The sequence below is a fragment of the Pistacia vera genome, unplaced genomic scaffold (genome assembly GCF_008641045.1).
Source record: "Pistacia vera cultivar Batoury unplaced genomic scaffold, PisVer_v2 Contig763, whole genome shotgun sequence".
In the NCBI taxonomy this organism is placed as follows: domain Eukaryota; kingdom Viridiplantae; phylum Streptophyta; class Magnoliopsida; order Sapindales; family Anacardiaceae; genus Pistacia; species Pistacia vera.
Genome location: NW_022196627.1, coordinates 22568 through 94656, shown reverse-complemented (window position 1 = coordinate 94656; position 72089 = coordinate 22568). Strand labels below are relative to the sequence as shown.

The 72089-nt window shown below is 37.9% G+C and overlaps 4 protein-coding genes and 1 pseudogene across 5 annotated transcripts; 1 reads left to right on the top strand and 4 right to left on the bottom strand.

Annotated features, from left to right (window-relative positions):
- Nucleotides 1-6221: 6221 nt before the first annotated feature.
- On the bottom strand, nt 6222-7597 carry LOC116116167 (cation/H(+) antiporter 20-like). Its single transcript, XM_031402263.1, has 2 exons — nt 6767-7597; nt 6222-6696 (listed from the first exon to the last, which is right to left on the bottom strand). Exons 1-2 carry the CDS (start codon nt 7595-7597, stop codon nt 6325-6327), a joined length of 1203 nt encoding a protein of 400 aa, XP_031258123.1. The 3' UTR covers nt 6222-6324.
- Nucleotides 7598-14902: 7305 nt separating this feature from the next.
- Nucleotides 14903-17307, top strand: LOC116116166 (gibberellin 2-beta-dioxygenase 8-like). The gene is made up of 3 exons (XM_031402261.1): nt 14903-15375; nt 16628-16949; nt 17077-17307. Exons 1-3 carry the CDS (start codon nt 14903-14905, stop codon nt 17305-17307), a joined length of 1026 nt encoding a protein of 341 aa, XP_031258121.1.
- A 14912-nt stretch (nt 17308-32219) lies between these two features.
- On the bottom strand, nt 32220-36446 carry LOC116116173 (trafficking protein particle complex subunit 3-like). The gene is made up of 6 exons (XM_031402267.1): nt 36331-36446; nt 36152-36221; nt 35954-36051; nt 35329-35428; nt 33465-33647; nt 32220-32600 (listed from the first exon to the last, which is right to left on the bottom strand). Exons 2-6 carry the CDS (start codon nt 36206-36208, stop codon nt 32478-32480), a joined length of 561 nt encoding a protein of 186 aa, XP_031258127.1. The 5' UTR covers nt 36209-36221; nt 36331-36446; the 3' UTR covers nt 32220-32477.
- A 567-nt stretch (nt 36447-37013) lies between these two features.
- On the bottom strand, nt 37014-39251 carry LOC116116176 (urease accessory protein F-like). Of its 2 annotated transcripts, none has more exons than XM_031402271.1 (2): nt 38899-39251; nt 37014-37976 (listed from the first exon to the last, which is right to left on the bottom strand). In XM_031402271.1, exon 2 carries the CDS (start codon nt 37959-37961, stop codon nt 37227-37229), a length of 735 nt encoding a protein of 244 aa, XP_031258131.1. In that variant the 5' UTR covers nt 37962-37976; nt 38899-39251; the 3' UTR covers nt 37014-37226. The 2 variants fall into 2 exon arrangements, with proteins under 2 accessions (XP_031258131.1, XP_031258130.1); XM_031402270.1 differs by having other exon boundaries at nt 37014-38028; nt 38899-39250.
- A 1374-nt stretch (nt 39252-40625) lies between these two features.
- Nucleotides 40626-47597, bottom strand: LOC116116175 (annotated as a pseudogene).
- Between the last annotated feature and the right edge of the window lie 24492 nt (nt 47598-72089).

Sequence of the window (72089 nt, the reverse complement as noted above, 5' to 3'; positions counted from 1 at the left end):
CCCAATATATATATATAACAAAAACTGACTCAAATCTTTACATCATAACTAAGAACTTAAAACAACATAAGAAGAATAGTGATGAATAAAAGTTTAAAACCAAACCTTGAATCAAAGATTGACGAATGAAGAAGCCAAGAAGTGAAGAAGATGTCTGACGTGATGGACAAAAGTGAGAGGAAGGATGTAACACCCACATGGAGGTACGTAATTTAATTTACGCTCTTATACCTTTAGTTGATTTTTGCTAAAGTTATTTTGAGAAAATGTGAAGAAAATACCTTAAACTTGCATTAAGGGTAAAATGGTAAATTAATTGAAATTGTGGGGAGTGAAAAGAGATAGAATTTCATGAAGAATGCAATAAAAATGAGGGCATTATGGTAATTGACTAAGGGACATAGATGAAATCTTAAAGAAAGTGCAAGGGCAAAATGGAAAACTATATATAATTTTATGTTATATCAAGGATTGAAGAGTGAAACCCTAGCCACTCTTCAACCCATTTTCACGCCACCTTCTCCTCCAAATCCTCTCAATTTCTTCACTTCTTTTTCAAAAGAAATTCATAGATTTTGGGTATTTTTGAGTGGATTTTCAATCCCAAGCATCTTTAGATAAGATCCATGCACTAAGAAGTAATTTTTAATTTTTTTAAAGTGTTGAATTTTGATGGTTTGTGCTCAGAGGATTTAAGAGGAAGAGAGTTTGATCAAAGGAGATTCTTAAAGGGTTGAATTGCTCATATCAAAGATAAGTAAATCCTACCCTAAGTATGATTTAAGTTATGTTGTGTAGAGAATTTTCTTTATGCATATATATGTGTTATATGTAGAATTGTTGATGGATTTGGTGTTGAATGATGATTAGAACCTATCCATGAGAAGTTGAGTCGGTGTATTTGATACTTGATGAATGTTTGGTTGAAATTTGGAAGAATTGAAGTGGAAATTTTGGAGTGTGTATTTTGGGCAGATTTGGCAATAGTTATGGAGGATTTTATTCCAAGTTTTTGGTGGCCTAGAAGAGAGATAGAAGTGTAACCAAATTAGTGTTGATTTGTGCACATGAATTGTTTGATAAAATGTCAAAGAGAAGTACATGTATGAGTATGATTATGTGTTACTTTGGGATGAGTTTGTAGATGGTAGAGAATGACATGTTTGCATTCTATAATGCATAATTGCATTTAAACTTTGATGAAATGTCAAAGAGAAGTACATGTATGAGTATTATTATGTGTTACTTTGGGATGAGTTTGTAGATGGTAGAGAATGACATGTTTGCATTCTATAATGCATAATTGCATTTAAACATGTGAATTTAGAAAGAATTATAAGCATGAAACCATCTACATGCATACATATTTATAAGAGTATGAGAAAGCACTAAAATATGTTAAAGAGAAAATAGAAAGAAATGAGAATATTAAAGATATTCAAATCCGAATTTTTAGTTAAAAAGTGTAAAAGAAAAAAAAAAAAAAAAAAAAAAAAAAAAAAAGGTTGTTGCGATGGGGAACCCATGAGTGACATACCCCACATGCACGCCGCCTTTAGTGAGCGCCTCAGATTCAGAAAGAAGAATTGTACAGTCTGTTAGAAGTGCGTGTGGATGAGGCCTGTACCCAAAATTAGAGAATCACTCACACACCAGGGCTCCAAATTCATGCCTCAACCAAGTCCATCATCAAGAAAAGAACAGAACGAAAAAAAACAAAAACGAATAAGAAAAATAGAAAAGAAAATGCATAATTTGTGCATTTGTGCGTTTGCATCATGAATATGCATAATAACATGCTCATTATCCTGAGTAGTGAAAAATTAGAAAATTTAGAGAAAAATAGAGAGCAAAACAGAGAAAGAATGAGAAAGAACAGAAAGAAAAACAGAGAAAGAATAGAGAATAATCGGGAAATGAGATGTAAGGAAAAGAAAATTCAGAATTTAAGCAACGGAAAGAGAAGGGTAGCATAGCGGGTTTACTTACTGAACAATTAGTGCTCACTCCGTTGTTTTTAATGTTTTTGCAGGTAATAGGTGAGTTGCGGTCGCTTGGAACGTCACGCAGTGGAAGGGTTGGGCTACACTGTCAAGTTGCTATTTTGAGTATATTTTGTAAATATTTGTATATAAAGAAAAATTAAATATGGGCCCATACTTTATTACTCATTTATATGTGTATTTTCTCATATATATTTTTAATGAGTTTTACTGATTATTTTACGAGTATACTAGCTAGAAAGAAAGTATTACAAAGGACTCAAACATGAAGAAGCCAAGAAAATGTCTGACGTGATAGACAAAATTGAGAGGAAGATTTGAAGAAGAAATCAAGAAGAGGCAAATAGCAATTGGAATGGAGAATTGGAAAGAAATGTGCGGGTTACTAGGTTAGACTTTTAGGGCAAATACAAGGGCTTTTGCCTCTTGAAAGTTGAAAGTGTTAGAGTAGGTGCCCTAAAGCCAATAAATTACTGTAGTATTGACTCTTCGTAATCATGTTTTATTATCAATAAAAGGCATTTATCTATGCCATATGATCTAATTATATTCGTATAAGAAAATGGTATATGTCCTTAGGATAATAGAACCGTGATAAGGGCATCGAGTGTTTGAAATCTCGATAGTGAAAACCCTATGAACACATACAGTAGTCATTCTAGAAACGTTCATAACCCCAGTATTATCTTGACCTAGGGCACAAATAATACAGTATGACTATCATAGTGTTGGACGACCCTGTCGAAAGGTATTGATAGATCTTACTTGTCAAGGTTGTTTAGTGACAACCTGGTGCAACACATGGGTGCTTGCTTATAAGCAAGTTCACTGAACCAACCCACCAGAGGATTTGATACGTTTATAAGTCCTAAAACACTTGTAAACATAAGTGGACAAGGAATTGCAAGTCCTGAAACACTTGCTAATTCAGTTGAATTGAAGAATTTCACTCCAAGTCCTAAAACACTTGGATTATGGAATGTGGGAAGCAATAGAGGAAATTTCTCCTAAGCAAGTTCCAAGGAGGGAGAGAGCCCAAGCATTTCGGCCCAAACCATTCCAAGTCCAAGCCCAACAAGGGAAGCTCAAGCCTACCAAGAAAGAAGTCCAAGTGTTGAAAAGGTCCAATCCAGCCCAAGTCTCATTCCAAAGATCCACATGAACCCTCATTGGATCCATTTGCATGATTCTCAAGCCCAAATTCTTACACCCTTATTAGTAGACTTAATTAGGATCATTGATCAAGTTTTGATCTAATGAAATAAGCTTATTTCAACTAATGGGGTGGTTAAAGACATAGATCCTAGAATTAGGGAATAATATCTCTTTTGCATTAAATAGGCATGGCCTTGCTTTTTAAATGAATGGCTTGTAATATTAGTTAAGTTTATTTCATTTTAATGTATTTGTCAATTACTTGTTTATCCTTGTATTTGCCTATATAAGGGCAACTATTTCATTGTAACAATTAGCTTATGAAATATATGAAATTTGGTTTATCCATTTGAGAGACCTTGTCTGTTCTTGAGCGTGCATTCTTTATCCAAGTCTTGGCAAGGGGATTTGGTGGTGAATTAATTCAAGTTGGTGGAGTAATCCTTTAAGCTTGAAGTGTTTCTACTTGTCTTGGTCCAGATTTGCAAGTAAGTGTGACTTAGTTCATGTTTTCAATTTGGCTGAATTTCTACTTGATTTTTGGAGTGTGTTGTGTTAATGAATTGGTTGGAAATTGATCAGAATTCCATATGGATTGTAATCCCAGTGTCTATGTAATAAATCTTCTAACGAATAGTGGTACATGTGATCCTTAGACTTAAGATCACTGGAGCGCCTTGTACACCGATTGATGTAGTTTGACACTAGCCCAACGTAGTTATATTTAGAGCTATCAATACGGTCATGATTGGCTATATTAAGGAGTGTATCAAGACTAGGTGGATCAACAGATTCATCACTCCCGGGTATGGGAGAAATTATCTCACTGAATAATTTGGTAGATGGCAACGACATTAAATCTATGGCCACAGTGGGATTGAATTGTAGCTCAATTCAATCTATTCCGATCATTGGTCCAATAACCAAATACCGACATATCAAGGATATCTGAGGTTGATACTACTTCTATACCTCGGCCTTGATGAGATAATAGATGATGAAAAGATTGAATTGTAAGGTAACCATATCATTGATAAGTAGCGATTTTCTAAATCCGGATCCATCAAGTGGCCATGAGCCTGGCTAGAGGTAAATCTTGGTCTGTGTCGAGTAGGACAATTGATTGATTTTCAATTGCGATACTATTCACTACCGATACGATGAGGAGCCTTTGGGTCGCACACATAGAAGACAGGATAAGAACATAATTCGTGAGAGGGGTATTTTCATCATTTATGATGAAATGGCATTTTGGTAATCTCACAGTGCAATTAAATTTGCTGAGATTGTTGCTTAAATTTAATTTTGTATGGAAATTAAATTAGTGAGATTATATATATATATATATATATATATTATTATAATATATCTATAATATATATTATATATATATAGATATTATATATATATTATATATTTGAATTCAATATATAATGGATATTATCTAATATTAATATTAATAATATGAAATTCAAATTTGGTTTTTAAATTTGAATTGAATTGAATTTAAATATAATGGATGTTATCTAATATTAATATTGATAATATGAAATTCAAATTTTGGTTTTTAAATCTGAATTAGAAATGACATGTTTGGTTGCATAGGGAATCTATTCCAAATTGGAATAAGTTGTTTGCTATTCGAATTGGAATAGATGGCTATTCCAAGTCGGCATAGGATTTTAGTGTGCACTATTTAATTGCAACCAAAAATTAAATAATTTAATGATTGAGTTGCTAAATTGAAACCCTAGCCACTCTTCTCTCTCTCAAAAACGTCATCCCCTTTTGTGAGGAAAATAATTTTTCTATCTAGGAAAAATTCTACTGTGATTTGTTCTTGTAGGTGAGTGATCTTCCTAGCCTAGAAGTCTCTCATCGACAGTAGTCTTGTCTTCGTGTGGATATCGGGAGTGCAGTTCTATTTTGAATTGGCTTGCGAATCCAACATCAAATCAAAGGAGCCTCCAATGCTGGTATGATATATTTTCTTTAATTTGATTTCTTTTATGCAAAATAATGTAAATGGCGTAATGATAATGGGTTAAAGGTTAGGGGATCTTGAATAAATTTTTTTTCAATTCCGCTGCATAATGGATTCGTTAACTTACAGAAAAGAGTTAAAGGAAAATGAAGTTTAAAAAAAACGGGTTTTTTATTTTTTTAATAATACCGAGTATCAGGTACCCGGTTCTCTTAAAATATATACCTGATTCCCGAACCAAGTACCCATAAAATCGGGTTCGGTTAACGGTTTTTTTTTTCACACCCTTAGGTATGTTATATAGATTACTAAATTGCCCCTATTTTTTAATATTATTTAGATTAATTTTAACCCCTACATTTGAGAATTTAGCTAAAACACCATCACAATAAAAGTTTAAAAATTAATAAAAACATCTCATCACCACCAGTCGGTAGTCATGCGTCACCACCAGTCGGTAGTCATGCGTCGATCTAACTATTGTTAATGGCCAGATAGATCAACAAATCTGGTCATTAACAACGGCCAAAGATTTGCTCGTTAACAACGGCCAGATCGACGCACAGACGGCTAGATCTAATTGATAGTTCATCGTTCCAAAGGCGTCTGTCGGCAAGTAGTGGTGGTGGCCAGCGGAGGGCGATAGTGGCCAAGTCCGGTATTCTTGTAAATTGTTTTCAATATAAGGGCATTCTTGTCCAAAAGTTTTGTTTATAAGAATAAAATAGTCTATGAATATTTTTATAAATTGTTTTCAAAACAAGAGCATTTTTGTCCAAAAGTTTTAATAGTTTGGGAAAAAATTATAACAAAAATAAGATTACCAAGTAATCTCAAAATACGTAAGAAAATTATGGTATTCAGATTACTACCTATATAACTAACAGTGATTACTATTGGTTTTAAAAAATTACTGAAATCTTATATTACTTATCAAGTAAACATAATAATATAAATAATATAAAATGATATTATCTCAGTGAATAACCCTCGACCAAACAGCCCTAAAAGTAAATGAGATCCGAAGACCTTATTTATATACATATAGCGAAGTCCAAATTAACAGTTAAGGTTGAAGTAGCTGATCTCTAAGAACTGAACTTCAGGTTCCCCACCAAACATACTTGTACATCTGAATAGTGGAGCTATAAAGGCACGTGCACATTAATTTCCTAATCATCCTCACACACGGGATTCTTCAGCTATATTCCTTGCATGAATTATCTTGTCAGAAACCGTTTTAGAGACATTAGTTTCATTTCCTTCAGCATTGTGCTGGCATTGGATCACAAGAACGGATGATAAAATGCAATAGTGTGATGAAGCCAAAATGTTTCCAATCGGTCCCAGCTCCACGTTCTCGGCCTGATTATCGGCAATTTTTGCCTCCATATTTGATGGGAACCTTCCTTTCCCAACTAATACAAGGTCGTAATCCCTACTTTGCCCAATCGTTAGCAGTTCCTGTTTGATGTTGCTCATCATCTTCTCTTGGTACTCCACTGACTCGCTCAACTTCCTCTTGAATCCCTCCAGTGCGACATCATCCAGTTCCTGCTCATGGCATTTCAGCACACTAGATAAACACTGTTTAAAATCATTGACTCATGTTGGAAAATTTTACCTTTTCCCCCTCGCAGTTAATCTCGTTCCTTGATAAGCCATTGTCGTTCTCAATGAACCTTACTAGAGTCTGCTTAAATGTTGCTTGTTCTGCCATTCTGCCGCCTAGTTCCAAAGATTTCCGATCATCGGGGCCCCCGACGAATACAATGCATACCCTTTTCGGCATGGAAGCGGTGGAGTCTCCCACCGTCTTAGACTCGCAACTAAATCCACGGTCGACGAGCACTGCCACCGAGCAAGGTGCATTCTGTAAAACCTTCCGGTTGACCTCTCTCCAACTAGGTAAAACGCTATCCATCGCCTCTGCGCCGTCTCCTCCTCTCCACTGTTTGCGGAAGGACAAGATGATCATCGTCACCCTCTTGTCCTCCGCAACATGGAAAATGTCCTCATTCATTGAAGACAACGATGAAATGGCTGTCAAATGGCGAATAATGGCTCTTCCCTGTTGCTTATAAGTTTCAAATGCAGTGACTATTTGATTATTTGACATGCCCCGACGGACTTTATTAATGAAAGGAACGCCATTCTTTCGAGCTTTCTGAACCATAACAATCGACGACGAGCGGTCAGTGAGCTCAACAAGGTGCATGACGTAGAGTTTGAGACGGGATATCTTGGTGTTCCTCATTAACTCTATAACATTGATGAGTGAAGGAACACTTTCAGGACCGTGTATGCAAGCCAAGATCCGAAATTCGTCTTCTGGTTTCTCGCCATTCGCTGATTTTCTCTCCAATTGTTGTCGAGTTTGAGTAGTAACACTACGGAGGGGTTTGTAAATCGCCAAAACTGTTGGAGTTGTCATGAGAGTAGTAACGAGTGCCATGAGCACCAAAATTGCGAACACCTCATCATTAAGAACCTGTTGATCAACACCATAACACNAAAAAAAAAAAAAAAAGTTCCTAAATAATCATGTCCAAGAAGATTACATTGTTAAATTTTATGAAATTAGAGGCATTTGTTGGACCTAGCAATGGCATAAAGATATTGGGCCAAAATGTAGAAAATATAAGTAATCTAGACCCATCTGTTTGAAAGCTTTGAAAGAAGCTAATACTTGAAAGGTATGTTTGACATGTAACATAACATAGCATTAAGCACATTGTGCAACATAACATAACATTGAATAATACTACACATACATCATTCCCATACAAAATTTCTCATACAACATTATGTGGCAAGATGTGATTGGGTGAAAGTTTAATTTTAACTTTAAATTAGCCAATCATATCTTACCACATAATGTTGTATGGAAAATGTTGTATGAAAATGTTGTATATGTAGTATTACTCCATAACATTAAGCACATTGTATAATGTATAATATAGTATAACATTACATTGTATTATATAATGCTATGCTAAATGTTGTATGGTGTTTAGTAGAATATTGCACTGTATTAATTTGTATACTATGCTATATTTGGTGTATGAATTACATTACATAATGTTAGTTTTATTCTTAACAAATATTCATTTATTAAAAATTAATATATTTTTCAATTATTATTTAACTAATAATTTTTTTTTTTTTTTAAAAGTCAAAAGTTGAATGGGTTAATGGTCAATACCGATAAAAAACATTGATCAACACCAATCAAACTCTGGTCAACAATAGTAAATGAAGGTGAAACACCATTGACCGACGATTGGATATTTAAATTAATTGGCAATTTTTATTTGTTTAAAATTATTGTTAAGTAACATTATATTAACTAGTGTAATGGTTTTAGTAAACATTATTTATTATAGAGTACATTATATTATTTAATACCATTAATCTCAAGGGATTGCCTAACGGTAAAAAAAGTCAGTTTCCTTCATAGACTTCTTAGGTACACGTAAACTAGTCCAGACACATTGGTCATTAAAAAAAGAAAAAAGAAAAAAGAGAGATACGAGATTACTTCCAAATTCCAATTCATAGCTAGAGTTCAGATGAAGATAGAAAGAAAATCTAAACCCAATTCAGATAATTGTCTCTAGAAAATTTATACGGCTTTGAACCCCTAAGATTAAACATTATTACAGTCAGTGGCGGATCCAGGATTTTTGTCGAGGAGAGACCTTCGAGGCTCCGTTATTGTTTGCTGAACAACTAGTAAAAACTTAAAAAAAATCATGAAACCTTAAGCAAAGAAAATAATACAATATCAAGAATCTGAGAAAAAAGAATGCAACAACGCAATACTTTCCTATTTGAATAAATTCATGAGAAGCAAAAATTTTAGTAAACGTGTTAAGTAAACCTTGAGCAAAACCTTCTTTTATTATTATTATTTTTTTTCCAAAGATTATAATATAAATTTTTATGACTTTGACTAGACCTAACCTAAGCTAAAATCAACCAAAATTTAAATCAAGTCAACATTGCGTTGACTTTTAATATGAATTAATAAATAAAAAAAATTCTTGATATAAACATAGATAGTAACTCAAATTTATTTATTTATTTTGAGTTGCAGGATGATGATGTTTGAAATGTAGAAAACTGGTGAGTGAAGGGTGAAGAATAACGTCTTTTAAAATATAGTTAAGGTTTTAATTTAGGGAAACAAGTTCATTCTTAAACACAAGACATAAAATAAACTCACAAGATCCATGTCTTTTCTCCTCAAATTAGAATAAAAAACCTCAAAAAAAAAAAAAATAATAATAATTCAACCATAAAATAAACTAAATTGAAATGAGCAATACACATACCTAAAATTGATAAAACAGAAAACATAACTAATTATGACACCTTGAGTAGTGAAAGCTTCAACAATTTCGGTCTTCCAAAGTTTTAAGATCGAATAGCATAAGGAAGAGAAAGAGAGAATGAGAGAGTAAATAATTTTGGGGATAAAATTATAAAAAACAGGTGGAGCCGGAAGAAGAGTGGAGAGAGTTTGAAACTTTTAATATGATGTGGGCTTGGAATATATATATATTAATAACAAGTTTTTTGTGGGTCTAGATATATGTATAATAATTCTGATTTTTTTAAAATATGAGGGTAGACCTAGGTATATATATATATTATAATAACAATTTTTGTGAGTCTATATATTAATAATTTTTTTTTTTAAAAAAAACTTGAGGGTAGGCCTCAAAGGGGTTGGATCTGCCCCTGGGTTAGTTGAGTGGTAAAAGTTTGGGATCAAAGGGTTTGTTCTCCCTGTGATATTAGGTTTTGTTAGAAAAAATACATAATAACAAATATTCTAAACTAATCCTAAGATCATGTTCATAGTCACCTATTGCAATAATATNAAAAAAAAAAAAAAAAAAAAAAGTTTTAGATCTTCAATAAATAATAAATAATGTCTAAATTATTCTAGAAAATTTGAATATGTATGGAAGCTAGTGTTAGTGTTAATGATTTATCTTAATACTATTTACACTTTAAAAAAAAGAGAGCGGGGGGTTGTTAATAACAAAAATTGTGGGAGCTAAAAATGATTTAAGTTTAAACTTTAAAGGAGTAATTTTGGTATTAAATGATGTTTAAAAAAAGATTTTAAAATATAAATAGGGTATACCTAATAGTCGTGCTTCTGATAAATTATATTTTTAGCTTCCACCTAGTTGATTAGTAACCCTTATCACTAAATACATCTCTTTTATGATTTAAAAAAAAAAAAAAAATATCCCTTTAAACCTCATTTTATATCGAAAATATTCTTCTAAGCTTAATTAGGTTTATTTTCGTCAATTTAAAACTTAATTAAGTTTTTTGTCTTACACATTTTTTCCCCTATCTCAAAACAATTAGGTTTTTTGCACCCATTTTCTCCAATTTCCTAATTTTAATTATCAAAATTACCTTTTTTTTTTTTCTTCAGATTTAGATTAATAATGTTGTGTGATTACTTTTTCTATAGTTTTAGTATTATATATTTTAAAAAAAACAAATATTTAAAATAAAGAAATTTTTTTAATGACTTTTAAATGTTAGGATTAGGATTTATATAAAATTAACGATAAAAATTAAAATAATATAAAATATAATATGAATGACTTAGAGGTGGGAAAGGCCCGGGCCTAGTTGGTCTTAGGACTGGGCCATCAAGGTCCGAGCCCAATTTTGGCTTGGTCCTTAATAGCTCAGGCCCAAATAATCAAGGACCAGTCTTGCGCCCATGAGATTTCTCAGGACTGATCATGGGCCCATAGGACTGGTCCTGGGATTGGTCTTATAGGCTTGGATAATTTTTTTTTGTAAATTTTTGTTTAACCTTTATATTTATTGTTAATTTCATATTAAATTAGAGATTTTGGATATTTTATAGGGGTTAAAAGATAGTTGGAGAGGGGAGGTTTGGGCCTTGGAGGAAGGCCCAGACCCTCGTCCCTTGGGCCTGGTCTGGTCTTAGAACTGATTCTCCCAAGGACCGATTTTTTTGGTTGAGTTTTTGGGAGACCTAATTCCCACCTCTAATGAATGTATTTAGAAATTAACCTCATTTCTAATCATTTGAGTAAAGGCTAAATTTGTCAATGCATCTACAGACTTTGAATTTTAAAAAGCACCAGATGTGACGGCGGCACTATAAAAAGGAAAAAGACAAAGAGGACTCACTTCACTGAAAATAATTTTCCACTTAGGTGCATTTGTTCGTAGCCACGTGGCACAATATCACTTGTTTATCATATGATATTCACGTGGGCATGATGAACAAAAAGACTTGAAAGTGAAACTATTACGTGAAATGGGTTATGACGTAAGCCTCTCCATAAAGGGATTTAAAAATTTTGTTTTAATGCATCAAATTCATAATCTTAAAACACACGTTAAGATAATATTTTTATAAGAGTTTATTTTTTTTATAAATATATTAAATAAAAAATATAAAGGATTTATATATGTATATGTAATATAACTATTTTTGTGATTTTTCCAACTACATATCAAAGACATTAATAGTTATATTTTTTTTAATCACCGAGAGTGATTGAATCAGTTTTCGCATATTTCAACTAATTCTTTAGAATCTTAAAACTGTTGATCAGATAAAAACCCTACTGATCACCCCTATTAGTGTTTGGAGAGACTCGAATGAAGAGTTTATGAAGTTTCTTTTCGCTCTTTTACTATTAAACTATTCAGTAGTAGTTAATTAACGATTATATTTAAACATTAATAACATTTCAATAATAACATTAATATAAAAGGTTGGATGTGTTTTTGAATGAATAAATATTATATTGTAGAAAAAATGAAACAATTTCAAATTGGTTGCCGACGTCGGCAACCAAAAAGTTGATCAAGGAGTAGGTTAATCAACTTTTTGGTTGCCGACGTCTAACTATCAGAATAGTGATATTTTCAAATCGAGGCAATAAGAATGACATTTTCCCACCCAAGGTTTGGCAAAATGACACTTTCCCATGCTTTGTTAGATTCTATTATGTTTTCATTAATATTTTATTAAAAAGATGAAAATACCCTTAAATATTTATCTTTTTTATTTTTTATTATTTTTTAATTATTCAAAAAGTCAAATATTAAAAGTCAATAAAAAAAAAAAAGTTAACTCTACTTAAAAAATTAGGAATAATACTATGTAATTGTTTAAAGTTAAATGATTTTAATATTTATTTATTTATTTATAATGTCATCAATATTTTATTATTATTATTCACTAATTTACTAAATTTATAATGTTTTTCATTTTTACTAATTAACATATAATATAAATATTCTTAATTAATTAAATAAACAAAGGAAAAAAATGTATCTTTACATTTGAACTAATAAATAATCGAGTAAAGACTTTGACTTAATTAAATTTTGATTTATAATAAACTAATTAAGAAATAAACATTTTAAGAGTATTTTCGTCTTTTCAATCAAATATTAACAGAAAATACTACTAGAACTTGACGAAGGGTGGGAAAGTGTCATTTTAAAACTTAACGGACGGAAAAGTGTTGTTTTGCCAAATCTTGGGTGGAAAAATGTTGTTCTCCCCAATAATATATGTCTGAATCATCAGCTTAATTTATCTTTCTTTTGTGGGGTATGTGATATTGATATATTATCAAATATCTTTATGAAATAATACACAAATTATATAAAATAATATAAATTTTTTTAAACACATTTTCTTTTATCACTTGACATGTATACAAGACATCAGAGAGTATAAATTGTCGGTATAATTAACTTGAAGCAAATATAATTAATTAATGGTCTTGTATTAGTTGCAGGTATGTTAAATTAATAACATGGTCGGAATTTTTTTTTTTTTTTTTTAATTATCAAGAGTGTTTGGGTCAGTTTGTATATATCTCAACTAATCCTTTCTTTGAAGCCCTGGAATTGCCAACCGAATAAAAGCTTTAATAGTGGAATTGCCAACTGGGTGAGCCTCGATGGTCACCTTTATTAGTGTTTGAAACGGCTCAAACTCAAAAATTCATGAAATTATTACACCATCCAGTGGGGATTATTGTTGCTGCAAATTATTGTAGTCAATTATATGAATTGGTTGTCAATTCATAATACATTATGAGACTTTTTATGATATACAGAGAAAGCAATGAAATGAAATTATATTGCAGATGAAAAGACCTCTCGACCCTTCGAGTTATTTATTTTCAAGTTGAACAAAGAATCTTTGGCCTTGTCAACATACAGCTCTTTTAATTTCTCTGTTCTTTGATTCTTTCTTTAGAAGCGTACGTGTTGTGTGTTTCAGCCATAAATTCTCACTCTGCAGAGGTCGACCCTAGCTTTTACAACTCCATAAATTCCCGTGAACTCTCCAAACCCTAATTGTATTGAATGCACAACCAAAAACCTCAAATGTAAGTTGCTAAGTATAATGGTTTATCATTTACAGATGAAGTTATGGCTTCTTATGTTCTCTCTAAACTCTCATATTCACACAGTAACTCTCATATACGCCATGGGATGACAGAGTTGAAGCAACCGTTATTTTGCGAAGATCATTTTGCAGGAGCATCCTGACCACCGTGATATATAATTCTCTTCCTCTCTCTCCTTATATGTCTCTGCACATTTATGTTTCGTAAATATTTATGGCAACCTCACAAATTTTTGTTATTTACGTGCTGGCAGTATAATCTTTATATCTTTTCTTTATCATGATCTGCACTTTTTTGCGCTGGCAGGCCATGATAAGAATCACAAAAAACTTTTATGAAAACGATTTTAGAGTGAAAGGTTTGAATTCATGAGTGTAGTTGTATCATTGTCAAAGAGGCAACTATTTAATATAAACCTCAATTAAAGTTAATCAATCTGTTATGATTACATACTAGAAGACTCTAATTACTAGTAAGAGTAGCGTTACTAAATATACAAACCGATAGTGCTATCACTCATTGACACGTCATTCATATATATTTATTTATTGAACATTTATTAAGTTGATTTTTTTATATAATTTCATCTATTCACTTTGACACGTTAATTTGTATGAAATTTTTTTTATATCTAATATTATTAATCTTGTAATTAAAGATAATATTACATTGACAAATAAACCTTACAAACTCAGTATGACAATTAATAATTGATTTTTAATAAATTTTTTCATTTATTAGATTCATCAGAAACCAATTATCAACTGTTACGTTCCATATGTTTGAGCAAATTTATGAGATTTATTTTCAATATATCTTTATGGTGTAATCAATTAGCAAAGCAAATCATATCAAATCAATTTGTTACAACACATAGTCAAATAACGATTGCATTGCAAAAAAGCACTACAATTTTATTATTATTTTATTGTAAATTCTATTACTTTCTAGAAATATGAGCACTTTGATTTTAAGCCATTTTTTTTTTTTTGTAAAAAAAAAAAAAAAAAGCCATACTCATATGGAGGGACACAGTCACTTTAAGGAGGTTGTATTAATATTAATAGGAATTGCATCAAAATTATTTTCCAATTGCAGCTACATATTGAACCTAATTTGCTCATATATACACACTGGTACCCTCGGTTTGAGAACATAAGAATCAATCAAATGAATTTTCACTATTGCTAAGGTGCATGATAGCTCTTATATATATAATTTAATTCATTTCAGGTCATATACAATCTTGACTGGTGTCTGGTTAATTTAATAAGACAGTCCGAACCATCTCTAGATCTCTCTTTCACATCATGGATGATATTGAACCTCCTTTTCAAGAAACCTACCCTTCTCTCTTCGTGAACCCTTCTGAGAAATTAGCAAGAGAAGAGAGGTTTGGCATGGATGATGATGAGGAATATTGTGAGCTTCCACTGATTGATCTTTCTCGTTTGGATTTCAGCAGGGATGGTTCAAGTAATTTCCAGGGCGACTTTGACGAGTGCATAAAAGAGATGGGTAAAGCTGCTAGTGAGTGGGGTTTCTTTGAGGTTGTGAATCATGGGATTCCTCATAAAATTCTAAACAACATGCGATATGAGCAGAAGAAGTTGTTCCATCAGCCCTTCTGCAAAAAGGCTGAAGAAAACTTCATGAACTTATCAGCTAATAGCTACCGTTGGGGGAACCCTACAGCCACTTGTTTGAGGCAGTTTTCATGGTCAGAAGCCTTTCAGATTCCTCTTTCAGATATTTCGAGATTGGATGAATGCAACAGAACCAGGTATACTTACCTTTAATTTCAGCTAAATTAGCTTAATTTTGTAGTTATATATATATACATATATGTATTTATTTATCACCGTAATTAACAAGGAAATGGACTTCACCTAAAACATGCGAAAGATAATTAAAAGTTTTTTTTTTTTTTTTTTTTTTTTTTCAAGAGATCAATTAATTAACTTGGTTTATTGGCTTATGATTAACTTTAATACATAATTATCTTATAAAGAAATTGATAATACTGTATTATTTATTTTTAAACACAGTTCTATATGATCTATTTTATCAGCAGGCGATATATATTTAAATACATATTAATAAATATCATGGTATTAGTTTTCTTTTAGATTTCTAGCTACAATCATTATAAATACAAGCATGCATATACATGAAAATATATATATATATATATATATACGATAAGGATACCACATAATTTATACCACATACAAACTAATAAGTTGAATGTTATTATTAGGAGTAAACAACTTATTTCCAACCAAATAATGACTTAATAACTCTTTTTCACCCACAAACTTTTAAAACATTACTTTACTACTCAAATTTATATTCTATTTCCGATTCCGGCATCGTTGTGACCTCACACTATCATCATTCTTTTCTTTGATCATCACTTATCAAAACCCCTCAAACTCTACTTCTACCGACCTTGCCAATCGCTGGCAATCGAGTGATTAAGATTTGTACAACTGCCTCTCAAATTGAATTCCGATCAATCATAACTATCAAAATCCAACATTCCAGCATAAAAAAACTCGTCAGTCTCCATTCTTCAAAAGCCTCAATAGTTGGACCGAGTTTGCTCTCTATTTGCCATCAGAATATAAATTGGAGTAATAAAATAGTATTTTAAAAGTCTACGAGTGAGAAAATATCATTAAACCATTGTTTTGGGTGCCAAAAAGTTCGTTAACTATATTATTAATTATTAAATGTATAATTATGTGTAGTATACATGCATTGACTTGTGATACCACATTATCAATACCATCATAGTATATGATCATAAAATTAGTGTATATGATGAGAGATTGTTGCAGTAATCTAATAAACTACTAAAAAATAAGTACTTTATAATATCCAAATACGTATTTGAATTCATTTCATAGATCAAATGGATAAGATGCCATTTTCATATACTTTTGCAGAATGTATAACAAGCTTTGTGTGTAATATAATCAATCAAATGTTGTTAAAATTAATTGCTTATTACGTATTTTACTACTCTTCAGATCAAGTATTGGTTTGTTTGCAACAAAAGCTGCCTCTTTGGCTCAAAGGTTGGCCGAGTATTTGGCACAACATTTGGGTGCCAAATCGTCTTATTTTAGAGATTATTGCCCGCCAAGCTCCAGTTATCTTCGAATGAACAGATACCCTTCCTGTCCTTTATCTTTTGATGTGTATGGCCTCATGCCCCACACTGATAGTGATTTTCTCACTATACTATATCAAGACCAGGTTGGAGGGTTGCAACTGAGGAAAGACGGAAGATGGCTCTCCGTTAAACCTAATCCTCAACTTCTAATCATCAACATCGGTGACTTATTCCAGGTAATTCATAATTCTACTACTTGAATTCAGTAACATATACAATGATATCTTTTTTTTTTTTTTTTTTTTTGGTGGAGTTAGAACATTAAAAAGATGATCTTGAGATATAAATATTAATGCGGGGCAGGCATTGAGCAATGGAGCGTACAAGAGCATTGAACACCGAGTGATTACTCATCCAGAAGTTGAAAGATTCTCTGTGGCGTATTTCTATTGTCCGTCTTATGAAGCAGCGATTGAGAGCTTCAGCAAGCGAGCGGTGTATAGAAAGTTTAGCTTCAAAGAGTATAGACTGCAAGTCAAGGAGGATGTTCTCACTACAGGTGAAAAAGTAGGGCTCTCAAGGTTTCTCTTATAATAGGGAAGTTTTCAGCTTTACATGTACAAAATTTTCAGCTTATAAGCAAGTGTATCATATATCTACACATATTTGTATATGTACAAATATGCTTCTGTTCATATGAGTTTAACCCCGAAATTATTTAATTATAGGGCATGGAGTAATGGTGAAAGAGCTAGCTAGCGACGACAGAACATTGATGATTGAAAACATATTTGGTCACCTTAGATAATATATAATAGAGTAAATGACATATTCCCACCGGTGGTTTAGTGAAATCCCAAGTTGATATCCCTAATTGCATTTATTCCAGATGCCCACCCTTAACACTATTAGTGACTATTGAAGGTGGTCGAAAACGGTGAATGAGGTTGGCAAGTGAAAGTATAAGTTTTCTAGAGGAGGTTGTGGAGAGTCTAATGATGGTCTCGGAAGTGATTTTAGACTTCAGAATCAGTCGAAAAAAGCTAAAAAGACACCAACTTGGACATTGTTAACGTGAGCCGCTTTTTGTTAAATAACCCTTGTTGGCCAAAGAAAGTGCCAACGCACTTTAGCTAGCTAACATGTGCTACGTCACAGTAAAAAGTTAGGAATCTGTTAGTGGTATCAACTTGGGATTTCGCTAAACCTCGGATGAGAATATGTCGTTTGCTCTATATAATATGATCACCGTGTGTCTAGTAATATTTGGTCTTAGTGATAAATGACAGCACTGGGATAGATTGATGGTGGAGGATATGGGAGGTTCAAAGAGGTGATCAGTGTGTACATATATGTTTCTTTTTTAATGGTGCAAAATTATGAGTGAACTGTCGATGGATCTCAATCTATATATAGAAATCTATTGAGCTGAAGCAAATACTATGTTTAACACTTAATTGCAATTAATGAAGATCAATCTTTAAGCTAAAGGCACGCATATGCAACTTGTCTGGCATTATGGCTTCTTCATAAAATTAAGCAGGCCACACATATATGTTAAGCGGTTACTGAATTGAATATTATGTATAATATTCTTTGGATACTTGTCATGTGGGAGATTGACGCAGCGATTAGCGTAAAATAACATTAGTACTCGTCTATGTCTTTAGGATTGATACTAGCACTTGACTATGCCTTTAAGATTCATAAATAAGTCTCAATTGCAAGAAACTTAATTCAAGAAGTTGAAGGAAAATCTGAAAATTCAATCTATATCTTCAAAAGAAACGAATAATATGTTTATATAGAGCGGTGGCAGCTAACCTAACAAGACTCCCAATTAAATAAGAAAATAAAATCTTAATTAAACATGAAAATTAATTAAATGAAGAAATTTTAAATGTTGACTAATTGTAAAATAAGAAAAAAACTCTAAATATAATAGACAAAACACGCAGAAAATTTAAACAGCCATAAAACATGCCGAAACAATGGATTTTGGCCCGAAAATGATCCCCAACTGAGGTAAAGGGTTGGCACGATGTCAAGCTAGAAACAAACTTTCCGTTGATATTTTACGGGCCCCGTAACTCCTCTTGCATAAAAAATATGACTGTTTTAAGTTAGCATACCTATTTAAGATTTATGACCTTTGGATCATGCGTTTGGGTTTCTGACGCTCAACTTTCTCAAGGAATTCATATGCTAAATGTTTTACGTCAAAAATTAGGCTCTTGGTATCTCATATTAACTAATAATTATAGGCTAAAATTAAATGCTTTATATAATAGCCATGAACATATTGTGTTGGATGTCAAATTGTAGAACCATAGGGAATATCATATGCGTAACACGAATAATCAAATGTTTAGTAAATGATTGGGAATAATAGATATTGGACTTCAAAAAGCTTTGCCTTTAGCTGGCAGTTGGGATATACCGACGCCGCCTCGGCGTTAGCTAAGTGCAGCCATACCGATGCCTGCTTCTGACGTTGGCTATGGCCTCTCCACAGATACGTATTCCTGTAGTGGATCATTGGTTCGCTTAATATTGAACCTAAAATGTGATTAAAAAAACGACAGTTCATAACCATGTTAAAAAGTATAGTATTACAAAATAATAATAATAATAATAATAATAATAATAATAATAATAATAAGGGAACCAAAGCTCGTGCTTGATATGTCATGATCATAATATGCATTTGACAAATTAACTCCAAACTATGGCTAGCAATTGATGTATTTTGTGTCTAAATATACAGGTTTTGAATTAATATATGACATAATGGCTGTAAAATTGTATTAATATTTTTGTTATGCCTAAAAAATCAGGGTTGATGCAGGCTTATGTTAGTGATGACCAATCATTGTTCAAGAAGACATTATGCCGTCCAGGCGTTGTCATGTCTTCCAAGGACAGAAGAAGTAAGACTATCATCAACTTGCTAGGTAAAGACCTGGATAGTGAGTGGCTAGGAGTCACCCACCTGCCCAAGTCCTATGGATTTAAGGATATTTTCCGTGCAACCAGCAAATGGGAAGCATGGTAGGAAATGTACGACACCTGCCCGCTAGCAGACCCGTAATCATTACCTAGAAACCTCTTACTATAAATAGAAAGCTCCCCTCTCATTTTTTTGATTCTAATTCTGATTAAAAAAAAACACTCACTCTCCCTCTCTGTATTTCTATTTCTTTGATCGCTACTTGCGACCTGATTGTAATATTTTATTTATAAAAAGGACAATGGACGTAGGATTTGCTTTGAGCATCCGAACCACTTTAAAAATCATCTCCCATTTATTTATTTCATTTTCCCATTCACATGCAATTAATAAATCCGCTTAGTACTTTGCACGTGCAAATAGTTGGCGTCCAAAATCAAAATCAACAGTTTGGATTTAATATCCACTTTTCATCAGGAATCTCTGATTAATCGATTCTGTTCGCTGGCAAATGGCTTGTGGTTTTAAAACCGAGCGAGCTAGCCCCAACAATGAGAGGTCCCCTAGGTACAAGATGACACTTCTCCTGAAGTGCCCCCGATTCAACATAGTATCACGGCAGACATTTATTTGAGCTCACAGCTTGACTCAGCTGTGATGGATTACTTGAATAGGTTCAATAGTGCTCTCCAAATGGTTAACCAAAGGTTAGACCGTTTGGATCAGGTCATACCACCCGAGTCCTAGAAGGTGGTGCCATCGCCAAAAATGTTTGTAGGTTGTGTTAAAGTGCGGAAATGTGAGAAGGCCCATGCCGCGTGCATTACAACGTGTAAAGGCAAGGTAAAACAGGTGGCAGATAATGGGCCGAAGGGCTCCAAGGGACCAGTAAATACTGGTCGTGAAGTAGGTAGAATACTTGTGCTTTGAGACTTGGCGATATGTCACATCCTGAATCGTCCCACGCCACATCGTATGGGCATCCCCACAAGAGTGCAAGGTAGAGAAACTCCTAACACCCGTGGGTCAGTTTTGAACACTTAGGAGATCGGAATAACTCCCCAAATCATTCATTGCCTTCACAAGGCTCTATCAGTGTGTGTCAAGATATGCCGGAGCCTCCGATCGAGGTGAGGAAGAGTCCAATTTGCTGTCTTTCCTCAACCATAAACGTGAGGGTCGAACCCATGTTGCTGAAAGTGATCCTCAGGTAGCTCTGCTGCCTTAGATTGAAGAGTTACATCGAGCTTTGTATTAGCTTAGAGCTCAACAAAATGAGCGTGAGCAGGTCGCTTAGGCGTCTCCCTTTTCTTCAGCAGTGTTAGCTGCTCCTCTCCCGTTAATGTTTAGAATGCCAGATATACGAGCATTCGATGAAAATTCTGATTTTCAGGATCACCTCTATGAGTTTAACAACCTCATGAAGCTTTACCAAGTTTCCAACTTGGCCAAAATGTCGCTGTTTGGCAATGACCTTGACTGCCCATGCCAAGCGCTAATTTAGATCGCTTTTGCCAAGATCTATTAACTCGTGGTAGCAGATAAGCTCGTTATTCTTGAGACATTTCTAGGCAAATAGGAAGTTCTCAATGTCGTTGAGCTATCTAAGCAACATACGACAAGAGAAGAATGAATCCCTCCAATCCTACATTGATAGATTCCACAAAGAGCTACACAAGGTGGCTAACACACCTGAAGAATCTATTCGAACTTTTATTATTGCGAGAGTTCGCCCGCAGATTGACCTATGGAAAAAGCTGCAATCCAAGGATGACATTTTCCTCACCCGCTTCTACGACCTTTCGAAGAAGTATCTTTGAATAAAGAATTCTGTGGCTGCTCTCAATTACCACGACCCCGGTCCTTCGACCAGTGCTCCTAACTGGGGGGAGGGTAGTAGAAGAATTGATCGTAGATAGGCTAATGACGATCAGCGGAAGGGGATAAAGCGGCAGTTTGAGCCCAAGAAATCCTACGCCTAGGTTCCTCGTCGTGATCGTGACAAGAATCAGTATACTCCTCTGAACGCTTTAGTATCGGCTATTCTGGATAAGTCAGAAAAACCCAACCTGCTCGGAGAGCTAGCGTCCATGAACAATCCCCCTTCAGCAAGAAATATTGCCGTAATCATCAGAATAATGAGCATCACACCGATGAGTGTCGGGCTCTCAAGTAAGCAATTAAAGACCTCATCAAGTAGGGGTACTTCAAGGAGTATGTTGATGGTTTGACCCCCATTCGGGAGAAGGATCAAAAGGAACATGGGAAGAAACACTATGGTCGTAAGGGTCTCTACTTCGTGGGGATCATCTTTGGAAGATCATACCTCACTGGAAATTCTCGAGGTGCCTAAGAAAGGTATGCTTAGGAAGCTCGCCATGAGCCTGTGAGTGTTATGAGCACAGCGTCGCAACCCGCAAAGGTTTACAGAGAATAAGAGATTACCTTCTCAAAGAAAGACGCCTTACGATTGCATCATCCCTATGAGGATGCACTTGTCATCGCACCTGAAATAGGTCAGTGTGAAGTCCACAGGATGGTGGTGGACAATGGCAGCGTTGTGAACATCTTATTTCAACGAACTTTTGAGGAGATGCAATTGGACAATGCAGATCTGAAGCCTGCCCCTACCTCTATCTATGGTTTTATTAGGGATCATCTGATTTCTAAGGGAACGATTGCACTTTTCGTCACTTTGGGTGAGACCAACAAAGTGACCAAGATGACATAATTCTTAGTGGTAGACTATCCATCCGTTTTTAATGGCATTTGGGGATGACCCATACTACGAAGTTTTAAGGTTGTCACCTCCATTTATCATATGAAAATAAAATTTTCCACTCCAAAGGGGTGTGAGGATATGAAAGGGTCTCAGAGCAAATCTCGCGGTTGTTATGTGAGAGCAGTGCAGATGGTATGCAAAGGGAAAGGGAAGCCGATGGGCATTCCCGAGTAGGCAATGATGATCAGCAGGATCGAACCATAACTGGGTCTAGTGGAAGATTGCATTGATCCTCGAGTTCAGGAGGAGTATTCCCATAGTGGGTCGGTAGAGTCTCTGTTTGAGGTATCTGTCGATTAGAATGAGCTGGCGCGAGTGTTGAGAATCGGAAGTAATCTCAGCCCTCAGCTCACCGCAGATTTAACGAACTTCCTTAGACAGAATATCGATGTTTTTGCATGGACTCATGCTGATATGGTTGGGATCAGCCTGAGTATAATATGTCATGCGCTCAACATCGACAGTGCAGTCAAGCCAATTCGCCAAAAGAGAAGAGCTATGGATCTGAAGCGCTATGCTACTCTGAAAGTTGAGGTGGATAAGCTCCTCTCAAACGGGTTCATTCGAGAAGCTCATTATCCGAGTTGGGTTGCCAATCTAGTTTTGGTGAAGAAACCCAACGGCAAGCGGCGACCTTGCTTTGATTTCTTTGATCTCAACAAATCTTGTTTGAAGGACAGTTTCCCTTTGCCTAGGATTGATCAGCTTGTCAATGCCACTTCTAGGCACGAGCTGTTGAGATTCATGGATGCCTACTCAGGGTATAATCAGATCCTGATGTATGAGTCTAACGAGGAGCATACTTTGTTCATTACAGATCGGGGATTGTACTGTTATAAGGTCATGCCCTTTGGTCTGAAGAACACTGGGGCAACCTCACAGCGTTTGGTTAACTGTATGTTTTCTGAGCAAATCGAAAAATCGATGGAAGTCTATGTTGATGACATGCTGGTTAAGTCGCATGCCACTTCAGATCACATAGCATATCTCGCTGAGATGTTTGACGTACTTTAAAGATACAGAATGAAGCTTAATCCTCTAAAGCGTTTGTTCAGAGTATCTTTAGGGAAATTCCTAGGATATATGGTTAGCCACTGGGGGATTGAGATCAACCCAGAAAAGATTCGGGCTCTCCTAGATATGAAAAGTCCCACAAACCGAAAGCAAGTTCAGAGCTTGAATGGGAAGATAGCAGCTCTCAGTTACTTCATATCGAGAGCAATAGATCGTTTCTTGTCGTTCTTTAATATACTTAAGGCCAACAAGAAGTTTGAATGGACTCCAGAATGTGAGCGAGCCTTCCAAAGCATAAAAAAACATCTCGGAAGGCCACCTTTTCTATGCAGGCCTCTTCCCAAGGAAATCTTATTTATCTACCTATCCGTCTCTCAGTATGCGGTCAGCACTGCTCTCATCCAGGAAGATGACAAAGTTCAGTGGCTAGTGTATTACACGAGCAAGTGATTGTTGGATGCCAAGACGCAGTATCTGGAGATGAAACGATTAGCATATGCCTTGTTGATCTCTTCCAGGAAGTTGCAACCTTATTTCCATGCTCATACCATCCATGTTTTGACCAACTACCCACTTAGACAAGTTTTTCACAAGCCAAAGGCTTCGACAAGATCGAGAACCTGAACAACCAGCCAGTAAGGTTGTCTAGGAAACTGTTTAGGACTTATCAACTTGGAGCCTCTCTGTTGATGGGTTTTTAAACAGAAGAAGAGTCGAAGCTAGTCTTTTACTCCTTAGCCTCAAAAGGACTCGGGTTCATGGAATCCTTCGGTTCGGATTCAAAACTACAAATAATGAGGCCGAATATGAAGCTCTACTTGCTGGTCTACGACTAGCAAGAGAAATGAGGTCGAAAATGATCGACATCTATAGTGACTCCCAGCTGGTTGTTAATCAGATCATGGGAGAATATCAAGCCAAAAAAGAGAACATGATTAGCTATCTGAGGAAAGCTAAGGTCGCGCTCGAGCCTTTCAAGTATTATATGATCAATCAAATCTTTAGAGACAGTAACTTTGTTGCGGATGCTTTGGCAAAAATAGCTTGCTTGTTGGACTTCGATGTCTCGGACAACATTCTAGTTCGGTACATCGATGTTCTCAGCATTAGCTCGCCTGAGCAAGCTATATCTACGACCAAATCTACTTCTTGGGTGATTCCAATTATTCAGTATCTCTGAGAAGAGACTCTACCCAGTGATAAAATTGAGGAAAGAATCCTGCGAACTAGAGCTACTCGTTACACACTTATCGGGAATCAACTGTATAAGCAAGGGTTTAGCACTCCCTTCCTCCGATGTGTAACCGATGGTGAAGCAGACTACACCATGAGGGAGATACATGAAGGGATCTATGGTAATCATACTGCTACACGATCTCTCGCCAATAAAATTGTCCGTTATAGATATTATTGGCCTCTAATTCAAGAGGACACCTTCAACTTTGTGAAAAAGTGTGATAAGTGCTAGAGATTTGTGAATGTTCCGCGAGCTCCTTCCCACTAGCTGACGATAATAACCAGTCCTTGGCCATTCTCTATGTGAGAAATTGATCTCATTGGGTCATGCCGATAGATAGAGGGGGCATTAAGTATACAATGATCACAGCAGATTATTTCACTAAGTGGGTCGAAGCTGAGTCTTTGGCCACGATCACTACCAAGCCTAGTTAGTAAATACGGGTACGGCAAAAAAAGGGTACGGAAATTTTACGGGTATAATACAGCAAATGGTGAAAAATACGTTTATAAAAATTCGGCCATAAAATTCGGGTACGGAAAAAATACGATACGGGTATATATGGGTTTAATACAGTGTATTGTCAATAATACGTTTTGAAAAATACGGCAATATTAATCTTAGTTTTAATACTTTTATGGATTACCTGGTTAAATAAGCTTATTCTTTATGTTAAATAACCTTAAATAAGGTTAAATAATAATTATTATAAAAAATAACTGATATTCAAATTGTAGGTTTTAGACTCAAACACAATATTTGGCCAATGATTCTTTACTAATTTAAAACTTGATAAGTTTGATATTAAATGCAACCAATTTTAACTTCCCATTAATCAATTAAATTATATTAAATCAAGAACTAAAATTTTATATCACAAATCTATATAAAATATTAGTGTTACAATACCCATAATATATGACTTTAATTGTTTATCATTTATTTATTTATTTTGATTCAATAAAAGTTAAGACTACTGGATTACTAGGTTGAATATCAGTTATTCTTTATAATAATTATTATTTAACCTTGTTTAAGGTTATTTAACATAAAGAATAAGATTATTTTAATATCATTAATTCAATCTAAAACCCCTTTTCCAATCTCTTCCCTTACAAAAGAAGACAATATAATTGTATTTTTATAATAATTATTATTAGGAAACCCATATATTTTTTGTTGGGTTAATTAGTATTTTATTTCGATTTCATAATCCCATGTTACTATACGTCACATATTGCTTCGGGATTCTTAATTTGGACAAAATAATTATATCTTGTCCCATTCCACTCTTCTTCTAACGGCTATTTAATTTCCACTGATTTTTATTTCTTCTTCCCCATCAAAACGACGTCGTTTCAATCAGCTCCATTTTTTTTCAATCATTCGCGAATAATTCGCGTATAATTCGCGAATTATACGGATGTCCCAAAAATTCGCGAATAATTTGGCACCCATTTAAAAAGTACGTAAATACGCGTTTTATACGCGTATTTACTAACTAGGCTACCAAGAAGCTCAAAGACTTCGTCATCAAGAATATAGTGTGCTGCTATGGGATTCCTCATACACTTATCTTTAATAATGGGAAACAATTCAACAATAAGGAATTCAAGCAGTTTTGCGACGAGCTGGGGATTCATAAAAAGTTTGCCTCAATAGCAAGACCACAAGCTAATGGTCAGGTTGAAGCTGTCAACAAGACCATTAAACACATATTGAAGGCCAAGAATTGGGCTGATGACTTCCTAGAAGTCCTATGGGCACATAGTAGAACTCAGAGAACCTCTACTTCAAAAACATCCTTCTCGCTAGCGTATGGCTGCAAGGCGATGATTCTACTTGAAGTAAGATCTGGTTCACTTTGTAGGGAGTTTTTCAATGACGCAGACAATGAAGCACTCTTACGTGCAAGTCTGGACTTGGTTGAAGAGCACCGCGGCAAAGCTCAGTTAAGGATAGCTTCCTACCAGTAGCGAGAAAAAGATTCTTCGACTCCAAGGTTAGGCGAAAAGACTTTCAAGTTTGCGACCTAGCTTTGAAAGAAGTCATTCTTGGCACAAGAGAACCAAGTGTGGGGGTATTGGGACCCAATTGGGAAGGTCCATACCACATCGCAAAGGTAATACGACCTGTGACGTATCACCTTAAGAGGCTTAACGGCTTCGAAGTGCCGCGAGCTTGGAATGATGAGCATATTCGCCCCTATTATTAGTAATTCCGAACTCGCTAACAGCTTTGATAATTTTTTTTTACTTGTAAAATTTTTCTTCTTGCAAGTATTGTGAATAAGATTATTTCGCTTCTTCTCGAATAAAAACTTGTGTCTTGATCTCAAGTCTTTTTGTTAATAATCTTGTTCTTTATAATATTTTGCAAGTTCAATGGTCAGATAAGTTATATTTATTTTATGAAGTCATTAAGTTATAAAAGTATTATCACAAGTGACTAAAAGTTCCTTTTATATATTGAGAAAATATTTATAAAAGGCGATAAGGAGTTACAAAGGTTAAAAGCTGGGAGACTTACAAGAACAGAAAGAAGAGTGATCATTGGTCTTCATTTCTAGGCCCCTCGGAAGCGACCTCCGATCCTCTGGATGATCGTTAGCCTCTGGATCGTCCACCCGATCTTCGGGAATGTTCGGTTGATCATCTTCCGGAGGAGGCTCCTGTTCCTCCTACTACTTGGCCTCTTCAGGCTGAAGCATGGAGACAAGAATGGACTAGTACTCGTCTGGAATATCTGAGTTCCTTGGCTGCAAGCTGTAAATAGCCTATATCGCTCAATGAGTAGCCCTCGGTCAATGAAGCAACTCGCCCTTAAGACAGCTCGAGGTCTGCCTCTATCGCCCTTTTCCGCTTCTTAGAATTCTCCCACAACTAAGACTGATTCTCCTTCGCCGCCCTCGCATGATCGGTGCTCACCTTCAGCTCTTTCTCTCTCTCTCTCGCTCAGCTTCTTGATGAGTCTTGCCATCTTTCGTTAGAGCTCCTTGTTGTCCCTATCTCTCTTTTTGAGTTCGACAAAAGTTGGTAGCCCAAAATGTAGAATCCCTCTCTGCCAAGTACTAATCTGCCTAGATGCGAGTCGCTTTAGCCCCTACATCCATGGCCACGAGGTCCTGCTTTAGCTTGACATTCTCCTCCTTCAGCTTGTGGTGAAAGTTGGTAGCCCGAAGGGTAGAATCCCTCTCTGCCAAGTACTGATCTACCTGGATGCAAGTAGCTTTAGCCTCTACATCTATGGCCGCGAGGTTCTGCTTTAGCTTGGCATTCTCCTCCTTCAGCTCATAGAGCTTGCCGACATAGTCCATATCGATCTTCTGTTGGGCCACAGTAAGGGCGAGTAGGGACTGCATGGGAAAAAAGACAAAAGTTAGTTTTCTTTTCTCAAAATCATAAAAAGCTAAGAAAGTTCTCGAAGGAAACATGCCGTTTTACCTGATTGTGCAATTGGAGCGTAGTAGCCATTAGGTTGGTAGGTCGAGAAGCCATGAACTCTTAGAAGGTCGTGGCAAGCTGGCATTCTAGTAGGGAGTACATTACCGATTGCAAGTGCTTCGGCAATTGCCCTAGGGAATCCAACACGAATGGGTTTGGTCTTGAGGGGGCAAGTACATCCTCGACCTGTTGCTTGCTCGCTCTCTTCTGGGCAGCCGTGGTCGCTCCCACTCCCTTGCGTGAGCTCCCAGGGGTCGCCAAAGTGCTAAAGGGCCTATTGGGGGCACTCCCGAGTAGGTGACGGGGTAGGGCTGAGTTCTTTCCAATAGCACCTCGAAGCCCTCTAGCTCTGACTTCGTTTCCTCCTCGGCTGTCAGTTGTTTCATCTTCTTGGTCTTATTGCCTATGACTTTTTGTTTCGTGGCTTGAGCAGCCATGGACCGAGGAGCTTCTTTGCGTAGCTCCGTGGGTGGTTGCCTTTCGACACCAATCTGTATCCCTCATGTGGGGATGACATCGGAGGTTAATTTAGCTAGCTTAGTCATGTTGACAAACCCCCCAACCTTTGTCGGTGACTTCAGAACCCTTGGTGGTATGGTCACTAAACGCTATGAAAATGTGTTAAAAAAGGGTCATCTTTGGTACAAGGCTAAAAGTTCTTCTAGATACGAAAATACTTACGGGCTGGAGCTTCCAAAGATGCCTCGGGGTTAAAAAATTCGTACTTTCGCAGGTTGGCAGTGGTTACGAGCAGTCTTACGTCGCGACTCTGATCGGGTAAACAACCAAATACCTCGATACGGCTGAAATCTGCTAGAGCCGACAACTTGGTCGTCTTGTTCTCTGCAAAAAAGAAAAATTTCGTTAGTCTTAACTACCAAAAGATAGTTAAAGAAAAGGATAGTCAGTTTGGAAAATAAAAGAAAAAAAACCTACTTGGCTCCCTAAATTTACAAACGCCATCGTACTCGAAGAAGAAATATTTAGTGTCATAAGCCTCAACGTTACTGGGGTAACCAAATATCTCTCCCTCAATTGTAGATCGCTTCGAGAGGTAGAAGGAATCATTGTCCTTGCTTTTCTTTAAGTAGTAAGCCCATGTGAGTTCCAATGCTATTAACTCGCTGAACTTGTGTTCGTGGCATGCGATATACATAGTAATCGCTATCATCTACGCATTGGGTGTCAGTTGGAATGGCGTAACCTCGAAGTGGTCGAGGATTGATCTAATAAAAGGGTGAAAAGGTATCGTCACATTGCATCTGAAGATTGCTTCTGAGATTGCAGCCATTCCCTCTAGAGGGTTCTGAGCGGTGTGCAACCTATGCTGGTAGACGTTTATGTTGATCGTAAACTACTCTACCACGTTTTGAGTCTCATCTATAGTGGCTGCTAATAGCACTGCCTATATGGGACCCGCGGAGGTGCTCGGGGACTGCAGCTTATTCCTACTGTTGCTCTCATCTCCAAAGTGTCCACTGCTATAAAAGTTTGAAAAGGTGTGACATGTAGAGGTGACCCAGTCTCGGTACACAGTGTTTCATACGATGACTTGAAAGAGTAAGAAAAACCCTAATTTTCCTCCGTTAGCCCCTAAAAACCCTAAACGTCCTTGAGAATGAGTTCTCAAGGATCTGTGCCCTAGTTTTTCGATTCTTAAGAGCGTTTCTTTTTTAACACTACCCAAGAATGTGTATCATATAAAGTTTACCAGGCGCTCAAACCGACCATTGCTATGAAAGAACTGAATTTTAACGGGAATGAAAAGAAAAAAGGGAAGAATTTTCCTTACCTCTTGGTTGCTGGGGATGAACGTTCTGTTGTAACGGCGAGTGTGCATCAACTGGAAGAAGGATGAACTGTTTTTTTTAGTGCTAAAACTCTGTTTTTTTCTCTGAAGATTTGAGTTCTATGAAAATCATGAAGTGGGCTTAGGGTTTTATAGGGAAGAAGGCGACATTTGGTTTCCTTTGCAATCGACGTTTGGGCGAGACGCGTTCTTGGCCGTTGGATGCGATCACGCGTCGCCAATCCTTGTGAAGAGTAACCTTCACTCTTCGTGAAAATCAATCGACGTTTTCCTTCGTTGGAGACAACAAACGTCGGCCCAGTTATCTTCATCGCATTAAATGCGCCCTCATCTGCATTTATTGCTATAAAAGAGAATATCGTTTCAACATAGCTTACATTTAATGCTCATGGCTGACATTTATTGTGCAAGACATGTCTATCAAATAAATCTTACTTTATTGACCAGGCCAACTGTCAAGCACAATGGATAACATCTAAAGAGGTCGTTCGAATGAAACACTCTTCTCTATGGATTAAGCTCGAAGCAAAGTGAATTTCGATTTTCGGCAAAAATATTCCAAGTGTTTTTAGGTTGCGAGCGATGGGCAAAGATCGAAGCATGTTGGTATAGCACTAAACAGGATCCGACCCTAGGTTGCTGAACCTTTAGGGGACAACCATCTCAAGTCGCTTGTGCAGTTCGCCATGTCCCACATCATGACCTCCACTTAGTTCGATGGTCGAGTAAAATCGTGAACTTTGTGTTATTTTTGCCATTCTCCACTTGCAGTTCAAGTAAGCGATCCTCTGGATGAGTCAAATCATGAAGTTCTCAAAGTTCAAGCCTTGAACCTTAAGAACTGGGGGGCTTCTGTTAAGCCTAAAAAATCAAGGTTGATGTAGGCTTATGTCAACAAGGACCAATTATAGTTCAAGAAGGCATTATGTCGTCCAGGCACTACCACGTCGTCTAAGGACAAAAGGAGTAAGGCTGTCATCAACTTGGCAAGTAAAGACCTAGCTAGTAAGTGGTTAGGAGTCACCCACCTGCCCAAGCCTTGTGCGATTTAAGGATATCTTCCGTGCAGCCATCCAATAGGAAGCAGGGTAGGAACTGTATGACATTTGCCAGCTAGCAGACCCATAATCATTACCTATAAACCTCTTACTTTAAATAGAGAGCTCCCCTCTCATTATTCTAATAACAAAAACCACTCACTCTCCCTCTCTGTATTTCTATTTCTCTGATCGGTACTTGTGACCTGATTGTAATCTTTTATTTATAAAAAAGATAGTGGACATAGGATTCACTTTGAGCATTCGAATCACTTTAAAAATCATCTCCCATTTATTTATTTCATTTTCCCATTCAGGTGCAATTTCTAAGTCCGCTTAACACTTTGCACGTGCGAATAATTGGTGTCCAAAATCAAGCATCAACAATTTTCATTTTGTTTCTTGCCATTTCTTGTCGACTCAAGTCCACGCGCACAATCAGAAACAAGCATGCCATTTGAAAGGAAAGAAGACTAACTCTGACCACAAAGATGTTATATCAATATAGGTGTCGTCCAAGTTCCAACCTTTGTGGAGACATGAACTCTCTCTCTCTCTCTCTCTATATATATATATATAACATATGAGGCGATGATAGACTGGCAAGGCCTTTGGTCCAAAGATGTTAGGTTTTAAGAGTATTAGTGAGGTTTTAGGGTTATGAGTGATGAGTTAAGGATTTTTTTTTTTTTTTTAATAACTGAGGTGTCTGGGTAAGTTTACGTGTACTTCGACTAATCCTCATAGAGAGTTATCTCACAACAACCCATCGTTACAATCCCCTAAGTAAATCATGGACAAAAGGGCTACCTTTGTGCCCAGTGGAGAATCAAACCTAGAATTGTGGGTTGGACCATTTGCAACCCCATTGATTCGCCCTTACCACTGGACTACCCATGGGTGGGTTATGAGTGATGAAATTTCCCAATAGCTCTAAGGGAGTTGATTAAAATGACAATAGTTACCATCTCAATGGAATTCTAAAGCTCACGAGGTGAGTGATTTTTGCCCATTTGTCATATTATCCTGTAATTAATGAGTCAAGAACTAAATTAATTGAGATAAACTGTAAATAGATATGTGAAGTTGTTATCAAAGTTATTAGAACGAAGGTGATATGCCTTGTCTCTAATAATAGTAGACTTCTTAGTCATCTTCAATTGGCTCAAGGTAAAGTAAGTAGCTACTGCCTAGGACCCATGACCATGATTGGGTTCCTATAAATTTTGTACATTTTGCATAAAAAGTCTCCTGTTCCACAATCGTATAGCCCACCCAGAGAAAATAAATCTAATTACACAAGATTTGAGATATTGAAACAACTAAACATCCATATCAAATTTCGGAGCTTTGAATGGCAGTAATTTTAGCTCTTGTTTTAACTTCAAAACTCATGAGAAATGCATTTATGTAAAAGAAGATAAGCTGTTAAATTGCTATCTTTTAATCCGAACTAAAATAATAAACTCAATATATCACATCAGTAGCATGTTATTCATCATCCTTGTATGGGTACTCTTCCGGAACTTGCTTCACGAGTTTAACCTGAAGCTCGTATGCATCATCCCCTCGAAGCACATCGCGGATCCAAGTGACTTCAGTCTTCAGTGACACCTGGAGTGTTTAGAAATTCAGACCACAATTTTCACAGGGAAGAGAGGAAACTGAAGAAGAAACAAAAATACGGGCAAGAGCACCGTCCAAATTCCTCAATGCGACAACACTAAAGATGCTCAGAACACCACAAAGAGTTGCAATGCAAATACCACCATTTCCTGGATTACGTTGAAAAACAAATGGACCATTCCTCTAGTAACTCAACTCAATTACACCTCATTCCTTTGTCAGAAGAATTGATTATTTCATAGAATCTATATTTTATAAAAGCAAGATATTCCAACACACACACACACACACACACACACACAAAAGATCCTAAGATAGAAACTTATGATATAGAAAATACTCAATAAAGTAGTCATTATAGTAAGAAACATATATACTTTTTCATCTGAAATTTTCACATACAGGGGAGGGACTGTAGCAAAGATATGTCTACAGTAACACACAAAACAAAGTCATACAAGAGGTTTAGAAGTTAGCAATATTCACTACCATGATAACAAAGAGGTTTAAAACAGTAGCATCTTAAAACAGAGGAACTTGCATTTCCATAAAAGGAGTCACGGTCAGCCATGTTGAATTCACCCATCAGCAACATCTTTCTTAGCATATAAAAAGAAATTTTCATAATTACAAGTGCTTCACTTTTCAACTAAGTTTATATAATAAGCTCCATCAATGGACCGGCTCATTTAAGCATTGGTGAAATCTTAACTCTTCACAATAAAACAAATATGAATTGTATCAGGCATGTGGGAGACAGAGAATAGAACACCAAAAGAAAATAAAGCAGTGAGAGACATCCCATAAAAAGGAAGGTATTGAAGGCTGTGCAAAAGAAGAGGTGTTACTCACCATCTCTAGGGCTCCTCTAATGACTCCACTCAAGATGTTGCAATAGTAAAGACCTTGACAGGTATCAGGGAGCTCAACGAAATCCACTAAGGGATTATCTTCCAAAACTATACTGCAGCATGTCCCATCAGCATCCCAGTTGGTCACTGATGCAGTAACCCCTAAGAACATTTTGAAACCCACCTGTACAGAAGCTTTATGAGGTCATAAATTGAGCCTACTTTATGCTTAGAAGAAGAAATTGAGATAGTACATCAACTGCAACCATACAAACATGACTCAGTAAATATTATCAAACCCTTAAACACAAGAAGTATATTTCACTTTTAAAAGCTCAGCTTTTTGGATGAAAACACACCAGCCAAAACCAGCATAAAAGCCATAATATACATGTTGAAAAGAAGCTAAGTACAAGCAGCAGAACCACATAACTATTGGACATCTGTTTAAAGCTGCAAACCAGTCTGGATCAATTAGCTTGGCGACCAGACCAAATCCAAATAGCATGATTCAACAGCTTTCAGAAGAGCAGTAAACCTAGCACCTGAACTGTTCTACTGTAGCCCTAATATAGCAAATTCAAAGACTAACTACATCACAATCAGATTTCAATACTTCTGGGAGCTTCCAGTCATGAGTTCATCACTATATATAGGTCTCTTAAAGCATTACTAACAGAATGCCCACATAATCAAAGTGATCCCAGTCAAATAGGTTCCAACAGTATTTAAGAGATTATGTGTTGATAGGAACTCACTCCAATAACTCAACAATTTGGGTTGGGCCATGGGTCTTTCATGGGTTTGGGTAAAACTCTCCTTGGAAAACCGGCTTGCCAAGGGAGGGTGCCCAAGCCTTTATAACCCACATGCCCACCCTTTTCCCTTTCAATGTGGGATCCTAACATTCCACCACGCTTCCGCAACCGACGTCCACGTCGACCTCTTTACCCCCGTCGACCTCTTTACCCCCGTCGACCTCTTTACCCCTTGGGTGATTATGCAGATCCCCTTTCCCTCGGACCTCCATGCCCTTTCTGGGGTAGCAGCCCGGGCCCAAGGTCAGCCTGCCACGCGTGCGCTGCTACATAGGCGCAGGATCATGCTCTGATACCAATTGATAGGAACTCACTCCAATAACTCAACAATTTGGGTTGGGCCATGAGTCTTTCATGGGCTTGGGTAGAACTCTCTTTGGAAAACCGGCTTGCCAAGGGAGGGTACCCAAGCCTTTATAACCCACATGCCCACCCTTTTCCCTTTCAATGTGGGATCCTAACATGTGTCAACTGTTTAATATATCGCATGGAGATGCATCCTAGATCTTTAAATACACGCACTTACAGGGAGTCATATTTTTAGCTTCTGTTCACAGTTGGCCAAAATTTCAAGCTGAAAATAAAGAACTTAACTTGAATCTTATGTCAGCAAGTATCCAACAGCGACAGAGCAGAACAAAATTGAAGCCACCATAATTTTAATCTGTCATATTTTAGTAGGCAGCATTTATGAAGATCAAACTCATTTAACTGAGTTGAGGCGAAGCTCAACAACACACCTTTATATGTCAGTATATTGTGAATTCAATGAAGCATAATTATGCATGCATCATCAAAGACAGAGATCAATACACATCATTCACTCAATATACCCATGGACAGACTTGGCTGTGTGCTAGTTTTATTAGTCCGGAGCCAACATATATTGTTGATAGTAGTAACAGTTAATGGAATGTGGGAAAAAGAAAAAGAAAGTTATGAACTGATATGTTAAAGCTATATTTGTAAGTAAGGACATTAACAAATTCTGGAACAAAAAGCATGACTTTTTTTTAATTAACGTTAAACCAAGTTACTAAAGTAGACCTTAGCAATCACTTCAGCAGTCTCTTTGAAGTCTATGCATCTGGAGACATTAGATTTTGCCAGAAACTCGTCAACCAGTCGAATTCCAATATTGTAGCCCCTGCAATGTAATCAAATTCAAATGACAACAGCCAGAAATTCACATTGTTCAATCATCTAATACCAGAGATTCCATCAGAGATTACAGCAGAAACACTTAGACCAGTCAGCAGAATAAGATGATTCATCTTAATTCAAAAGTGGACTCAAGACAAAAATTTACGATGTCACACGTCAGTCAAAGAAGTAACCTTGCCATATTAGTTTGATTTTTGAATGCTTATTCTTTTGAATTTTACTTTCAGATCAAATGCAACTGGCTCCCACATAACCAATTCCATCCAAACCAAACTTTTTTTTTTTTCTCCTTCAGGCAGTCTATCTTCAATTATAGTGCTTAATTCAGCTTCATAATTAGACTACTCATTTCGTATTTCCTTCTGCATAGTTTAATACACGATAGTTTACATTTTATGAATAAATAATCTCTTCAATCCTTCAACATCAATAGCTCACTTAACTTGAATTTCCAAAAAAAAAAAAAAAAAAAAAAAAGGTAAAAATGGAAGTAAATTGAGAAGCGTACATTTGATCGAGCTGTTTGTTAACTTCGTCGACCTCTTCCAGATCCGTGAGTAACTGACGCACGGTGGCGCCATAAGTTAAGGTAAAAAGCTCAGCATTCTACACAACGAATTTCAAAGAACGAACAATTCAATTCAACAAACCCAATTTCACAAATAAAAATTTTAGAGATTACACAGTAATTAAATCAAACGGTTACCACGCGTTCCATGTTGGCGAAGATAGCATCACCGGATCGAGGACCAACAGGCGCCATGTTAAGATCTAAACTGAAAACAAGAATTTTCCTTCAATTTGTTTAATGTTTTGTTTTTCAACTTTAAAAATAAATATTAAAATAAAGAGAACAAGTGAAGCTAAACAGAGGAAGTTACTCGCTTTCTTCTCTTCCTCTTATTTAGGTCGTTTTGATTGAATTCAACGGACTGAACTGATTCGCTTGCTCGTTTTCAATTAAATTCCTATCAATTTTAAAGTATTTTACTATTTCTTTCATTTATTTTATTTTCATTTACTCAGTTTAAATTCATTGTTTATTTTACTTCTTAATATATATATATAATTTGAATGATCGAGTGATTCGATAGAGATTCTTAGGTATATTATTTCAAAAGCTCTGAGTTCGAGTCTTACATCGATTGCTAAAAGGTTTCCATTTGACCTTTTACACAGACCGAATAGTTTCAAAATTTCGAAGATTAGTTTGAGATGTGTATAGGTTGGTTTAGACACACCTGATTATCAAACCAAAAAAAGAAAGAAAGAAAGTAAGTTCGAATCTCTCTTTAACTGCAATTAAAATTAACCACTGAAACTTTTACTCGGCCGATAGTACCAAGATCTTAGGGATTGATTTGAGATGTGTGTAAACTAACTCAGATACCCTCGATCATCGAAGAAAAAAAATATATAGAATTCTTTATTCACAAAATAAAGTAAAGGTCTATATATAATAATAAATCACAAATTTATTAAGTCCCCTAATGTTGTTTTATACGAATTAAACTTATATTTAATAATTTAAGATAAAATCTTAATAAATAATAAAAACGGGTTGAACAAACAAAGAGCTTTCATCCAATTTGAAAGGCACTACAAATTCTAACTTCAAGAGCCTCTAAATCCAGAATATCAAATCCATCATCAACATTGTTGAAGGCTAAAACATGTCATCAAGCTATAAACATACAAGTTTCTTCTGAATCAATCAAAATTTACATAGCTCATAGATACATGAATAGAACAAGAAAAATACTGAATCTCTTAGTGAAACTTCAGGAAGAAAACAGTCTGGAAAATAAGTAACCGTGACACCCCTGCACTGTATCAAGTAAAGGAGCCGTTTGGCAAGCTTCCTCCACAGGACGGTCTTTCCATTTCTTCAACATAGCTTCGGCAACAAAACCAATCTGATGCTGCAGTACGGCTGCACCAAGTGGTCCAACTAGATTCAATCTTGTAGCGGCGGAAATAGCATCCCTTGTTGTGACAAACATGTAAGCTTTCTGAGAAATTTCACTTTGCAACCCAAGAAGCCCACAAATAATCCCAAAAACAGGAGCATGGTGGGAAGTGAAAGTGCCAGAGCACAAAGAGATTTCCCTCATGCTTTTGAGAGATGGGATTTCTGTAAAAACAGCAGCAGCTACTCTCATAAGAGCCGACCCTTGTGCAATTGATGCCTTTCGACTTACTTCATTAGTTAAAGTTGCATCCAACATTCTGTCAAGTTTATGCCAGGTTTCTAAAGTCGGACTAACAGTTGCAGAGTACACAAAAGGAAGTAGTAAGCTCCCAGTATTCTCCAACACATGTATCACATGAGTTCGAAGATCATCAGGAGATGAAATAATGCGGGCTTGAACGGCAGCCTCAATACCAAATGAATGAGCAAACCCTCCTGTGGGGAGAATGGAATCAAGGAGTTGCCATTCACTCCAGTGTAAGTCAAATTCAGCAGATCTTGGTCTTTTGCTCCCACAGCTTATTTTCATCTGATCATCCTCCATAGGAGCATGAAGATCCTATGGCAATGATAAATAACGAGCAGATACAAGTAATGAGCAAATCAACATTCTGCAAAAAATGTTACCATAAAATCGTCAACCAAAACAAAGGGGTAATAATTACATATCTACAATTCATAAACAACTAGATGTAGAGTAACTATAGTTTGAATTAACACCTTCTCTCTGAAGGGCTGACGGATGATTAAAAATGTTTCTGAATCATTCAGATTGGAAGTTAATAAACTTCAGACCTTAGAATCCACAACAAAGCGATATCACCATTCATTACAAAGATACATATCACATAACATACCACAAATTGAATATATGAATACCGTAACGCAAAATTTCTTCTTTATTAAGGTTTAATCTAATTCAATCTCGAGAAAACTAGCAATAGACCTTAAATTTTGAATGTTATACAAAAATGCAAAGTGCTTATCAACTTACCTAATGAAATTCAATTGAGTTGTATTTCTGTTTTTTGTAAGTATTCAATGGGTACAATTGTTTGTTATTTTCTAGCTTCATTTTATTTTTAAAGAAAAAAAATCATGCATTTGGGAGATGAGGTTTTTGGCCTTGGTTTTACAATCAAAACATCAGAAACACACATGATCATCTCAATTACATACAAAATTATTCACCACAACCAATAAAGCCTTGAAATTTATTCAACAACAAAACTGCTAACCAGCTCAAAACAATTAATTTCATCTCATATCAAACATTAAAAAAAATCAAAATTTAAATAATTACAGTAATCCAAACACAGCCCATAATTTTTTATCTCTTCTCCACTTCCACATGCAAGGCTTCTCAATAATTGCATTAAGAAACAACAAAGCTGAACAATAGAACAAACTTCTCTGATATCTCAAAAGCCAAATCCACGTAAACAAGTTGCAGCTTAATTAACTTTTGAACACAATATTACCTTTTTGCTGCTTCCACATCAATTTGGTGGCGTTGGGATTGGTAGGCAGAAGTGAGGATGCATCAATAAGTTGTTGGGGTTTCTTACATCAGTAGTTGAGGAGTCGATTTGTGGTGGCGCCGTCGTTGATGGTGGAAACGTGTGTTTCGTTTACTGAGATTTTGGACGTGCGAGGCGAAGTACCGGAGGTACTGTGGTGGCCAAATTAGGTTAATTCTGCGGCTTTCTTCTCGACGAATCCGACTGGACTGTTGCTGTCGCCGGCGGTAACAGTGTGGAGTAGGCGAAATGGATTTGTGACTTGGTATAACAGAGAGACATTGTCAGCAATGTTAAATGACTGAACGCATGTTAAGGTCAGGTCAAGGATATACTTGCTATTTTTTGAAAGATCTGTCCTTGATAAAAAGACAGGACCAATATATTCAGAAGTTATGTCGTATTGGACGTTTGAATATAGGGCAAAATGGTAACTGGATTCAGCCCAGCCATAGGAGGGTTTTTGTAGAGTGGATGCTGGTGAATCGAATGGTGGTGATCGATTGAATATTCGTTGTTAAAATTAACCGAAAATCATCTAAAAACAGAAAACCCTAATTTTGCAATAACCGACAATCGACGAGAAATCAAGTACTGTACTGAGAAAGGTTTTGTAGAAAGGAGATCGAAGGTTCAAATAGTGACAACGGAGAAATTTTTTTCCAATGGAATTGACTTTGGAAAGTAGCAGAATATTAACTTTGGGTGGGAAAGTGATAATTTAAAACTTTTTGGGTGAAAAGGAATTAAGGCAAACCTTGGATGGGAAAAAGTCGTTTCCTCTTTTTTGATTTTTGGTTAGAAAGATTTGTGACAAGTTTTAAAAAAATTAAAAGTTTTGTTATTAATCAATGTTCTGAAAACCAGACCGAACTATGACCCATTAAAGGGTCCGGTTTTTGATTTGACCGGTTTGACAGATTGGATAGGTCAGTTGGACTGTATTCTATAAAATTTTTTTAGTCCCTAAAAGTTTGAAATTCATCAAAAACACCCCTATTAATACTCCCTTAAGGTTTGAAATTTGTCCAAAACACCCCTATCACGCGAAAAGACCGTTGATGGTGGCGGCAGCGACGATCGACGACCAATTGAGGTTTGGAATCATGGGGCTTTTGATGTACAGGTGCCAGCGAATCTAATGGTGGCGCTGGGGAGTTCCATCGGCGCGGTAACTCGCCGGAATCAACAAAAGAAATCCGACGGTTGCGTAAACTTTAGGTGGATGGTGAGTCACAAAGGCTGGACGACGACGACTGAAAATGGCTGGGTTTTGTCGTGGAGATGCCGTCCCATCTAATGGTCGTGTTTTTGCCCTCGAACGATGCCGGAATCCGACGAGATTTAGCTGCGATTGGACCGCGATTCGACACTATTCCAACTATCAAACCACAATCCAATCCAATTTAAATCAAAATAACAATTTTTTATATATACCAGACCGGATTTGCCGCAAGTTGTCGATCAAACTGGTCCAACAGGACAGTCCGATCCGATTTTCAGAACATTGTTATTAATTTTAGATCATCCAAATTTCTATGTATTTTAATTAAGGGATCTAGCACGTTACAAATTGTTTGGATTTAATTGATGATGGAAAATGAAAAACAAGAGAGGTGTACATTTTGGGGTCATCAAACATCTCCAGATAAATCATTGGTATAAAGCAATCTCTATGAAAATTAAGCAAATAATAAAACATTTCACTTTCTCAAATTACATCAAAGAATGTGGAAGCATGTACTTCAAGTTACATGGTGTACATTACAATTGTCATTCGACATGGCAAGAACTCAGGTTTGCTTGATCAAAAAAGGATGAGCAATCAAAGAGAATCTAGGTTTTCTAAATTGGACCTCAAATAGGTAACAGGAATAGGAGCAGCAGATCCGAGAAGGGTCGGAAAAGTATACGGAAGGAAAGCATATATCATATTTGTACAATGTAGTCGGCTGAGCTGCTAAGCGCCCTTGTGGTTAACCCAGGGCTTGATCACGGCAACCACTATGATTGCAACAATGATGAGAAGAATGATAATGGCAATGCACATCCACTTCCTGGAACTCTTCTGTAACTTCTTTGCCTTTTGGAGTGCAGTGTTTCCTGATTGCACATGATCTACTGCACTGGACACCTAAAAACAGGGAAGACGGACATGAAACGGGGAAATTAATACCACCCCCAGGATACATATTTATATATATCCAATGTTAAAGTTTTCAACACTAATTTATTCCGATGCAGATATTCTGATATGAATATTATTATATTTTCCATTGACAATGTGTTCTCATGCAGAGATTTTTCTGATGTGGACATTACTATATTTTTTCTTTGTCAATGTGTACTCGTGCAGAGATTTTTCTGCAATGGACGTCATTATGTTTTTCATTGTCAATGTGTACTCATGCAGAGATCTTGTATCAAGCACGATTATTTCTCCATTTTTTAAGCATACAAGGAGAGTAGTTAAATTTACCTGAGATTCTATGTTGTCAATCATGTCTCCCTGTGCATCCACCAATACAGCCATATCCAGAAAGATCTGCATAAGACAAGTGATTTAAATATAGAATCAAAATATATTCTTTCTTTCGGCCGTTCAGATTTCAAAGTCATTGATGGCAGACCATGCCTCTTTTAAGACTGTTTGGCTGCTCTCATCCATCAGGTTGGGCCAATCAAATTACGTGAATAGAAAGCTATCAGGCTGGACTAAGTGAAATTGTTAGGACTGTATCGGTTTCCACTGGAAATGTGGCAACACTACCCAACATTTGCCTACTTCTGCTGCACAACCCAGATATTCCTAAATGCCGAGTTTGTGCGCAACACTTGAAAGTCCAATGGGAAAAGCACACTACCTTTACTACCATTTAAACCACTAAAGGAGCATTTGAATCATATAATGTTTTATTATAGGGATATATTATATTAACAGAAAAAAAGATCACCTTGAAGATTATTGGAAATGTTTATAATATGTTTAATTGGTTCGAATAAATTGGTGAATAATATGTTTGATTGGAAGGATAAATGGATTGGTATGTTATATATATTACTAAATTGCCTTTATTTTTAAATATTAATACAATAGTATTTTTTATTATTATTTTTTAAATTGTCGTTTAGCCCTCTACATTTGAAAATTTGCTAACACATCCCAGCCATTAAAACTTTAATTTATAGCAAAATCACCCCCACCCACCCCAAGCCACTGCTGGCAGCTAGACACCACAACCCGTTACCATTGGCAGTCAACGAAATTGTGCATAACTGGCCGTATATGACTGACCGTACACCGGCAAAGCCGAAAATAGTCATGGATCATAAATCCATGTTCGAAAAACGGCTAGATCTATAGCCATTTCACGGCCACATCTTTGGCAAGGAAACAGCCATAGAAATGTCAGATCTGGCCGTTTTCAGCCTTGGATCTGTAATCCATAACTGGAAAAGGCCTTATCGGCACACGACCGGCCAGATCCCGCGGTCGTGCACCATTACAACGACTGGTGCCAACGGTGGTGAGTCACACTGATAGTGGTCTTGGGAGGCTGGGGGGTATTTTTGTTAGCTTCTAAATTTTTTTGTGGTTGAGGTGTTTTAGCTAATTTCTCAAATGTAGGGGGGGTTGGGTAATTGTTATTTGGTAGACATTTGAGGACAATTGTGTCTAAAATGCTTTTTAATTAAGGGCAAAATGGGAAAAAAAAATCATATTATCCTAATAATGTTTTAATAACACCCTTTTGCAAGGTAATATGATTACCCCCCACATTACCAACAGTAATCCCTATTTGCAATAAAAGATTACCGTAATATTTTATTACTTGCATACCAAACACAGGAATCTTGCAAAATAAATGAATATTACCTTATTTACCCCGACAAACGGCCCTAAAGGATAACTTTAATTGCTATTGGCAAAATAGTCCCAAAGGTTTAATTTAATTTTCTTGATAAACAAAATTCCACACTGCAATAAATTAATGAAATACCTGTTGTAACTCAAGAAGCTTCCTTTCCAAATCCCTAACAGCATCATGGCGCTCTTGAATTTCGCCAGGGTGTCCTTATCTGCAAAAAACCATATATCGATTATTAATATCCATGAATACTCCCAAGAAGTACCCAAAAATATCATTCCCATCCGCCGATCCACCCCAATCTCCAACCAACAAAAAAACGGTTTGACAAAGGAAGAACAAACGCTTTTGACAAAAAGTATGGTAGTAGAAATAAAGAAAGACAAACCTGGCCCCGCCCTTGTTCCTGGTTGCCTTCTGGAATATTTGTTCACTGTCTCCAGTCTCAATCAATTGTCAATTGTCTGTACATTGTTCAATAGTGAGATATGAGTTACAAGAAGCCAGATTACTTAGAATTCTGGGAAGTAATTTTACCTCTTCATCCGCAGTTGCGCCAGTTACTGAACCATTCAAATCAGAAACACAAACAATTAGCTGCATAGTGGAAGGCCAGAGCATTGTATTCAGTATATAAACCATTAATAATAAAGGGCTGGGTTCAAACCTGTATAAACACGCCTCTCTCAACACCTCTCGGTACTCTTGATGGAGGTTTCCTTAGAACCTGCAAAAATAAAAAAATATTAAGGAACTGTATTGAAAGATTCAAAACACCATAAGAGTTTATACCAAACTTCTTTTTAAAAAATTAAAAAACAAAGGAATCTTATCCGATTTATTTATATCTGAACTACCGAATTCTGCCCTTTATCTTTAACTTCTTTTCAACGCTCTACAACAAAAATAGGGTTACCAAGTCAGTCATGGTGGGTCTGACAGCTGAAACTCTATTATGCACCAAAATCAAAAAGTTGTTCAAACCATGTCCTCTCTCACGAGAGCATCAAATAGAATTTAAACTTCAGGACTTTACAGATGGTAGCTCTGGTGCATTTCTCTACCCATTGAATGTTCATGTCATTATCAATAGATCAAATCATTAAAGGACTCAAGAAATTTCAGAGAAGATATTGTTCACATAACAGTGTAGTGGTAAACAGTAAGGAAAGAAGAAATATAGAGAGGAAATGTAAATTACAGAGTTGTTGCAGTTCTTGATCTATCCACACCCGTTCTTTTCCACACCCAGGCTTCTGCCTATTGGCTAAATTCTGGAACACATAAAAGAATGGACACATAAGCGATCCAAGAACTACAAATCATAGACAAAAGCAGCAAGTTTTCTTACCTCTCTATCCAGTTCTTCAATCTTCGACTTTAGAAAACGGCAATCTTTCCAACTTCATCAACATCTTTTCCATTCGCTTCTTGATTGCTAAGACGAGAACAGGATCCATCATTATAATTTATCAAGTTAAAAAAAACTGCAACTACATTAAGTTGATGAATAGAAGAAAATAAAAAATTAAAAAAACTTGACCATAATGGATCTAAAAGCATGCACAGAAGAAACTATTCAAATTTTGTGGACAATGTGGAAATTTGATGGTTTCCACCCCACACAGAAACACGTCTGTATGAAGTGGCATAAACAGGACTCCACAAATGTAAATATATGTCTCAGTGGCTAACAGAAAGCAGCTTGTGGCTCACAGATATCTCATGAAGGTCTTCTTGTTCTTGTTATTGAAATCTGCATGGTTTTATCACCTGTCAAACTTCAAACTACTGTTGCTCTTACGATTCTTGAGCATTGCAAAATACAACCTGGGGCTTGGTTTGACACGTGAAAATATGTATGGGCAATACAGTGAAACTTATTGTATAAAATATTATATTTATAAAGACTCCCATCTTCTAAAGCAAGTTGTTTTACTTGATTTACAAAAAGGAAGAAATGGAAGAAAAAGGAATATCTATATAAAAAATAAATGCAATTGAAGATCAAAAAGAACTGATGAGATTACTGATTACCTTTCAGGCAGGAGCCTTGGTCACAGACTTTGACTCCTATGTGCATCCTGAATTGTGATGTGCAGGAAAATGAAAATAAAGCACACATTAGAAAAAGCAGGTCAATAATACATTGAAGATCTAGCTCTTTCTTGCTTAACACTATTCAAGTTGAATTTCGACTCATATTTTCTCAACAATACCTTTAATAACTGATGGTGAAAATAACTAGGGCATAAATCCAGCATAAATGCAAATAAGAAGACTATGTTAATGTACATGAAAGACCAGTCCATTTTATTTTCCCTCTAGGAAGGCTCAGTTCTAACTGCAATAAAGTTCAATTCTGATGTATTCTTAGATATGTCAACTACAGATTTTCTGCAATTGGAATTTCTAAATTCTTCTACTCAATCATCTTGTAAAAACATTTACACTTGATCTGGTAAACTCCTAACCAGATCTTCTTGCATCCCAAAGTAGCATCTTTAAAAATAAATAAAAATAAGATAGAAAATACGCACACCAAAAAAAAAAAAAAAAAAAAAAAAAAAATTCTAAATGACCCCCTCTAAAGAAATGATTTTGAACATTTTTCCTAACATAAAACACGATGACTAGACAGTTAAAATGCTGTCAACAAAACTTCCAACCAAATCAACATCACCAGAAAAAGAAATTTTCTACCTGGAGCTTTTTAAGTAGTTTCTCAAGCTTTGCATATTCTTTATCGATCTCTTGAACTGCCAAAATAGGAAAAAAACGATATGATAAGATGTAATATATATCTAAGACTCATATTGATTATCCAAACATTGTATTTAGCCATAATAATTATAATAAAAACAGATGACAATTGACAAGAAAGGACTAAAAAGGCAGAAAAGAATGTAACTACGTTGATCTTCCTTCAGCCTTGTCACATAAGAAACAAACGAAGTAAGAAGTTGAAATCACCTTTTTAAAGAAACTTTCCAAGCCCAGTTCTCGGAATTCATTTGTGCCCCTAACTCAATATCTCCCCCTCTGGAACTTGACTCCGAGGGAGCTCAAAAGAATTCTGCAAAAGTCATTAAGTTATTAGCAGATAAACTCAGCACCAAACTTTAAATTTTAACCATAACAGCACCAGTTCATCTATGAAGCAATTAGCCCATACAATAAAGACAAGCTCAAAAAGCCTCTCAGATGTTCAGTTGCATATGAACTCGAAACTCGACACAGTAAAAACCTTATGAACTATATTAAACTAAAGCCAGGCCAAGTTAAACCAAAAAAGCCCTTTCAAGAACTCACCACTGACCCTAGGACATAAATAAATAGAAAGATGACAGTTACGTATTATGCAGATCCTATACAATGTAATTACAGTTGACAATTATTAAGTACATTATTCTTTGTTTCAGATCATTATTAATTTCTTTCATGCAGTAATTCTTCTAGAGCACACAAATTTAATCATGTCCAATATGACCAAAAGAGCCACAAGATCTCAGAAACTCTATAACAAAATCAGGTTTCAATCAAGTCACATAACATAAATACGAATTTTTCTTGTTCTTTTTCTTTTTTTTTTTTTTAAGGAAACCAAAAAAGTGTAATCATATTAGTGAAAAATAAGCTCTTTTGATCATCAGAAACAACCATTATCTACCAGATGCAACTCACTATTATGACAATTTGAATCTTAGTCCTTAATTAAACCACGAGTCATTTTATGATACCGACAGTTGCATTATGAATCGAGACCTTATAGAAGGATAATAGCTAATCCTTTTGCAATGGTCTCCAAAACATGGTATCCATATCTCAAAGTAGAGTTTTCCTATACACACATCAGAAATTCATTCTAAATCATCAAAGTTTGCTACAGCATTTGTATTTTATGGGTCTCAGAACATCAATAATTCCAAGAAACCATTCACCAAATAAGCAGAATAATCTTAAACTGAATTCATGCTACTAATTAATTCAATTGATCTCCTCGAAAACTTGAAGCTGATCATCCTTGTTATAAACCTTTTTACAACAAAATTTTTAGGTACTTCTTAAAACGATGTAGCTTCATTTCATTCCATTTATCTCTTTCCAGCAACAAACAGAAAATTCTAAGCTCCAATATAAAAGAAATAAATAAAATTTAAAATTCCGTAGGTCAACAATCTTAATTCTTAATTGTAAATAAAACAAACAGGATTAAACAAAACTAATACAACCATCACAATCAAAACAGAACCAAGACAAAACAAATTCCACGTCCTCACAATCAAACAAAATAAAACCTAAATTAATTTACAACACTTAAAAAAATTAAAAACAAATATGCGAGCTGATAAACTTACTCCTAAGAGGTCGTTCATTGTGGAAGAAGCTTGAAGACGAACCTCGAGAGAATAAATAAACAAACACTTATTCGGTTACAAACCGAAACAATCAGAAATCCAGATCTAAATAAACTGAACAATGTGTTTTAATTTTTAATGAACTTGTAGATTCAAGACCTGGTTTCCACAAACAGAAACAAAATCAGGCCTTGTTTGGGCTTTCGTTTCTTCTCAGATAGAAAGAGAGATAGAAACAGCGAGTTGGAGATTTTCTTGTGCAACGAGAGATCAGTGGCAGCCTTTTTTTTAGCGAAATCGTCTACAACGCGTTTCAGAAGCTCATCAGATTCTCACCCTGCGATATATTATGATTTAAACTTTGATCTAATCTCAACCGTTAGGTCGGTCAAGATCCTTTTGTGTGGCATAAAGATGCGTTCGTTGTAGAAGATTATAGTTCCGGTTTCTTAACAGTGTCACCGTTAATGAATTTGTTTTGTTACGAAAGGAATTTTTAAATTATTAATTTCTTGATTAAATATCATAAATGACTATTATAACCTTTGAGGCGAGCGAGGGAAAGATGATTGGTGAGGGTAATTATGGCATTATATTGGATCTGAATTAATTGATTAATGAAATGGAGAAAGTGAATATCCGAGTTGGAAGCATGACTTAATTAATGATTTGTTTTTTGGAAAATTGGGTTTAAGTGGGCCCTTCGTCCACCTAAGTTAAACTGGCAATTTTTGGATCATCGAGTTTGCCAGTTGTCCTTTTTTAGCCTTAAAAAAAAAAAGATAATAGGGATAATCACAAGTGTGTCCCTAAGTTTTAGTATAATTCCTATTTAGTCTCATATAATTTTTGATAACCTTTTGGTCTCTAACTCCCTATTAGTATTAGTAACTTTTTGATTCGTGAGATTTGCTAATGATATTTTAACCAAACGTTAGGGACAAAATTGTTATTTTTCTGAAATAATATCAACTACTACATTATTATGTTTGGAGTTAAATACATTTTAGTCCTTGAGGTTTGACCTAGGTAGACGAGGTCTGGTAGAATCTAAAAGTAACCTTAGGTCCTTATTAGTTAATTACTATTGATATGAGTAAATTTGGTTTACCAATCATGACAATTCATCATCGCCAAACCTCGAACAATAAAATGTTTAGGTCCTCATTCTATAAATCATGAAATCGTCCCTTAACTATTACCACATTATGTTACTTGATGTGAATAATATGGATAAAGATTAATTAGTTTTTATATTAAGATAGCTAAATGTGTGTGATAATAAAATTAAACATTGTTCAACATATTTTTTGAATAGGTAATAGTAATTTTAATAGTGGATTTTTTAAAGATAATAAAAAACAAACTTCATAGGTTAAGGAAAACACTTACATATAAACTTTGTAAGGACACTTTTCCAAATATAAAATGGAGAAAATTGAGAGAAAGCGGAGATAGATTAATTACATAATATATACTTCAATCCAATTTCAACGTGGCTTAATTACAAATATTTACAGAGCCCAATATCGAAATTCTAAATATGATCATGCTGCGTAAAACTGAATTGCTCCGATTTGGCCATTATGAATTATGCGCATATCTTGCATATTAAAAGCTCCTAGAATAGATTTACTTTCTTCGGGCAATATTGCTCCACTGAAATATCCTTCATCCTGACTTGCAATGCTGACAAACCCGGAATCTACTTCGGGCAATAAGTGAGGTAAATGGAGCTCCTGAATCTATGAAGAAACCAGTATCAGAGGAAGGGTCGAAGGTACCTGGTGGTAAATTTAAGCGAGAACCTCCCACACTTATATTTAAAAGACGAAGGTAATGGTAATCTGTATCTTCAACCAGTACATAATTCGTTGTTGGAATGTTATGTGAAGGAATAAAAACATCCGCCCCAAACCTCAGTATATGAGGATGCACATCGAATGGAAAATTATCATCACAGGGAACAATACAATAAGAGTAGACATATGACAATTGGGACACTAGTGAAATTGGATTCAAGTTTAATCCCAAGATCTCAGAAATACTATTGTCTTCATCAAAAGCAAAACTGAATTTGTCGTTATTAGTGGAGCAACCGAAGAGAAGAGTAAATGTTTCCGTATCACCATTGTCGTTCACTAAAAAATTAAATGATTCGAAAGATGCAAAACATATTGTCGGGCCACTGATATCTTCACCGTAACCATATTGCATACTGTAGGCGCAATTTCCATCAACACATTGGAAAAGGCTGCCTTCTTCATCATGGTTACAATTTGGGTGATTACAAGAAATTCTACGGTAAGTAGAGGAAGCTCGCCGATCGTAAAGGGGAGAAGTTTGGTGGAAACAATTTACGCAAGTTTGACGCTGTGTCCAAACTTGCGGACTACCAGTATCCACCATTAAATACACATATCGAGTTGGGTTTCCGATTAACATCTGCGCCATAGAGCTTGACGGTCCACAGCAGAAAATGCTTGTCGTCATCGAATGTCGAATTTTGAGTGGAAAGCAATTTTGTCAGTTTAGCTTTAGCCAGGGTAACATTAACCATTCTCTCAATCTTTTGGCCGTGAGGTTTATATAAGGGGGACTCCCGAGAGATTATTGTTGCTGCAAAACCAAAACTATGTCTGGAAAATATGACTAGACTTTGCAAAACCAATACAACAGCGATTCTGGGGAATTTAAGCCCCGCCATTATTTATTTTCCAACAGTAAGGAATTGAGTCCCCATTCCCAACTCAACTACTTATAATAAATAATGGTTCCAACAACCTTAACTATTATTTGTTAGAGACATTTAATTAACACAAAATAGTAAAAAGATATCAGTTTTTCAATTAATAATATCCAATATAGTTGATGTTAAATATTGATACAACCTATGATGTCTAAAAATGTTTAAATTTTTTACTTGTAAGTAAACCCTAAATTTATATATAAAATTCATAATTAATTATCATATAATATTCAAGATTTTTAATTCTATTAAATAATTTTAATTTTCTAATTTCTGAATATTTTTACTTTAGAATTTATTCTGTTGTTTTCATTCTCATCTTCCTTTGCTTTCTAAAATCTTAAACAAAAAAATAACTTTGTTCCTTTTTTACAAAATATTGCAATAAATTCATATTATAGTATAAAATTTTCAAAATGAATATTGTCTTCTTTTTTCTTTCTTTTTATACGTTTTTAAAGACAAAACTCACTATATTAAATATGTACTTTATTGTCAATTCCGCCCTTGTTTAAAAATGAGGTTTTTATTCAAATTAAAAGCTAAAAATGTCTTTTTCAAAAATATATATTTATTTCTAATAAGTATATAAGGTCTTTGCCACATGAATCACAAAGTTTTTCTTGCCTGGTAGTGTTTTATATATTGTTGATACGAAAATTCGTACCAACCAAAGAGATGTGATTGACTTTGGCGGAATTGAAACAAATATGTGCGTGATTTAATGAAAACCGGCAATGTAAGCAAAAAATGCAATAAAATTAAACAACACAAACATAATTTTTAAAGTGTTTTAGCAAGTTTGATTTTGAGCTTACATCCACTGTTAACTTATTGCCTTTTGAGAGATTACAAGCAATATAAGTCTTTTCTCAACAAAAATGCTAACTCCTTTTTCATATTTGGAGGTGATATTTATACAAGATTACAGTAAAGGAAAGAGAGAGAAATTCGGGATTGTAATGAGATTTGATAAGCAATTCTGTGATTTCAGTGATTGCGCGGATACTGGCCTGATCTTATCTCCCTCGAGATGTTCAAGATAAGGCTTATCTAGTGACCTGTCGAACAACTGTAATGAATGGTCATGACGAGCTCATTATGGGTCGAACTCCAACATTCCGTGACCATAAGGTCACATCTATCTACTGATTACCAGGCTACTGAAACCCTTGAACTTACGGAAAAATTTACACACAACATATATAAATTGGAAGACATATTTTAAATGGAAAGGTAGTGACAGATCTCACATGTTAAGGTTATGGGCATCAATCTGGTGCAACGCATGAGTGCTTGCTTGTGCAAGTCCACTAAACTGACCCATCAAAGGATTCCAGACAAGATGGTAAACCTAGTATCTATGGAATATATTTTCTTACGGATAATGGTGCATGTGGTCTTTCAACTTAAGATCACTAGAGTATCGTGTGTAAATATTGATGTGATTTGACACTAACCCAACGTTGTCTTTTTATGGATTACCAGAATGGTGGTGATTAGTTATATCGAAAAGTACACTATGGCTATGGTCCATCAACAAAAGATTCATCACTCTTGGTTACAGGGGATCTTATCTCGACAAGATATTTGGTTAAGAACTATGACTGCAAATCCGTGGCCATGGTGGAATCGAGTTGGTGCTCGAATCCAATTTTATATAATCGTAAGATTTAAGAACCAAATATAAAACATGTCAAGGTAGACGTTTTGAAGTCATCATATTCTGTACTTCACTTGATGGATATAAGATGATGAAACGGATCAAATTGCACGGTAACCAATCGTAGAAAAGGTATCAGTTTTTCAATTAATATACCAATATAGTTGATGTTAAATGTTTTCTAAATAGAAATATCAGTTATAATTGATGTTAAAGATTGATACAACCTGATGTCTAAAAATGTTTAAATTTTTTACTTGTAAGTAAACCTAAATTTATATATAAAATTCATAATTAATTATCATATAATATTCAAGATTTTTAATTCTATAAATAATTTAAATTTTCTAATTTCTGAATATTTTTACTTTAAATTTTTCTGTTGTTTTCATTCTCATCTTCCTTTGCTTTCTAAAATCTTAAACAAAAATAACTTTGTTCCTTTTTTACAAATATTGCAATAAATTCATATTATGTATAAAATTTTCAAAATGAATATTGTCTTCTTTTTTCTTTCTTTTTATACGTTTTTAAAACAAACTCACTATTTAAATATGTACTTTATTGTCAATTCCGCCCTTGTTTAAAAATGAGGTTTTTATTCAAATTAAAAGCTAAAATGTCTTTTTCAAAAATATATATTTATTTCTATAAGTATATAAGGTCTTTGCCACATGAATCACAAAGTTTTTCTTGCCTGGTAGTGTTTTTATATTGTTGATACGAAAATTCGTACCAACCAAAGAATTGATTGACTTTGGCGGAATTGAAACAAATATGTGCGTGATTTAATGAAAACCGGCAATGTAAGCAAAAAATGCAATAAAATTAAACAACACAAACATAATTTTTAAAGTGTTTTAGCAAGTTTATTTTGCTTACATCCACTGTTAACTTATTGCCTTTTGAGAGATTACAAGCAATATAAGTCTTTTCTCAACAAAAATGCTAACTCCTTTTCATATTTGGAGGTGATATTTATACAAGTTACAGTAAGGAAAGAGAGAGAAATTCGGGATTGTATGAGATTTGATAAGCAATTCCATGATTTCAGTGATTGCGCGGATACTGGCCTGATCTTATCTCCCTCGAGATGTTCAAGATAAGGCTTACTAGTGACCTGTCGAACAACTGTAATGAATGGTCATGACGAGCTCATTATGGGTCGACCTCCAACATTCCGTGACCATAAGGTCACTCGATCTACTGATCACCAGGCTACTGAAACCCTCGACTTACGGAAAATTTACACACACCATATATAAACTGGAAACATATTTTAAATGGAAAGGTAGTGACAACTCACATGTTAAGGTTATGGGCATCAATCTGGTGCAACGCATGAGTGCTTGCTTGTGCAAGTCCACTAAACTGACCCATCAAAGGATTCCAGACAAGATGGTAAACCTAGTATCTATGATATATTTTCTTACGGATAATGGTGCATGTGTCTTCAACTTAAGATCACTAAGTATCGTGTGTAAATATTGATGTGATTTGACACTAACCCAACGTTGTCTTTTTATGGATTACCAAATGGTGGTGATTAGTTATATCGAAAAGTACACTATGGCTATGGTCCATCAACAAAGATTCTCACTCTGGTTACAGGGATCTTATCTCGACAGGATATTTGTGGTTAAGAACTATGACTGCAAATCCGTGGCCATGGTGGAATCGAGTTGGTGCTCGAATCCAATTTTATATAATCGTAAGATTTAAGAACCAACTATAAAACATGTCAAGGTTGACGTTTTGAAGTAGACACTATTTCTGTACTTCACTTGATGAGATATAAGATGATGAAACGGATCAAATTGCACAGTAACCATATTGTAGAAAAGGTAAGCCTAAATCGTCGATTCTTTACTTACTGGGGAATCATGATGCCCTGTTACAGGCCAATCTTGATTGATGTACGAAAACACTAATTGGTTAATGCTTAATTAGTTATCGAGACACTGTCGGCAAAGTAAAGAGCCTTCGAGTCACACACATAGAAAGTAGTTAAGTGAGAAAGGGAAATGGAAGTATAATCTTGTCCTTGGGCCAAAAAAGGTATTTTAGTAATTTGGGAGTCTTGAGGTTATTTTGTCATTATGGGTTAAAAGGGCACTTTGGGAATTTTTCTAAGGGGTTGACGCCATTATTCAATTTATTGGACGAATTTTTAGCAAAGTTGGAATAATATTAATTTTAATTAATATGGAGAATATATATTTAATTTAATTAAATATATATTAAAACCCAATTATTAAAAATATATATGGATTAAATAAATAATATTTATTTAATTATAATATATATTTATGGAATTAAATAAATAGACATATTTATTTAATTAATGAAGATTATATTTAATAGGATAATATCTTTAAAAAGATATTATTATCCCTTTAATATAATAATATCCTTAAGGGGGCGTTTAGATCATATAATTTTTTTTTTTATCTTACTAGTAAGATTACCGGAAAGAAAAATTATATCGTAGATTACCGGGTTTAAATTATTATTGTGCTTGGTTCAATTGGGATGTATTAATAATTAATGTGTTTGGTTGACTGTAATAACAGATGTCTTGAAATACCTTTTTACTAGAATGCCCTTGGGATGATTACTTGTATTACTAATTATTCTGTTTGGTTGGCTGTAAGAGCAGATGTCTTGATTACATTTTACTAAAATGCCCTTTAGATGATTACTGGGTATAAATAATTAATGTGTTTGGTTAATAAAAGAAATTATCAATTAACAAATTTATTTTTCTTATATTTTAGCCAAGTATTTTATTGTTAAGTCATTTATTGACAAATTTACTCAGAATATTGGAACTTTGAAAAAAAGCTATTGTATTTTTTGTTGGGTATACATTCAACACCTCATTTGGTTATTGCAACTAATATAGTTCCCATCTCCCAATTTAAAACTCTGATTTGTGTACTGCCCCAAATTATAGTTCCTATATGTTGAGTTCTACTTTAGTCCAATTGAAGCCTTTTTTTTTTCAAGGCAAAAGAAAAATTGTATTTTTTTGGTTTACACCATGGCTGGAATGCAAGTTTCCAAATTTGAGGAATTTTGTTAACTTTTTCCACTTATCTTGGACCAAAATTATGTGTGAAAAGTGTGAGAACTATTGGTACATTTGTAATATCACATATTTTTGAGTACCTGTAAATTTACATTATGCTGAATCCAAGCAATGTACCAGTAAATAAACTACAAGCAGAATAACGATGCTCTTTAAATATGTGAACCAATAATAATACATAATTCCGCACGTTGTAGCAGTGAACGTAATTTTCACAATGTTTTAAGTGAACTCAATCTGACATCCACAAATGCAAATTACACAATACACAATAGTCATACATAAACGAATAAAAAACAGCCAATGCTACTCAACTTCACACAACATTTTGTCCCGGAAGGCTATAAATTCAACGAGGGTAAACCAATCCCGTGTCATCTGTTGAGAATAAAAATCAACAATAACCCACATATTATAACTAAAGAGACAATAAGCAAATCACCATGATCAATTAAATGACTGCAATACTTACAAAGGAAGGATACCCGTCGTTGATTGAAAAATATTCTGGGGCAACTTCCACAAACTTGGTTATATAATACAGTACAAAATTTCCGCAATCTATGTCATTTTGTTGTTGAGGGACCTGGTGAGTGCATTTATTGGTCACAACAAATACATGAAATATTGAACATATCAACCACTATTTACCATCAACCAACACAATATACTGTTTTATCACCTTAGGCACTAGAAAAGACACTTTATCAACCAATGTTGGATGCTTGGGCATTGTTCCTGATTAAAAAATATCCCTCACAAACCTGTATAATTAAAGTTGGACAATTTCAAACCCATTCTAGTACCACATCTCCAACAATACGGTTTCATCATGTGTCAAATGTGCTTGCAAATAATTGTGAATTAATCAAAGTTTACCGTCAAATCAGAGGTTGTAGCTTCATTCCATTATTCAATCCAAGCGAATCAAGCAGCACCATGCATTGAGTTTTAATTTCCAAGTTCACATCTCCACCAAAGTTGCACAAAATTAATAAACTCCAATGACCCCTGTGAGCATAATTTATGCACATTATCAATGTCAAGTCTTAAGCAACCGAAATCAACCCATGTCCACCTTTGGTAAGTAAAAAACAAATGCCTAAGGACACAAAATCTTCACTCGCTAGAGGACTATAGGAAAGAACACATATTTTCCTGAGAATATGTCCAATTCGTCAATGCACTTCAACACGTTCCCTTTGCAGACTTCTTCTGTGTACATAAAAAACCACATACAGTCCAGGATGATGAAATTGTGCAAGTTGTCTCCTTTAAAACTCCTCCACAATGCGCTGCAGAATAGAAATATGTAGTCAATCATATGAGGTAAACATATTATGTAAATATGGCCTGAAACATCTGAATTGTAAAACAATTCCACAACCCATGTGGAGGTCAAACATACTGCTGCTCAACAACCCCCCTCCCATTCTGTTTGCCAATTGCCTACTTGACCTTCGTTGATTTGTGGCACCCACATATGTTTATCATGCATTTAAATTAGCAAACAATTCTAAACATCTTTCATAACCGAATGCATTAGTCCGTTTACGAGTTGTAATGTTGGTACCTTTGCATTTGCTGCCCTTTAAGGCTGAATGAATTTCTTGACATTCTTCATGTACGAATGACTGGTCCCGCCTATATCTACACATCAATCAATTATGAGCTACGTTAATAAGCATTATTCCCAACCATACAACAAATTAACTTCATAACTATCCAACCATAATACCTTTCAGATTTTATCCATACAAATTGTGTGGCTCTCTTAACATTGTTCATGAACTTTTGCGCTTTCGGTCATCACTACTGGACAATGTGGTTGTCCTTGCATCATTCTTGCACACCAACCCATAAAACAAAGCACATCAAAAAGGCAAAGAAAATAGAAATTAGAGAACTGACACTTTATAAATGCTAGTATACCTTTATCGTACTTTCCTGGTGAACTAAATGTCAGTTTCCATAAGTAAATCAAAATGCCACATTCACCATACTAAGGCAACACAAACATTAAACACATAGACATCCACACATCATTTTATACATCACTACCAAAGTTAAGAGTTTTTTACATTCCATATTAGTGATCTCTACCTTCCTGTACTAACTGCAAACATAGGGCATTACCATTTAATTACTAGACATACATGCTTTTACAAAAACATAACAAAAGACACCATCCTGTATGTAGTTAGAATATAGGCAAAATACAAATACAGGAAGACAACTGTTGCATCAGCATACTAATAACCCTGTGCACAAAAAAAAAAAAAAAAAAAACCATTACAAGACTTCACTAGAAACCAAACGTTGGGCGATACTCATTACTTGCTGCAAGCTGCATCTTCACAAAATCTCTCTGCACATGCATTGGTAACCCAAACAAGATATTTATCTTATGAGGTTCCTTGCAAATTTCCATGGTGGCTACATCTCCGTCACTATAAACCCATCCAACTGAAAAATGACCAAATACACCTGCCCTTTATGATCTTTCTCTTGGGTCTCCTTCTTGAAATGGTCAGCAATACCCTTCAGCTCAGCTTGGGTCCTAGTCAATGCAGTCTCAAACCTGCCCAATATGGCTTGCCAGTCTGTTGCTTTTCCAACATCTTTTTTCCTCCTCTTACAGCTAAGCGCAACTTTGCTTTGATTGGTAGCAACGGCCTGACAAGTAGAATCAACCACATCATCCTTCTGAAGGGCACTTGTTTTCTCGTCGACATCGAGATCTATATCAACATCGATGTCCATTTGTTCATCATTTTTGTCAGTAGTCTTATTATCCAAATCTTCAACAGCACCAGCGGTTGTCTCCGCACCAGCTCTGTTTGCCTTGTCTTTGCCGTAGATGGTGACAAAAGAATCATAGTGCAGCCACGGTTTATGTTGCAATGCTCTTGCAAAAGGATGACTCTACAGAAAAGTTTATCATCATAATGTTAGTGTATGTCCTAGGAACCAATTGTGTCATCGGTTCCAAGACAATATGTTTTGTATATATATGTTAATGTCTATATTTTGTATATACATTTTTATCTTATCAATAGAAGAAAGTGTTTTTATTTCACATGTGGTTTATTGCTTCATTTATATATATGTATTACATGTGAAATGTCCAAATGATACAAATGATACAAATCTTTAGAAGATAAAAATCATCAAAGTATTCCTAAACAAGTAATATTAATTGGGCAATAATATTACATAGTAGGCATGCTGAATGCCTCCGTAGAATATCATGTGATGGTATTGGTATGGGTGATTATAAAAGTTATATCACTAGGGTATCAACATGGATAAGCAGTTAGTGAACTGTTTATCAAATATGGCCATTTATGATCGATGAATCACATGGACATTTAAAATGTAGTCAATGATTCATCATAGGATCGCACCAGTGTATTATTAATCCTTAGACCTGAGATATCACAGTTGGATTCTGCATAAATGCATATGGTTCATATGGTGTATAAACACAAGGCTAATCATGTCATGTGTTAATAAGCCTATTTGGCCATGTGTTGTTTATGTGTGAGGACAAGTGATAGTCAAGATGGGATCCGTTGACTTAGTATATATTGATATCAAGTTCACAGACAAATGTCAAGATACGTTGGAAAAGGGAAATCTCCGGCCAGGATATATAAAATGTTACTTGAAAGGTGGTTTCATGGTGACACATTCCATATGTATTGATTGTCAATTTGATATAAAATTAAGATAAAGATTTTGATATACCATGAATCTATTCTTAATTGGGATTAGACAATGAAAAGATTTGATTATATAGTGCGTATGATTATAAAAAGGTTTGTTAGAGTATATCTTCATTGTGACTTAGGGGTTATGGAGCATTGCTAGATGCCTACCATAATCAGTGAGAGTTTTATTCATAAAGAGTTATGACAAAACATATCGGAATAGACTACGATAATATTGGGCCCATGGCTAAGTCATAGTGAACCTAAGAGGTCACACATAAAAACTAATGAGAATGGAGAAATAGCCAAAGAGAGTTGATTATCCAAGGTTGGCTAGCACCTACCAAGGGTAATAAAGTTATATTATTATCATTGAACTAGATTCAATGGAGGGTTATATTAGTTATTATGAATAATTTAAGAGTTAAATTACTAATTGGAATTAAATGGAATTCCAATTCATAATTGTTAGGGCCAAAAATCGTCCTTGGCCCAGATAGGAAAACGGGCCCGACACTGAAGAAAAAGCCAAGCCCAATCCCGATATGATCCAACCGGATTAGGCCCTTTTGATATGAGATATAGCCGGCCCAAACCACGTGGGCGCGAGCCTCTTAATCCCGGTCCATTTCCTAGGTCCATAGGCGAATCCAGAGCCCATAGCCCCCTCAGAGTACTTTCCTACTCCTAATCAATCTCCTATTCAAGGTCGCCTTCCTATTTCTGATCACTTTCCTACTCGGAGTTACTCTCCTAATCAGAATCACCTTCCTATCCGGACACTGGTAAGACAACTTACCACAGCCCTGATTCTTCTAGGGTTTGCATCAGAGTCATACTAGGACTCCTACTTCTACAAGGATTGGGAGACCAGACGACCATTATATAAGCAGAGGCCAACCCTCTCACAAAGGAGGACATTACACCTTCACACCCGAAGCTCTTACTTGAGAGCTTCGCTTCACCGTCGTAGTCACAATCCCTGACTAGACTTCCGGTAATCTCTCACTCCCTAGCCCTCACTATATTAGCCTTTCAGCCTTGCTGACTTGAGCGTCGGAGTGCCTACAGCAAACACCACCCCGGTGTTTCCCGTTCGCTTCACGTGTGTTTCTCTACGTGTGCAGGTACAGCAGATCGCTAGTGGCCTCAACTCACGGGATCAGACCCCCCCTTCCGTACAAGTAGATTTTTACGTCTACAGTTTGACGCCCACTGTGGGGTCTCTAGCAATCATTGGGCTCGACGAAACTTGCTATGTGGAGGAACATTTCATGGCTGACAACCCCGACAATGTTAACTCCGGCCTCGAGGCCAGACTGGAGGCTTTGACTGCTCTCATGCAACAAAACTTGGACAAGGTGGCCGCGTTGGAAGCCAAAAACATCTCTATCAGGGTCGAGAACCAGTCGCTAAAGGAGAAAGTAAGTCGATTCTACGATCTCGAGTTTCTGCCCGACCAAGCACCCTCCAATCGGTTCCGCACCACTATTCCATCCATGCAACCTCTCTCCACACCAGAGCATCAGCCCTCGGATTCTGGTAAAGGGTCGCGTCAGTTAAACGCACTGGCGTTCGACTACTCCATTCTGACTAACGGAGATAAAGATATGCCAACAGCGGGCTGTCCAGTCGACCCATCCCAACCTCATGATCAAAACAATCCAGTAATAGAGAGCCCGTATCCGCAGGATCAACCTATCCCCACCATCCCACTTCACCTCCAGTCAACCCAAACACAAACCCCATCCGGCTCGGCTCACCCTCGTGGGTTGAACGGCCAAACCAAACCAACTCTAGCACTTGAGCCCATTCATCCTGACGGACCGAACAACTACCAGACGACTCCCCTAACCATTCATGTAGGGAAGAATAATAGAACAGTGACAATGGGAGTCATCCAACCAGAAGGGATGAACGAAGACCCATGCTACCAAGGAGCATAAGACGGAATGATTTATCAGACTATCCCCCGAGGGATGACCCAACGAAATGTACCAGACCCGGTAAGACGGGATGACCCGACAGTATCCCCTTCCCCTATGGAACAATTACTGGCCGAGAGACTGGCCGACGTTGAGGCAGTAATGAGATGCATTCCAGGAATGCCAATCCCAACCAAGAAGAGCAGACCAAATTGTTACGCCGATTCACCCTTTGTGGATGAGATCGCCCTGGCTGACATGCCCCAAAAATTCACCATCCCCAACATGAAACCATATGACAGTACCACCGACCCGGATGACCACATAGCCTCGTACAAGCAGCGGATGTTCATTGTCTCCATACCCTGACCGATTAGAGAGGCCTGTATGTGCAAAAGTTTCGGTTCTAGTTTGTTCGGCTCGACGCTCCAATGGTACACGAACCTCCCAAACGGATCCATCGATTCATTCGCTCAGCTTACCGACACCTTTGTGGAACAGTTCGCCAGCAACAAGAAGCTAGAGAAGTTGTCGGCCGACTTGTACCGCATATACCAACGAAGGGGAGAGCCATTAAGAGAGTATGTTAGCAGATTCAACAAAAAGAAGATCTCTATTCCCTCATGTAACCCCGAGACTGTTGTGGACGCTTTCAGAAAAGGCATCCTCCCGGATGGAGAACTATACAAAGAACTTACAAAGCTGGGCCGCACCACAATGGAAGACGCTCTGGCCCGAGCCATTATCTAGATAAGATGGGAGGAAGATGAGATGAACCGAGTTGCCCATTCCAGATATGAACCAAGGTGGAGCGACAGGAAGCCAGAGCCTAGACCGGTAGAAAACCACTACCAACCTCCAGCACGCAATATGGGCAGAACCAGAAAACCTTATGATCGCCAACCCGCAAGAAATGATAACAGACATTTCGGATCGAACCAGCACAAAATACCAGAGTACAACCTCAACGTCAAACCAACCCAGGTCGTAGCGATAATGAAAGGAATGGGGTCCGCCATCAAGTGGCCTGATAAGCTCAATCCCGAGGCAAAGAGAGACACAACCAAGTGGTACGAGTTCCACAACGATCACGGGCACAACACCGCAGACTGTATCACCTTGCGGCTCGAGGTTGCCACACTTCTGAAGAGGGGACATCTCCGTGATCTACTCACTGACAAGGGAAAGAACACCATTAGCTAGAAGGGCTCCAAAGAACCGTCACCCCCTCCGCGAGAACCCACACCGAAGGGTTTTTGCTCGCTCATCTCTGGAGGATCAGAAATCAGTGGGGTAAGTTACTCATCAGCCAAGCGGTATGCTAGAACCAACAACCACCATGAAGTCCAATCCATCCATCCGGTCTCGAGGTCATACTCTCATCAAGTAATTCAGTTCGAAGATGACGAACCGATCACCCTGGCCGCTCCTCACCACGATGCTTTAGTCCTCTCCCTGCAAATAGCCAACATCCTAGTGAAAAGGGTGTTCGTAGATGGAGGTTCGTCAGCAAATATCCTATTCCTCGAAGCAGTAAAAGCAATGGGGCTAGAAGAAGCAAATATCAACAGACGACCGACACTGCTGGTTGGATTCAGCTCGGAGCAGAAATACACTATCGGGGAGATCATCCTTCCTATCTATGCTGGCGGAGTAAATAAACAAACAATCTTCCTGGTGATCGACTGCCCATGCCCCTACAACGCCATCTTGGGGCGGCCTTGGATCCACGACATGCGGACAGTCCCATCTACTTTCCACCAGACGATCAGGTTTCCAACCAAGTGGGGGGTACGAGAGATCAAGGGCGACCCCAAAGCTTCTAGAGACTGCTACAAGAACGCCTTCAAGAGCAAGAGTAACTCCTCATAGCAATTACAGTCTCATCCAACCCCTCCAACCGAGCCATATCAACCCTCAATAGAAGAGTTGGATGAAGTACAGATACACCCAAACGACCCCGAGAGAAAGACCCACATAGGTTCCCGCCTCGAGCCCGAGACAAGAGAGAAACTGATAGAGTTCCTTAGACAAAACCAAGACTGCTTTGCCTGGTCCCACGCCGACATGACCGGAATCAGTCCGGAAGCAATGGTCCATCAGCTAAAGGTAAATCTAGATCACCCACCAGAAAAGCAGAAGAGAAGGAAGTTTGCACCAGAACAAAACCGAATCGTCAATGAAGAGATTGACACACTATTAAGCAATGGCATGATCAGAGAAGTCCATTAACCCGAATGGCTGGCGAACATCGTGGTAGTAAAGAAAAAGAATGGGAAATGGAGAGTCTGCATCGACTTCACTGACTTGAACAAGGCCTGCCCCAAGGACTCTTTCCCGCTCCCACACATCGACATAATGGTAGATGAGACTGCAGGCCACGAGCTCCTTAGCTTCATGGACGCCTTCTCTGGATATAACCAGATCCTGATACACCCGGACGACCAGGAAAAGACAGCCTTCATCACAGAGAGAGGGACCTACTACTACAAAGTAATGCCGTTCGAACTCAAGAACGCCGGGGCCACCTACCAACGACTGGTCAACAAGATGTTCTTCGACTACTTAGGAGAGACTATGGAAGTTTACATCGATGACATGCTCGTCAAGTCCTTGATTGCCGAACAACACCTCGACCACCTCAGCTAGGCGTTCGCCATTCTACAAAAATACAACATGAAGCTGAACCCAACCAAATGCTCATTCGGTGTCTCATCAGGTAAATTCTTAGGCTATATGGTCACTCAGCGAGGGATAGAAGCCAACCCCGACCAGATCAAAGCGATCCTCGGCATACCATCCCCGACGTGCATCAGAGACGTCCAACGCCTTGCGGGACGAGTGGCCGCCCTGAGCTGCTTCATCTCTAGGTCAGTTGATAAGTGCCCCCTGTTCTTCCATGCCCTCAAAAAATCCAACTCGTTCGATTGGACTCCCTTGTGCAAAGAAGCCCTACAACAGCTGAAGAGGTATTTGACCACCCCCCCGCTTCTTTCCAAACCTATGGACGGGGAGAAGCTCTACACTTACCTAGTAGTCTCAGAGACAACCATATTAGCGGTGCTAGTTTGGGAAGAAGAAACAAAGTAGTCACCGGTCTACTACATTAGCAAGTCACTCCTCGACGTAGAAATCGATACAGCCAACTGGAAAAGCTTGCCCTCGCCCTCATCCATGCATTCAGGAAGCTCAGACCGTATTTCTAGTGCCACCCTATAGTTGTGATCACCTCCTTCCTACTTAAGAAAATATTGCACAAACCAAAACTATCAGGCTGACTCATGCAATGGGCGGTAGAGCTCAACAAGTTCGACATATCCTACCAACCACGCCCCGCTGTCAAGTCCCAGGCACTAGCGGACTTCATTGCTGACTTCACCCCAAGCACCACCACCCAAGCGGAAAGAGAACTACTATGCATGAACGGTGCACCACCCTCGCAGTGGACTCTCCTAGTGGACGGATCGAGTAATATGAATGGGAGCAGACTTGGGATAGTACTGATCGCACCAGAGGGAGACAGTCCAGCGAGCAGTCCAGTGTGGGTTCAAGTGCACAAATAACGAAGCCGAATATGAGGCCCTCCTAGCCGGACTTTCCTTGGCCAGAGAAATGGGAGCAAAAAGGCTGGAAGTGAAGTCCGATTCCCAACTCGTGGTCAACCAACTACAAGGCACGTATCAAGCACGCAACTCGAAGATGGCATCCTCCTTGAGCATGGTCAAAGAGCTGCAGGCCCAATTCAAAGAGTTCTCAATCATACAGATCCCCAGAGCTGAGAACTACCATGCCGATGCCCTTGCCAACCTTGGCTCGGCACTCCCATGTTCTTCCCAGTTGTCCATTCCCCTCTTATTCATGCAGTGGCCGGCCAACTGGAAGGAATCGCTATCAAACAAGTCTCCCGTAGAAGCCATGGGCATTGAACAAGCTGACTGCTAGATGACCCTGATAATAAGATACCTGGCAGACGATGAGCTCCCGGCTGGCAAGAATGAAGCACGCCGAATGAAAGCAAGAGCCGCCAGATTCACCCTATATGAGGGCCAACTCCTCAGAAAGTCGTTCTCGGGCCTCTATCTCAAATGCATAAGCCCCGAAGAGGCCCAAAGTGTTCTAGCCGAACTCCATGAAGGCGAATGCAGCAACCATGAAGGGGGGCGCAGTCTTGCTCATTGGGTGATCACCGCTGGATACTACTGGCCGACCATCCGCACCAATTCGACCGCTTACGCGAAGAAGTGCGACAGTTGTCAAAGGTTTGCCCATATCTCACACCTCCCACCAGAACGACTCCATTCCATTCTCACACCTTGGCCATTCATGAAGTGGGGAATGGACATCGTGGGAAAGCTATCTACTGCACCAGGGTAACAAGTCTTCATGTTGGTGGTGACAGACTACTTCACCAAGTGGATCGAAGCCGAAGCCTTTGCACAAGTCAGAGATCGAGAGGTAAAAGCCTTCATCTGGAAGAATGTAATCTGTCGGTTCGGAATACCAAAGGAGATTGTCACCGATAATGGATCCCAATTCATTAGTTCAGGCTTCAGAGATTTCTGTGACATGTGGGGAATAAAGTTGAGCTTCTCAACACCCCGCAACCCCCAGTCTAACGGCCAGGCCGAGTCATCAAACAAGACCATCATACAGACATTGAAGAAGCGATTGCAGAAAGCTAAGGGCGCATGGGCAGACGAGCTACCCGGAGTCCTCTGGTCATACCGAACCACAGCTCGATCATCAACTGGTGAAACCCCCTTTTCCCTGACATACGGTTCCGAAGTAGTCATTCCAGCTGAAGTATCAGTTCCGTCCACCAGGCTCCAATGGGCGGACAAGAAATCAAACAATCAAAACTTTTGCCAGAACCTAGACACTGTGGACGAGTTACGGGAACAGGCGAGCATCAGCAACGCAGTCTACCAGCAACAGGCCGCCCGACATTATAACCCAACGTGAGGATCCGCACTTTCAAGATAGGCGACTGGGTCCTTCGTAGGGTCTTCCAAAACACCAAGGAAATTAACTCTGGCAAACTCGGCCCCACCTAGGAAGGCCCCTACAAGATAATCAAAGAAGCAGGGAAAGGCACCTACAAACTCTAGACCCCCGAGGGCAAAGACATCAACAACAGTTGGAATGCCGTTCACCTCAAACGCTACTACTCCTAGGTGAACCCTGTCTTTTTTGAGGATTTGTTTTTCATTTCTTTTCATTGTTAAAAAAAGGATGAGTGGGCCTATCCACCTCCTCTTAGACAGTCGGCCTCATGGCCAGATATTTAATGAAGTATTATTCTGAAGTTCTCATCTTCAAATCTACCCCGGTCGACGAATTGCTTACACCTTCAAATCGGCCCTGCCCGATAAACGTACGGACACCTTCAAATCGGCCCTGCCCGATGAACGTACGGATACCTTTAAATCGGCCCCATCTGATGAACGTACAGACACCTTCAAATCGGTCCCGCCCGATGAACGTACAAACACCTTCAAATCGGCCCTGCTCGATAAACATACGGACACCTTCAAATCGGCCTGGCCCGATAAACATACGGACACCTTCAAATTGGCCCTGCCTGATAAAACGTACGGACACCTTCAATTGACCTCGCCCGATAAAACGTGCGGACACCTTCAATCGGTCCTGCCCGATAAACGTACGGACACCTTCAAATTGACCCTGCCCAATACATACGGACACCTTTCAAATCGACCCCGGTCGATGAATTACTCACACCTGCAAATCGACCCCGCTCGACTCACGATGACACCTTCAGATCGGCGCTGCCCAATCCAAGACTTGGCACCTTAAGATCGGCCCCATTCGACCCAAAAACTGAACTGAAGATGCAACGTCATTCATCCAGGGGACTACACTCGGTCGGCCAGACTGAATGAATGATTCCTACACCATTGACAAACAAAGCATCAACCCAGCCCAACATAAGGCCTACATGCCTTAGCCATTGGGCCACACTGAGGTAACATACACAAACATAACGCACCTACAAGAAGAGAAATAAAAGAACAGTTCATTCATCCAAGGAGACAATATTAGAAATCAGAACAGTCAAAGGTGGTATATATGGCATCAAGCACCCCAGTTCAGAATACAAAAAATGGCACAGACGCCAGACAAAAGGGCATTGCAGGCCCCAAATACAAAAACAAAAGAGAGCGCTAAGCATCCTCAGCACGAGCCTCATCCTTCATCACCAAATCAGTTGCCATGTCCGCACCACTAGCACTCAGCCCCGCAGCCCGGTCGCTCACGTCCCCAACACCCGACTGCCCTGGCTGACTAAGGTCAGGCGCCTGCTCCTCGTCCTGCCCCCCGGATGACCAGTTCCTTCCTCTAACAACTCCTGCATGAGCAGAATGTCTTCATTCGGATCCCAATGAGAGGTCCGCCCTTCCTTGAACTCCAGGATGAGCTTGCCTTGGGCCTTAATGATGACATCATCTGCAATAGAGATGCACTGCTCCCTGAGGGACTCGACCTCCGCGGTCCTCTTGGCCAGCTCGCGCCGTAACATCTCGACCTCGGCCTCACTATCCCTGAAGCGCTGCTGACTCTCCTGCTCAGCCTTCCGGGATGCTGCCTCCCTCTGCCGTAAACCAGTGTTGGCCTTGGATACATCCTGTATCCGTTTCTCCTACGCCATGACAGACTTCCTCAGATGAAGACTACTAGTGAGTACCTGCACAACAAAACTCAGCAATGAGAATAAAGCCAAAAATAGGAAAAATGAACAAGTACTGTCATACCTGAACGGCGCGGGATACACCCCAATCAGCGGCAACAACTGTACCCATCTGGTTTAGGCGCGCTTCGTCCGCTGGGAACAAGAAAGAGTCGGCCAGCCTACTCATAGATGTAGTGTCGGAATAAGTTGACACAGTAGCTAAAATCGTGATAGTAATAGTCCCGGCCTCCTCATCCACAACGACAACCTGGGACGACCCGGCTCCTACTGAAGGCTGTTGACTCGGCGGTTGCTGACTCGGCGGTGTCGCCAACACATCTTCTACCCTCCTATCCTCCTTGGCCAAGGACTCCCTCCTCCTCTTCTCTCGGCGCCGGGTGATAGATTCACTCGCGCTCAGAACGGTTAACTTCTTTATCAACGATTCTGCAAGTGCAAATTCTCCAACTGTTAGTGGATTCAGCCCGGACTCACCAAAAATGATATGGTTGCAGTATCGGCTAAGAAGCACATCCAATGTCTGCTTCAGCGAGGGGAAGGGAGTACCTCTCTGTATAGCCTCTACTCCGGCCCAAAGAATACTGGTCCTCAGGTTGGACTCTGCTAGCACTACTCGCCAATCTCTCTGCTCTAATGGGATGGCTAACACCCTCTGGGTAGCTACGTCCAAGCCGTCTCCGCTCTGCCCAGCATGATTGAAATCAAGCTCTGCAAACAAAAAGCACAATCAAGATTTAGTAATCAAAAGTACGAAAGAAACGACTAAGTTCTCACCAGTGGCTCGCCAGCCGATCGGGATATCGCCTGGGCCCCTCTCTCCGTAAACGGCCTGACCCCCTAAGAAGAAGTAGCGGTCTTTCCAGTTCTTATCACTGGACTGCAGGTCGGTCATCAGGTGAGACCGGTCGTGCCTCAAGTTCAGCAAATATCGGCCCTTCTCCTTATCGTTCTCTTTCAGGAAGTACGAGTACAGTAGCTCGTGCAACCCGAACATAATTTGGTGCCGAACACACAGATCCTCCAGGGCCATCAGTAATCTCCAAGCGTTCGACATAAGCTGGGAAGGGGCAATCATGAAGTGGTTTAGCACCTCCCAGACGAGGCGAGGCACATGCAACCTCAACCCATCATGAAACCATTTCTCATAAACACAGACCCAGCCCTCAGCTTCCCAATCAACCCGCTCATACGATCGTAGGGTCCGAATTTTGACCGAACCAGGGATATGATACAATATACGGATGCGCCACACGTCACTATCCTTCAGCACAGGTGGATAATCCCTGGTCAGAATCCCACTGCCCTGTTGGCTCGGCTCTTCCTCGGAGCTACTGCCGGACGAAGATGGACTGCCGGTCCCTCCGGAGTCTTCCCCACTCCTACCATGCCTGCCTGAGCCACTCGGCCCAGCCTGACTCGCCCCCGAAGCGACTACACTAACTCCAGTCGACACGTCCACCGAGACGCTCCCTTCAGGCATCATCACAATAGTCGGGGCACGCTTATACTCATCCCCAACATCCACCACATCTCGACTTGAATCTGCCAATGTATCGTCTGACATATCGGATCGCTCGCTCGTCCCAACCAACCGACTCGCTCCTTGTTATGGAACTCCAACTAGAACCACTCAAATTATCAACCTAGCTATCGGTCGCCCTTCAACACCATCCGACACCCTCGAAAGTCCACCTTTTCAATCTCAGTTGACCCGTCCTATTGAGAGATATGGAACCTTAGACACTCAGTCACCCCACCTAACTGACCGACCGAAGGAAGAGGCTTGCTACCAGTCGACCTACTCGATAACCAGATCGCACCCTACCCTTGGTCGACCCCTCCAACCGACCGACCCTGGTACGAGGTTCAGCAGAGCACTAATTCGCTCACCCCAGGCGACCGACCCACCTCCAAGCTCAAACCAAGTTACCTACTCGCCCTGTTCACCAACCCACCAACCTAAAAACTCCTACTCGCCCTGGATGACTGACCGCCTCTTCAGTCCGCTCCACGCGCCTCCTCTCCACCCGGTTGGATGGAGCGGACGACCTAACTCCAACTCCAGCAAGATTACACCTTATTCGGTCAGGCGGACCGACCGAACGACCTCGTACTAGAATTGGCTTTGTCTTCCCAATTCTGTCCAAAACGTCCGGAACACCACCAAAAAAAAAAAAAAAAAAAACCCACCAACTTGCCGGAAACACCCTAGAAATCCAAAAAATCCGAACCTACCCCGAAAGCCAAATCCCAACACTCCTAAACTCTTCAAACACCGTCAAAGCTACTCAAAATTTTTCATAAAAAGAAAACTTTACCCTATCATCCAAAACCCAGCAAAAAACGAAAACAACCTAAAAATCAGTCCAAAGGAAAGAGGGTTTACCGTAAAATAATAGATTGCAGATAGAAAGCCGTCGTCGTTGAAAAGAAACCAGAACGGAATCGAAGAAACGAAAAGGAAAGAAAAACTTTTTTTGAAGAGAAAATGGGAGAAAAATGCGAAATGGAAGATGAACAGTCCGCCCATTCACTTTTAAAGGGGAAAACTGTCAGGCGAGGATACGTGACAGCCCACGATTGGCCATAGGTCAAAACGCCTTTTCAGTTTCCTGCCTCGTAAATGAGATTTGATCTCTGTCGAACACGTGGCAAGCATCTGTGACGCTTGGAAAATGGCAACGACATACGAAAGCTTGAATCGACCGCCCATACCCGCCGACCGAGTCAACACGTGCCTGCCAATGGACCACACCCTAGTAAATCAGAGGCTCAGGAGGTTCCCCCCGACCGGTCGATCAACTGGGAATGGTCCAGCCCAAGCTCTAGCTTTGTCGTTCTCCCGTAGCGGACGAATAGACAACCAACGTCAAAGCTCACACATCCCATCCACTCAATCACTCGATACCCCCGACCGATACGATCCTAGACTTCTGAAGGCAGTCTAAGTGCCCCACGCTTCACCTGCCTGAAAGGCGTGGCACACCGGTCGACCAGCTTAAAACGGCTCGTTTCGTGCCCTCGTCGGACCAAGGTAAGAAGCCTCGCCCGCTCATCCTTCCATGATGAACGAAGGAACAGTCAGTACAGCTTCATCCACTCGGTCGTCCGCACATCCTGACCGAACGAATGTTTAAATATCAATGAACTCCCTACCTCACTTGACCCGGAAGACCGAGCGAACACCTAGGCTGTAATTGATCTTTCCTATCCAGTCAGTCGGACGTACCGGATGAGCGCGTGAGCTCCAGACCATGCGTCTCTGATCCCTCGACCCCATACACCGATCAGGCACGACCTTGCAAGGATGACATACTCCCGACTGGCAATGGGTACAGAACGACCCCAGGATACGGATCGCCTGCAGGATCAGCTACACCAACAACCGATCATCTCGGAAGGATGACTGAGCGCCCATCGATCGCTTCCTACTCTCTGACTTAAGTAACTCTTAACTCAGAGAGTGGGGGGAAACTGTTAGGGCCAAAAATCGTCCTTGGCCCAGATAGGAAAACAGACCCGACACTGAAGAAGAAGCCAAGCCCAATCCCAATATGATCCAACTGGATTAGGCCCTTTTGATACGAGATATAGCCAGCCCAAACCACGTGGGCACGAGCCTCTTAATCCCAGTCCATTTCCTAGGTCCATGGACGAATCCAGAGCCCATAGCCCCCTCAGAGTACTTTCCTACTCCTAATCAATCTCCTATTCAAGGTCGCCTTCCTATTCCTGATCACTTTCCTACTCGGAGTTACTCTCCTAATCAGAATCACCTTCCTATCCGGACACTGGTAAGACAGCTTACCACAGCCCTGATGCTTCTAGGGTTTGCATCAGAGTCATACTAGGACTCCTACTTCTACAAGGATTGGGAGACCAGACGACCATTATATAAGTAAAGGCCAGCCCTCTCATAAAGGGGGACATTACACCTTCACACCCGAAGCTCTTACTTGAGAGCTTCGCTTTACAGCCGTAGTCACAGTCCCCGACTAGACTTCCGGTAATCTCTCACTCCCTAGCCCTCACTATATTAGCCTTTTAGCCTTGCTGGCTTGAGCGTCGGAGTGCCTACGGCAAATACCACCCCGGTGTTTCTTGTTCGCTTCACGTGTGTTTCTCTACGTGTGCTTGTATAGCAGATCGCTAGTGGCTCAACCTCACAGGATCAGACCCTCCCTTCCGTACAGGTAGATTTTTACGTCTACAATAATTAATCATTTTCTTTATATTAAATTGAATTTAACAATGGGTTGTAATTGTAAACATATGAACAATTTAAGGGTTAAATTATTATGTAAACAATTTAAGAGTTAAATTGTTACTTGTGATTAAATTTTAATCCAATGTATTATTTAAAGAAGTTTAATAACTTCATAATAATTATGGAATTATTTACAACTCCAAAACAATTATGGAATTGATTAAGGAAGTCCAAACAATTATTGAATTGTTTACAAGGCTACATATATAAAGAAAATGATATACCAATTTTAAGATAGAGATAAAATTTCTAAGAACCCTAAATGTCTCTCTTAACCTAATTCTTCTTTATCTTAGTGTGGATACTCTTTTGTTTAATTTCTCTTGAAATTAAAGTCTCAAACATTGCTAAGGACTTAAGGTAACAAGTTATACCTTACTTGTTTTCAATTTGATTGAAATTTTTTGCAAAATATGAATATACATGCTATAGTATCACATGCATCATTCTCCATGCATTCCATCTTTCACATAAGACATATTACGTTTGTAAGAGTACATTTAAACATAAAGTTGAGAACATAAATGTACACAAATAAACCAACACAAGCATACTTACCTGACCCAGTCATCGAAGACATCCTTGGTACATATAATGCATTTCTACTTATCATTCCACTCGAAGCCGCTACCTTTCTCAAGCATGTCGTCGATTGCATTATATTGCCCTTCAACATCTTGACCCTCGAGTCAATATGTAGTTGTCCTTTCAGACCGGAACGAGGAAGCTTTTCCTGCATCATCTTTTCCACCTCAGCTTGTAACTGCATTTGACCGCTTAGTTCTCCATATTGGCTGATCTTTCA

Coding starts and splice junctions, on each gene's coding strand:
- LOC116116167 (XM_031402263.1), bottom strand. CDS start 7,597: ATGGCACTCGTTACTACTCTCATGACAACTCCAACAGTTTTGGCGATT. Junction 6,697..6,766: donor TTAACTGCGAGGGGGAAAAG/GTAAAATTTTCC, acceptor TGCCATGAGCAG/GAACTGGATGATGTCGCACT.
- LOC116116166 (XM_031402261.1), top strand. CDS start 14,903: ATGGATGATATTGAACCTCCTTTTCAAGAAACCTACCCTTCTCTCTTC. Junction 15,376..16,627: donor GATGAATGCAACAGAACCAG/GTATACTTACCT, acceptor ACTACTCTTCAG/ATCAAGTATTGGTTTGTTTG. Junction 16,950..17,076: donor ACATCGGTGACTTATTCCAG/GTAATTCATAAT, acceptor AATGCGGGGCAG/GCATTGAGCAATGGAGCGTA.
- LOC116116173 (XM_031402267.1), bottom strand. CDS start 36,208: ATGGCGCCTGTTGGTCCTCGATCCGGTGATGCTATCTTCGCCAACATG. Junction 36,052..36,151: donor TCGCCAACATGGAACGCGTG/GTAACCGTTTGA, acceptor TTCGTTGTGTAG/AATGCTGAGCTTTTTACCTT. Junction 32,601..33,464: donor TTAGAGGAGCCCTAGAGATG/GTGAGTAACACC, acceptor TAAACACTCCAG/GTGTCACTGAAGACTGAAGT.
- LOC116116176 (XM_031402271.1), bottom strand. CDS start 37,961: ATGGAGGATGATCAGATGAAAATAAGCTGTGGGAGCAAAAGACCAAGA.